Source organism: Akebia trifoliata, chromosome 9 (assembly GCF_017979445.1).
Source record: "Akebia trifoliata isolate Shusen 1 chromosome 9, ASM1797944v1, whole genome shotgun sequence".
Taxonomy (NCBI): Eukaryota; Viridiplantae; Streptophyta; class Magnoliopsida; order Ranunculales; family Lardizabalaceae; genus Akebia; species Akebia trifoliata.
This window is the reverse complement of record NC_141383.1, coordinates 15,958,015-16,020,987: the sequence shown is the minus strand read 5'-3', so window position 1 is coordinate 16,020,987 and position 62,973 is coordinate 15,958,015. Positions and strand designations below refer to the sequence as shown.

General features: G+C 35.5%; 2 protein-coding genes across 9 annotated transcripts; one reads left to right on the top strand and one right to left on the bottom strand.

The window, feature by feature from the left end:
• Positions 1–14,996: 14,996 nt before the first annotated feature.
• Positions 14,997–18,984, top strand: LOC147394406 (PR5-like receptor kinase). Of its 2 annotated transcripts, none has more exons than XM_086453879.1 (3): positions 14,997–15,560; positions 17,620–17,646; positions 17,810–18,984. In XM_086453879.1, exons 1-3 carry the CDS (start codon positions 15,149–15,151, stop codon positions 18,925–18,927), a joined length of 1,557 nt encoding a protein of 518 aa, XP_086310005.1. In that variant the 5' UTR covers positions 14,997–15,148; the 3' UTR covers positions 18,928–18,984. The 2 variants fall into 2 exon arrangements, with proteins under 2 accessions (XP_086310005.1, XP_086310006.1); XM_086453880.1 differs by having other exon boundaries at positions 14,998–15,560; positions 17,813–18,983.
• Positions 18,985–21,721: 2,737 nt separating this feature from the next.
• On the bottom strand, positions 21,722–28,576 carry LOC147394405 (uncharacterized). Of its 7 annotated transcripts, XM_086453882.1 has the most exons (12): positions 28,129–28,574; positions 27,331–27,544; positions 26,859–27,091; positions 26,295–26,375; positions 26,109–26,208; positions 25,872–26,010; positions 25,224–25,287; positions 24,805–24,855; positions 23,576–23,647; positions 23,210–23,296; positions 22,199–23,108; positions 21,722–22,089 (listed from the first exon to the last, which is right to left on the bottom strand). In XM_086453882.1, exons 3-7 carry the CDS (start codon positions 26,889–26,891, stop codon positions 25,248–25,250), a joined length of 393 nt encoding a protein of 130 aa, XP_086310008.1. In that variant the 5' UTR covers positions 26,892–27,091; positions 27,331–27,544; positions 28,129–28,574; the 3' UTR covers positions 21,722–22,089; positions 22,199–23,108; positions 23,210–23,296; positions 23,576–23,647; positions 24,805–24,855; positions 25,224–25,247. The 7 variants fall into 7 exon arrangements, with proteins under 7 accessions (XP_086310008.1, XP_086310012.1, XP_086310009.1 ...); XM_086453886.1 differs by having other exon boundaries at positions 21,722–23,108; positions 26,915–27,091; positions 28,129–28,575; XM_086453883.1 differs by having other exon boundaries at positions 21,722–23,108; positions 23,210–23,305.
• Between the last annotated feature and the right edge of the window lie 34,397 nt (positions 28,577–62,973).

Below are 62,973 nucleotides of genomic sequence, written 5' to 3'. Positions count from 1 at the left end.
TTAAAATTTTGAATTAAAAAAAATTGATCAATCGGACTTTCAAGTAAAATTGTTGAGGATTCGTGAGATATTTCTTTAAGGACCCCTCCATTTGGGGGTCCAAAGAATTAAAGATATTTTATAGGGGGGTTCTCCAAAAATTAAAAGTAAATCAAGCAAGACTGAAGTCAAGGTATTAAAGTCAATCAAGTGAAACTGAAGTCAAAATTAAAGTCAATTAAGCAAGACTGAAGTCAAGATATTAAAAGTCAATCAATTAAAACTAAAATCAAAACATTAAAAGTCAATCAAATAAGATCAAAAGTCATAATAGAGTTCTAATTAAATAATAACTCAATCTAATAGAGTTTAACTTAAAAATAATTCTACCTAAAACAATTGTAATTAAAACACAATTCTACCTAAAACAAGTCTAACTAAAATACAACTCTAATTAAAAGAACTCTAATTAAATACTAACTCTATCCAAATCAACCCCTAAAACATCTATAAATAGAGGTCCCCACACCCTATTTTCGTATCAAATCATAAACCCTAAGAGAAGTAGGTCTAGAAGCTCCCCTAGCCCCCCATAAACCCTAGTTTTGGAGCCCCAACTCCTTACCTAACATCCCTCCTTCAATTTTAGCCTAGAAAACACCTAAAAGCTCTCCAAAAACACCCCCAAATCCGCAACAAACTTGAAGAGTTCAGATCCAACAAGAAGGATATACATTGATCTCGGAGAACCGAAATCAAATCCGGAGACAGAACGAAGCAAGGAATAACGATACAAAGAGCTATTTTTGTCAGATTTGAGGGAGCAAAATCCTTACTATCAGAAAGGTATAAAATTTTTATTTTTATTTTTATCTAGGTTTTTAGCAATGTGATTTATTTGGGAAGTTAGTAGAGACCGGCTTTGGCCGGGCGGGGTTGGTGCCTAACACCTTCTAACCCCGTAACGTGATCCCCGGACTTTTTTTCTCTTTCGTAGATTAGTTTGCCTTTTTTAGAGTCAGTTTGGTTCCTGGACCGTAATAACTAGGTGGCGAACTCCCAAACCTCAAGGGTCAAAAGCGGATCCGCGCACCCCGACGGATCGAAGGCGCTTTCACAAATATACTTTTCTTTTACTTTTATTAAAAACACCTATAAGTTTTAGCAATCATAATTAAACTTTCGAATTACAAAGTCATTTGAATTCACATATGATAAAAATTTGGGATGAGAATCATCATAATATTTAGATTAGTGGAAAAGTTATAGTATGTAATAACGTGTGTTATCCATGATGGCACACGATCTATTAATAATTTATGTATTTACTGTGACTTCAAAATCAATATTTAGTATGAGTGGAAGAATCTTATCTCAATCTAGAAGTCATTTTGTTTTGGATACATTAGAAGTTTTAATTTATTTGAAGGATTGGTGATTAGGCAAAAGAAGAGAATAACAAAATGAAGAAATACGATTAGAATAATCATTAGATGAATTGCAAATTTGATTTTATTATTTATTATTTATTTGGGTTGAGTTGTACATATGATAGATATGATGTATTCATACTATTGTGATATAGTGCCTCTCCATCTTTATAATCATAATTAGTTTAATTTTATAATTTACTTTTATACTTAATATTATATACTCAATATAATTTTATAATTTCATCAATACCAGAGTTATGATTCAATTTTAATTTATTTATTTTGTGATATATTTAAAAATGTAAGTTATCTATTATATAGTTATTTATAAGTTACATAGGTGTATATTTATAAGTTATATAATTTATATTTTATATAATTATAAATAATTATTTATAAGAATATATATAAGTTATATGATTACGTAAGTTATTTATGTACATATTTGTAAGTTATATAAATATATATAAACTTATGTATTATATATTATAAACTTATAAGTTCATATCTATATAATCATGTATTATGTCTTATAAACTTATATAGGTTAATGTTGAAATGTTAAATTGGATCTACCCAAATAAAAAAATCAAATCCATTTTTTTAAAACATGATTCAAAATTGCAACAATTTTAATTCAAATTTCAAATTCAAAAAATTGGATTTACCTGAACTCTGACTGAATCTGAACTCTAAATTTATTTGAAAATTTGTGTTCGGTCTTGGTTCGATTATGATGTTTGAGACTTGAATCCGAACAAAAGCCAAATCCAAAACTTTCGGTCTGATCTTGCTTTTAGTTAAACCCGGACCAAACCCAAAAATTCAATTCGGATTTATCCAAATGTACATCACTACATTTAGAGCTTACAAACTTTTGACTGTCAATAAAGATGACAACTTTATAGGTAAGAGGGCCGCGGATTAATAATTTTGTAGGCTTTCACATTGCCATAGGAGAGACCAATCTGGTGCATTCTATTGAAAAAGAACAGTGCTGGGTGACACAAGATTTACAGTGATTCTCACAATTCTGACGTGGTTATGCATACATAATCGTAGATGATTTTTACTCGTATCACAAGAAAAAACATCTTTGGTTATGTGCACATCCCATGTCAGACTTGTGAGAATTGCAGTAAATAATTTGTGTTATTTCAGCATTTTCCATCGAGAAAACTCCCTTACTTTATCGAATTTTGGACTCAACAAACCTAACCTTTCTTTCTAAAAACGAAGACTAGGCTAACTTACGTTGAAATCCTTACTAAAGGTCGTTGGGCCCACATAGATTATTAAATTGCCAATCCAACACCACTTAAACAGGGGATGTGTATACTATCTAATAAAAAGATGATAAAAAGATATTTTTGATAACAAAATATTGTTCATTTCAAATTTTACTATTTTAGTAAAACAAGTTATTTTTGAAAATAGTAATTATCGTCTTCGGAATTAAGATGAATAGTGCATAATTTTAATTATTTTTCAATTTTTGTGGTATGTTTTGGTAAATTACCCTATAATTTTTGTTTGGTTGCACGTGTAGGTTCAGGTTTAGCTGCCCAAGGCTATCGAATGCTCTGTGGTATACCAGATTCACCGGCTTTGGGCCGTTGATTTTTGCTGATCAAATCCAGATTCAAGGGCTTAGGGCCATCAAATTCTAGATGGACCCCACGAAACTAGTCATAATTTACGATGGGTATTTTGGCCCATTGGAAATTGTTCGGTGGCTTACCACATTCGGCTACAATGGAATCATAGTGAATTTTTGACCAGCCAAATCCAGGGGCTTTCTCTAAGTCACAATTGTTTTGACACTACACGTTAGGGTTGTGTTTGACGTCGAAAGTTGAAATTTTGTGGTCTTGGATCCTTGACCCTTCTTTATGGCCTTTTTGGCAAATTTCAGGATCATCCCTTCAGAGGAATGGCTGAAATAAGAGTGTACACGATTGTGATTTGTCACTCTTGGAGTTTTTATTTTATTTTTTATTTCGTTTCTCATCAAAATTTATCTAAAAATGACTCTTCATCTTCGAAAATCTGTAAGACAAAACTTTGTCTAGAATGTTGTCTTGAATTTTGTCAAAGAACGTTACCCACACATATATATAGTAATAAATTTAAATGTAGAAAGAAAAAATCTCAATTTTACAAATATATTTAGGAAGAGAAAACTAATATATTTTTTTTAATTAAATCAAAATATTTATATATAAATATATAGCATCGGATTTGAAATTTGGATTGAAATTTTCTAGCTCAGGCTCAACTCATTTCCATATAAACCAACCCATGCTCCCCCATTAATCAGGTTGACTTCGAGTTAGCTGCCCAAGTTAAAGCCTCAGAAATAACTTTATTCTTTCACCATACATCGTTGTTTGGATGATGACCCATGTGAGTTAATGGCAAATGATGGATGTGGACAGTGGATTGGGTTTATTAACTTTGATATTTTATTTTTTAACTATATTATTTTTGGTATGGATGGAGTTGGATATGGTTGCTAGATTGGATTTTGATGGTGAATGATGGGTGGAGAGTGAACGCAGTAAATATGTGAACTGATGGAGTACAAATATTATTCACACCCACTACAAAAATGGCTACAATTTATGGCAGAAATTTAACGGTGTTTTATAAAAACCGTCATTAATTTTTAACCAACAACGGCGTTTTCTAGAATTGTATTAATTCTTGACCAACAACGGCATTTAACCTTAAACCGTCGTTAATTAAATCAAATATTTTTAAATACATGAAAATAGATTTAATGGTGGTTCCAAATGCCGTTAATTCATAGGAAACATTAAACTGCTGGTAATATAATACAAATAACAGCGTTTACATAGAAACGCTGTTAATTAACTCGAATATTTTTAAATATATTTAATGGCGATTTGAAAAGGCCGTTAATACATATGAAACAACGACATTTTTTCCAAAATCGCTGGTAATATAATACAAATAACGACGTTTTGTTAGAAACACCGTTAATTAACTTGAATATTTTTTAAATTTATAAAGAATAGATTTAACAACGGTTCAGAAATGTCGTTAATACACACAAAATAACGCTGGTAATATAATACAAATAACAGCGTTTTGTTAAAAATGCCGTTAAGTAACACGAATATTTTTTAAATTTATAAAAATTGATTTAATGGCGGTTCAAAAATGCCGTTAATACATATGAAACAACGGCATTTTCTACTAAACAGCAGGTAATATAATACAAATAAAGGCGTTTGGTTAGAAACGCCATTAATCAACTCGAATATTTTTTAAATTTCTAAAAGTAGATGTAACGGCGGTTCAAAAATGCTGTTAATACATACGAAACAACGTCATTTTTTACTAAACCGTTGGTAATATTATAAAAATAACGACATTTTAATTGAAATGCCATTAATTAACACGCACCGCTAATTTAACTCGTTCATCTTTTTAATTTATTAAATTTATAAAATATGTTTTATAACCTTTTTTTAATGTTGGTAAATAGCAGCAATCTCGTTAGCTTTTAGCAAGATTGTTACTTTTCGAATAAATATCAGTGATCTCGCTATCTTTTATAAGTGAGATGAGATCGTTACATTAAAATCTCTGCAATCTCATTATGCATGTTTTTTGAAGTGAAATGAACAGTGTACTTGAACGATAATTTTAACAAAAGTTGCACATGTTTTCAGAATTTTATCTAAAGATATTTAACCCTTTCCCTTTTATCTCATTAAACAATTTGAGTATGTGTTCAAGAGCCGAGGGGTTTTTCTCTTTCATCCATGCTTCTAAAGTTGTCTTGTTTAACTTTTCTCCCCTACACTCACAAAATATCCAAATTTACATCTTAAATAATAAATTTTATTACTATTAAAAAAAAAGAAACAAAAACAAATTAACAACCAAAAAGAAAAAAAAATTGAATGAATTATTGCCACAGATCTCTTTAAGGATACCATTTCACTTCCTATATTTCCCAAACTACCTAAAGATCAGCCAATGAAATGATTGATATCACAGGGTGCACAAGGAAATATTCACCTTACTACACATTAGCATGTAAAATCATAGTTTTACAACTCATTGAGTCAGCTCAAAACTTGAACGAGTCAATTCCATTTCATTGGATTTCAAGGTGTTTTGACCTAAAACTTTATGAACCCAACTTGCCAGTTAACTCGGCAGATCAACTGATTCAACTCCTCATGTCGATCAAGTCATCCAAAAAATGAACTACTTTAGATAAAAAACTCAACCAATTTAATTGGCTATATATGATTGTTTTTAGGAGATGTATCTTAAAAATACTTATATGTTAAATATATTTATTTATTTCATCTGAGTAGACTTGCAAATTTTTTATCCTTCTAGATTAGTTGGACATTCGAATTCGATTAAATGTTCATTGAGTTAAAGGTGTGAATGGATAGTAGAAAATTTGAATTCGAAATATCGAATATTTATCCAAAATTTTTTGATATCAAATTCGAATTCGGATAGTTTTATATATTTGAATCCTTATTGCATACAGATTCGGATATTAACATTTCGAATTTGATAATATCTGAATCGAAATAATATATAATATATATTATTTTATTTGATTAATTTTTATATAAATAATATAATATATAATTATTATTTTTAATAATGAAAAATTAATTGGATAAGGAAAAGTTATGCTTTTTTTTTTTTAATACAAATAATTCGAAATCGGATATTATTTGATATCCGATAGAATAATTGGATTAGAATATTAGATTCGAATTCGAATTCAGATATTAGATAAAAATGTTGGATTCAAATATTCGCATCCGTTGACAGCTTTACATAGAGTTAAAGGATAAAATAAGAAAGCTTCTATTACCACACCAACTTTTGCTAACGCCACCCAATTCATATGTAAAATAGCCAAAGGTTAATCTATTTTTTAGAGGCATTTTTATTGTGAACTGCCACCAACAGAGCAACATCGACGGCATTTTGTGGGAAATCGTCGATGAATCACGAATCTTTTGGTGCCAACTTTTCATTTTGTTTCCTCTCTTCCTCTTACACTACGTCTCTTGTTTCATTCTATCTCCCTCTCGCACTCTCTCTATCTATATCGCACTCTCTCACCCTAACTCTCAATCTCTCCTTCTCATACCCTCTTCGTCCTGTTACGGTTTGCATCCTTACTAAAGACGTAGAAGTTAAACTAGTTGCAGTTGTTTTACCAGGGCTTTGTAGATTTAAGGTTTGTAAGATTGTATTTTTTAAACCTCATTTACTTTGATAAATATCATTTACTTTTTCTTAGATGTTATTTTTTCATGAATTTTTGAATTTTTGTTCTTTTTCTTTATAGAACTATGGACGTTCATTTTGATTCTGTTTTAATTATTTTTTTTAATGAATCTCTTTATCTCTTGTTACTTGAGTTTTTGTTCTTTTTCTTTATAGAACTATGGATGTTCATTTTGATTATGTTTTAATTGTTTTGATTCACTACAAAAATGACTACTTTTACAGCGAAAATTTAACGGGTTTTGTGTAAAATCTTGAATTGAGTATGCTTATACAGGTTTTAGAAAATTTATGGAGGAATTTTTTTATTTTTGATTAATAATTAAGGGTTATGTTTTATGGGATTTGTTCTGTTTCTGGTAATTTGATCTTTAAAGATACCCAACTTGTATGGGATATTATTGAACCAATTTTTTTTCATGAATTTTGGAGTTTTTGTTCCTTCTTCTTTATAGGACTATGGATTTCTTTGGTAAAATTGTTACTTGAATGTTGGCTTTTGTGTAGAATCTTGAATTGGGTATGCTATACAGGTTTCAGGAAATTTATGGAGGAATATTTTAGTTTTTGATTAATAATTAAGGGTTAAGTTTTATGGGATTTATTCTGTTTCTGGTAATTTGATATTTAAAGATACCCAACTTGTATTGGGTATTATTGTTTACTAGTTCATGTTATAGCGTGAACTTGGATCTACTTCTTATTTGTCTGGTAATTTGAGTTATTATTAAAATTAAATTTGTTGCTTGTAAGGGTTCCACAATCAATCAAAACTTATAATGTTAATTGATATGTTTATTTGGTTAGAAATGACTAATTATTTAATTTATTTTTCATATAATTTATTGTGTGCTAACTCTTTTGTTTATTGCATGTCTTAAATGGACCCTTCAAATGATGAGTTAAGTCCATCACAGTATGAGATCAGTGAGGGGTTGTCTGGATTCACTACTAAGAAAACAATAGGTCCAACAAGGTGCCTGAGCTTATTTTTTCTCCTATCAAATAAGAGGCTAAAAGTAGAATTTGATCAGGCTAAACAACCATTTGGAAAACATGTGCCGAAGATGTCTAACTTTTGTGGGGTTATAGCTAGAGATCCACGTGTATTTTGTTTAGATGTTCAATCGTAGAGGAAGATGGATAAAGATGACAAAGAGCGTGCATGACAAATGCTTTTGGTAGGTAAAATATGTTTTAACATAATAATAATATATTTTATTTTTGTCTTTACTGGAAACTTTTAGAATGATATAATATTTGATTGTCATGTTGATATATATAGGAAAAGTTCGAAATTGTGGGAGAGAATCACCCATTTATCATGAAAACAATGGGTAAGAAATAGAAGGACTACAAGTGCGGTCTTAAACGTACTATTTACAATGTGTACGATGATGATACAACCCGATATGAGCATCGTCTCGATGGTGTTCCTATTGAGCAATGGGCAACGCTCATAGATTATTGGAATTTAGAGTTAGGACAGGTACATACTTAATATTTCAGATTTGTTACCATTGCATATGATATTTTTATTAATTGTTTATCCTTAATATAGTGTCGAAGTGAGACAAATAAGAAGAATTGCTCACAGCAGACAATGCTACATACGTCTGGTTTAAAGAGCTTTACTTGCTTTCGCCACGAAGAGGTATTATAAATCATAATAATATTTAGTTCATTGTCATTGTTCTTTTAGTATAATCATGTGATTAACTATTATTTTCTCATCAATTTCTTAATAGGAAGATAAAAATGGCACCGGTATACCCCCTAGTAGAGCTGAAATGTGGATAAAGACTCATTCTCATAAAGATGGGGTGCCTGTGGATGATAATGCTGCTACCAAAATAGTAAGTGCAATTACATTATTTTATAGAGCTCTAAAAAAAATATAGTAGTTATGAAATTTACATCAATCACTTTTTTATAGAAGGAAATGCAAGAAATACTCGAAAAATTACCAGAGGGCTCAAAGGATATAAGTGGACCTAATGATGTACTTAGTCAGGTCATGGATGCATAGAGACTCGGTCGAGTTCTTGGATTTGGGTTGGGTCCGACTCCCACAAAGTTGTGGGGGTCATCATCTAGCCAGGACTCATCCTCTTCCATGAATAGTGAAGAGATGACCATGTTGAGAGATAAGATAAGAACATTAGAGGAGAATTTGACTGGTGAAAAGGATGAGCGTGAGAATGAGAGGTCATCCTTGGAGCATCAGCTTGAGATGGCTAGGAATGAAATAGAGAAACAAAGAGAGGTCTAGGATTGAGTTTGAGCGGTTTAGAGAAGCCGATAGGATTGAGTTTGAGCGACTTAGAGAAGCCGATAGGATTGAGGCCGAACGGCTTAGATAGGCTGATAAGGATGAAGCCGAGCGACGAAGACAAGCTGATAAAGTTGAGTTTGATAATCTAGCACAGATGGTTATGAACCTATCACGATGTATAAGTAAAAAATTTATATTTATTAAGTTTTTAGATATATAAATATAATATATCTAATAATCTGATATGTTTATGTTTATTATAGTTTGGCGGCACATTCTTAACTCCACCAGGCTGTACGTTCCCAACTCCATTGGACACATCAACACAACCGTCAGATGATTGATTTGATGCATTCTTTTGTCAGAAAAACTTCTAAATTAGTTAGTTTTATTAAGTGAATCTTGTGTTTTGGATAATGGTTTGTAATACTTGCTTTTCGAGACAAACTTATGATTTTCGAGATAATGGTTGTAAATATTGATAATGGTCTATAAATATTGAAAATTGGGATTGTGTCCATTACTAACCTAAATAGATGAAATGGACTGGAAGATTCAACAAATCGATACGTATGGCATTCTCATCCTATATGTGTGCAAGTTGTTTGCATGAAATGGATCATTACATAGACTTTTTTACCTACATATGTTTTATGATTTCTTTTATAACTATTTTTTTGTTAACAAACCCCTTTTTAACTCTGCCAATGTAAAATTATATTTTTTACATTGCCAGTCCCAAGCCCGGATAAAGGAGGAGGGAAAAGGATAGTCCCAAGCTTGGATGACTATTGGAGTTGGAATTTCTGATATTAACTATTAATAGTGCAAGGCTCTTAAGTTCTATTCCTGATGTAGTAGCATTTTTTGTACTTAATGGACGATACTTCCTTTTAGACTTATGTTAGGTGTGCTGTTGGGTCTATGAAATTCATTATGCTACCCTATAACAGACTTATTTTCACAGCACATGGGCCAATAAATTTTTTTATTAAGAATGATTTCAATTCTGATTTTCTATCTTTAAATTATTTAGACGAGTTATGGTGGGTAGTTTAGTTATTTTCTTATATATAAGCAACCTCAGATGTTTCCTCTTATACATTGTTTATGAGATCATTTTCAACTGATTACACATCGAGTTGTTGCTAATGAGGTAACACATGCTTCTATTTCAGTGAAGATTGAAGTCCTAGGTGAAATTTAGGTTGCAACTAAGCTGTTATAGGATGTCAATGACATGGAGGTACATTTTCTAATATATTATGATCATCTTGATAGTTAGTTTAGCTGTGATATTCATTATCTACGTATTTTCCCCATCTTTGTTGCAAGTATTTAAACTTCACTCTAGTAGATGCAACCTATGTAACACTACCCAATGAAGTGTTTATGATTTTTTTTTACATTAACTTTTTTTTATGTGTGTCAAATTGACTCTTTCCTCCAAATGTAATTTGGTGGGAGGGGAGGAGGGACATATCCATAATTTACTGTTTTGCAGGGGTGTTCGTATTTTCATTTGGTATCCAAACAGTTCTTTATGTACGTACTAAGTGGCCTACTAATTGATTGACTGTTAGTCTTATTTTATCCAAAACTGATGCAATTCTTTTATGTTTACAGTGAGTCTACAACTGCCAGCACTCTCGTGGTTGGCTTTAGGTTGATTTATTTCTTGGCATGGTTTTCGAACACCAAGTTGAAGGCATGGATTTCCTTGTAGTCAGCCCATAGGTAAGAAGGACTCATTGGCTTTGTACAGCAGTCTGAAACTATGTGGGATTGTATTATGTTATAATGTGTCGTGCGCTTAAATTTGGTTCCACAACATGATTAACCCAATGGTAATCATATTTCATCTTTCTCCAGTAGACCATAAAGAATGGCAGAAGGTGAGGATATTCAATCTCTTGTATAAGTTGCCATCTAGGTTGTTCTTTCACTCTGTTGTGGGTCATTGTTTTAAATTTTTGCCTATAGTGTGATGACCTTTCCCTTTCCTCATCTGTTTTGCCTATAGTGGGAAGGAGACCACTCAGGTTGGTTGGAGGTTGAGTTTGGATGAATCGTTTATATTAAGGTTCGAAGTTAGTTAGGAAAATAGGGAAAATGTCATGACAAGGTGACTGTTGAAAATGTGGAAGAACAACTTCGTGTTTGAGCAACTTTAGAAGTGCCACATTTAGCAAGATTTATATGCTTTCCTTTTCTTTTGTGATGCTTCTTTACTTATGGGGTATAAAAAAGTATTTCATAACCACTGGTAATTGTTCTAAAAACCGCTGGAAAAAAAGATATTATTAGTGGCGGTTTTATAACCGCCGTGTAAAGCGCCGTTATATATTTCCTCAACGCCATAATTGCCAGCTAAATGCTAACAACCGTTGATATATAATATTGACGCTTCTTTAGCATTTGGCGGCGATTTTAAAACACCGGTGAAGACTGTTTATTTTGTAGTGACCCTAATGTCTTAAATTATTAATCATGCCCTAAGTAAAGATTAAAAACATACCATTCAAACACTACGTGAAAAAGGGGTAAATTCGATGTCAAGACATGTTGAATTTAGTGGTATTTTTCTAAATTTGACGGATCTTGAAATTGAATTTACCATTTTTGCACGTAATAAAACATTACAAAAGTTTGGTTCAAGTAATTATTTCAATGTTATAAAGCGAGATATATTATACATTGAAATTAACAACTTCAACAGTTGTTAACAATTAGGATTAGGCCATATAAAATTCTAAATCTAACTAATAGAAATCTTTAAATAGGTAGCAAGAGAGAGAGTTTCTACTTGCATCCTGACCTTTACTTATTACCAGTTATTGACTTCATTTTTTTATATATTTAAATTAGGGGTGTAATAAGTAAACACTCAGGGTGCCAATAGTAACTCTCATATTTCACGTGCAGGTATTAATTCGACCCCTGCCCCCCAAGGCCATGAAGAGGGTACTTGTAGGGATTACTTTGATTCCTTATTGGTTATGAAGGTATGCCCATACACTGTGTATTATTACAAAATTTATTTATTTTCATTTCATTGATTTAGAAGAACAAACAGATATGAGTGAAAAATCTCTCAATTAATTTATCAATACTTATGATTCTTACCACTATAGAGGTAAAATCTTGGATACTGTCCATTCCTGAAGATTTATTCCTAACAATCAATTTTCATTGTTATTGATGCACACGAAAGATTAAAAATCACATATAAAAATGATTGACGAAAAGTAAAAAAGGGAGACAAGACAAAATACAAGATTTGTTCACGAGATTCGTTCTAAAATCGGATTACGTCCTTGAGTTCCGAAAAATCTTTATACTATTTTTGAAGTCATTACAAAATCTACAAAACCAAGTCTTCTCTTCATTTTTTTCCTCCTCCCAAGAGCCCCCGCCCATTTACATAATAGCTCTCTTTATATAAATACAAAAGATGAAACTACATCCTAATGGAATGAGTCAATTTCCCCCCAATCAAGGGATTCTCCATCAATTATTTAAATCTAATTCAAAATATACTAATTGAAACCTCGAGATACTCATTAAATCTGACATATAACCAATATTCGCCTTACTTACGCCACATGTCTAATATTGATTTTACCCCTTATAATTAGCTTCCTCTTGTAGGTGGAGATTGGTGAGACTGAGATCCACTTACGAGAATACTATACTACTCTCGTATCTTCGTTTTATCTTACAAAAGTATTGTCCCTTTATCTTCATTTGACGAGACGATAATACCTCGGAAACTTGTGTTCACTCTGAGCCTCTTTAGCCACTCAGGGCAGAGCTGTTACTTGGGACATTGATCATTCAGGACCCTCATCCCCTCACTACAGATGTGTCACTTGGGACATTAGTCATTTAAGACCTTTAAACTACTCAGGACTTCTTTCTCACTTAGGATATCTTGGCCACTCATGACCCCTATCCACTCAGGACTATTCTGTTACCCAAAACAAAAACTTGGTCAGTTTAGACCCATCGCCACTCAGGACGGCTTTGCCACTCGGGGTAGAAACTTAATCATTTGAGATCTTAGAATGTGGATTAGACTTTCTCAATGAGTTTGGTTTTATAAGTGCTTTCTTTGCAACCTACAATTCTTAGACAACACCAACAACAACAATAACATATCCACGAAATATAACGTTGTCATTATTAGCCCCCAAGTGATAATTAAATAATTTTATTTCATAAATTGGGTTAAAAGTGAGTACTAGTGTATACCACTTAATTTGGTGGAACGAATAAAGGGAAATACTTAACTCAACGGAGTCCTTGGACTCAATCAAGTTGGGCATAAAGTTAGCCCCCATGTCATTTTTATGTTGAGTTGACTCTAATAACAAATTAGGTCCTGTGATCCTTACTATCAACATGAATTAAGCCCCTGAGTAATATAATTGCCTGACACCATACATTGGTTGACTTGATTAAGTTGACAATTAAGTAACTTGGGTCACCAAGTTGGATTTGGACTGAGTTGCCCACAAAAATAATGCACATGATACCCCAACAATCATGTTCCAATGTTACCATGTGCAAATATAAACATAAAAAATACTTGAGAATTTTTTTGATCACCAAATTTAATCTGAGTTATCGAACAGAGAATTTGAACCATTGATTGAGTGGTATTTGTGAGATAATATTGGAGGCACCCCTATGCCTTAATGTACCAAGATGTGATCTGCACAATGATTCTATGTGTTGTGGTTTTCACCATAACATATCCTTAACCTAATGCATTTATTTTCTCCTTTTACATTACAACCGTCATCAATGGAAGACCAACTTAGAATCTTGTTTATCCCTCACAATAAGATGCATATGACCGTGTGATTCACCTCCTTGTCTTTGATGATGTTTGCATCACGTAGTCATTCTCCATCCTAAAAGATGAGTTATTCACCACTGATACTTAGTTTCCTTCACAAAAATTCCAATTATAAAACCTGACCGCTTGAAATATATATATTTTTTATTCTCCTTGATCAATTCAAGTCCGTGATCCTTTCATTGAATCGATTTCGTCAATCTTCCTCTTACAATCAAAGATTCCAATCGACAATCAATGATTCATCTTTTAACAAAGCCAAATAAAAATTCAAAACTTGATTTGGGGTATCCCCAACACTGGATTGAGTTTTTGTATGGTTAAACATAATTTTTTGATCGATATCCCACGGATGACACCAATTTGTAAAGGTAAAATCTCGGATGTTGTAATAATAATCAATCTTCATTGTTATTGATGCATACGAACGATAAAAAATAACATATAAAAATAATCAAAGAAAAGACAAAAAAGGGAGGGAAGACAAATCACAAGATTTGTTCATGATGTTCGTCTCAAAATTGGACTTCGTTCCCGGATTCCGAAGAACCATTCCACTATTTTTGAAGCTATTATAAGATCTTCAAAATCTAGCCTCTTCTTTATTTTTCCTCCTCCCAAAAGCCCTCTCTCATTTACATGGCAGCTCTCCTTATATAGATATAAAAGATGAAACTAAATGAAATGAGTCAATGTCCCCCTAATCAAGGGATTTTCCATCAATTATTCAAATCTAATTCAAAATATATTAATCAAAGTCTCGAGATCCGCATTAAATACCATCAAAAGCAAATGTTGAAGACAAAGGTCTTTTTTGGGAAAAAAAAAAGGAAAAAAAATAATAATAAAGAATTTTAGAAAATGATTGAAGAGGGAAGATGAAGGTAATTCATTTTAAGAAATTATCTCAAAAGACAACCAAACTCAAAGGGCTTCCTCCAAGTCACAATTGTTTTCACACCGCACCGCACGCTAGATGAGTCCAAAGTCTAAAGTCGGTGGTTTATTCTTGACTCCACTTTATTATTACCTGTTTTTTTTTTTTTTTGTGTGTGTGTGGAAAATATCAGGTTCATCTCCATCAAAGAACGGCTGAGATGAAAGGCTACACCATGGAGATTCCTAACAGAAACGGATCCCTAGGAAATCATGGAGACTCATTGATGATTGAAGTCTTGATATCTTTAGTTTCAACGCGTCAGGGTCCCATTATTGAAATAATAAGCCTACTTCTTCTTCCAATTTCCTTGTTAACTCATTCATTCACAGACATCTTGTCTTCTTCTTCGTTTCAAAATGAAGCTTCACCTCATCCAACTTATTAATTTCTTCTTTTTCTTGTACTTCATCATCAACTTTATCAATCTACCGAAATCTTTATGTCAGAAAATTGAAGCCGATAGTTCAAATAACAACTCAAGAACCTCTGGGAGTTGTAAGGAGATCTACCTGTGTCGAACAGACTCTTCTACTGTGAAATCACCCCCACCCGCTGCGAGTGCACACCCAGTAATATCTGACGCTCCTCCGCCATCAATAGGTTACGCTCCTGTCACATCACCCCCTGTGCCAGCAGTAATAACAAGCCCTCCTCAAAATTCAACCCTGAATGTAACAAGAAGCGCTACTGCAGACAAGAATCAAACAGCTGCCCCGACCCCGACTTCATCTACAGTTCCCGATGCAGCATCTACTTATCACGCACACGGTACGTAAATCGGCTAAGGACTTTTGAGGCTTTTCGTCCATCAAACAGACAGTTGAGATAGAAGAGAAAACACGGATTTCCTAGAGATCAGTAAAACCTTCAAAGAAAAGAATTTCTACGTTTTTTTTTCCCCTTCTCTCTAGGGATACACTTTTCTATCTCCATCAAATAGACTGTCAGTCTACATGAGAGGAAAAATGCAGATTTCCTAGAGAATAATATAAACTTCTTAGCGATTACTACTTTGTTTTCAAGGGATACATTTTTATAGGAAATCTTGTAGTGCATGTCTCAACCGTCTGTTTGACAGAGAGCATCAACCGCAGGTTGAGAGTTGAGACTAGTGTTTTCCATACACTAATTTAGCCATCAAACAAACAGTTGTTGAGATGACCCCAGATAAAAATGCATCAAAAAATAATTTATATTATCCCTAGAAAACTAAAACTGATCTCTAAGCAAATTGGGTTTTCCCCATATCTCAATTCTCAATCGTCTTTTTTATAGAGACTCTTAGCTGAAATTTATATTAATCAAGAATGGTTCTTTTGGATTGAAATCATCTAAACAAGTCGTTATCTCAACTTTTTAGTCGATCTTTCCATATATTTTAGTCAAAAAATTTAAAATTATAAAATGGGTGGATTTTATCAATGTTGGTAGATAAAAAGTGGTGAACTCGACAGTAAATAGTGGTGAGTTGGTCAGTAAAAATTGTGAACTCGACACTAAATAAAAAAATGTCAAGTTCGACAATAAAAATTGTGAACTCACAGCAACGAGGGATCATTGAGAAAGAAAAAGTTTATCGAATGTCCTATCAAGTTATTGTGCAAAAGATAAGGACTATTTAGAAAAAAAAACCCATCCGTGAGGGTCCTTTAAGTAATTTTTTTCTATTTTACCCCATTCTTTTTTGTTTAAGAATATTGTGAGGGGATCAAACTTGGTATCCTTCTTTTAGGTTTTTGTCATAGGGGAAAGAGAGAGAGAGGAGGGGGTGAAAAATGAACAAATTAAACAAAGAAAACAAATTCCATGAAAGTTTAATTTCCCACCAATTTTCCATGTTAAACTAAACAAACCCTTAGAAAATAATTTCAGAGCGATTGAGACTAAGATAGTTAGAGGTCAATTCTAGTATCCAACAAGGTTTGAGGTTCTCCATCAAACAAACAACTAAGATGAGAGGATGGTTAATCCTAGCTATCGATAGCTAAGAAACATAATCAATCCTAAGAAACCAGAGTTTTTCCACTCATCTCAACCATATATTTGATGCTGAGCACCAAACGTTGTTTGATGTTTGGAAAATCCATCCCTGAAAACCTGAATTTTTCATTCTACTCAGTAAATAATATGATAAAAGTACAAAATGATCTCTTGAATCTATCGATGGACCTCTTTTTGGAGTTAAGTTTTGTTGACTAAATATTTAATTACTTTGAGATTCAAAATTAAACTTCCCATACAATCTTATCATGCTATACACTGATCAAGCCATCATGTGTATGATTATGTATTTTTCTAGGTAAGCTAGGGTTGTAGACAGCACCTCCCTTAAATCGATATCAGGAACGAGAATAATTAGATATGAAATCATCATGTAAAATTCCTACCAACTCTTGAGGGATACAATTTCCATCCACAATTAATGATGGTAAATCTTTTTTATGATTATATTGAAATCATGCAAAAACGTTTAAGTTACATTGGAATAATTTTTGGGTGAATTACTATTTCATGAGGTGAAAATGAGTTATTTATGATTCCGGCTCACTACTCATTTTAATTACCAAAATGCGAATGATGACGTTTTTGTTAAAAAAAAATTCAGAATGGTAACGAATTCGATGGTTTTGAAGTGATTATTTCGTAGTCACTTTAAACCTGCGAAATAGTCACTTTAAAATCCTCTGAATTCATTATTGTTCACGTTTTGGTAATTAGAATGAACAGTGAGCCGGAATCATAAATTCATCAAAAGTTGATCACTTTTTTGTAAATATCTCATAATTTTTCTTGTTTCAACTAAATCTATGTATCGTTTGTTCCGCAGGAAATGTAAAATTCAAGTTTGCTATAGGTAAGGTATCCGTCGACAAAGTTTCTTTTATGATTTTTTCTCTTTTTTATGCCAATTGATCTATAAAAAGTTCATGTTTTCTTACTCTTTTTTCCAAACAAATTATATTTCAGGCATCCAAAAGTTAATTAGATTCTTTTTGTCCTCTGTTCATTTCATGCAGCAGCATTGATAGCTGGTATCATTGTTATAGCTACAATGGTAGTTATAATATCTTGTTTGAGAAAGAAATTTTCCTCAGATGTATTTTTCTTTTGGAAGAAAAAGACAGAAAATTCTCAAAGTATGGAGATATTTTTAAAGAATCATGCATCCTTGATTCAAAAAAGATACCAATACTCAGATGTCAAGAAAATGACTAACTCCTTCAAAGACAAATTAGGCCAAGGAGCTTATGGTAGCGTGTTTCGAGGAAAGCTATTCGATGGGCGTATGGTGGCTGTAAAGTTGTTGAGAGAATCAAAAGGAAATGGAGAAGAATTTATTAATGAGGTTGCAAGCATTAGTAGAACTTCCCATATTAATATTGTGAGTCTCCTAGGTTTCTGTGTTGAGTCTTCCAAAAGAGCTCTTATCTACGACTTCATGCCCAATGGATCTCTTGAAAAATTCATATATGATGAAAAACCATTACAGAAACATCCTTACCTTGAATGGGAGACATTATACAAAATTGCTGTTGGCATTGCTCGGGGACTAGAGTACTTGCACCGTGGTTGTAACACACGAATATTACATTTTGATATAAAGCCTCATAACATTCTTCTAGACCAAGACTTTTGTCCAAAAATCTCCGATTTTGGGTTGGCAAAATTGTGCTTTAAGAAAGAAAGTGTCGTTTCGATGATAGGTGCTAGAGGGACTCCAGGGTATATTGCACCAGAATTGATTTATAGAAATTTCGGAGGAGTCTCGTACAAGTCAGATGTATATAGTTATGGAATGATGCTGCTCGAAATGGTTGGAGGACGTAAGAACATTGATCCAGGAGTAGAAAATATTAGTGAAATATATTTTCCACATTGGATTCACAAGCGTCTTGATACATGCATTGATTTGGGATTACGTGGAATTACAACTACTACGGATGAAGAAATTGCACGAAAAATGATTTTGGTAGGTTTGTGGTGCATACAGATGGATCCATCGAGTAGGCCTGCGATGAATAGAGTGTTGGAGATGTTAGAAGGAAGCCTTGAAGGATTGCAAATTCCACCCATGTCACTTTTTACATCTCCTTCAAGATCACCAGAAGCTTCTTCAACCAAATCAACTTTGTAAAATTATTACTTTATAATATATCTAACTTTTTCTTTCACATAAAAGCTTTATAAATTCATTTCATCTATCGAATAAAAAAAATGTATTTCAAATTTATGCTAATTTGCAGTTGATTGATGATAGTATTAGAGATTAAGAAAGCTTCTTTTAATGTAGCAACTTTTGCTTATAACAACCAATTAACATATATATATATATATATATATATATATATATATATATATATATATATATATATATACATATAGGGTCCCATTCAACACCAAACATTTTGGCCAACATTTTAGTCAACCATTTTTGTTTTACATGGGTTAGAAGTTTTGGAATGGGCTGATTTTTGGTGAGGATGATCTCTATGGTGAGGAGATCATCATCACCAAAAATCAGCCCATTCCAAAACTTCTAACCCCATAAAAAATGATTTACAAAAATGGACGGTCCATGATTTTTCAACTTGTAAACATGGGGCTCAAAGTTTTGGAATGGGCTGATTTTTTGTGAGAATGATCTCCTCACCGTAGAGATCATCCTCATTAAAAATCAGCCCATTCCAAAACTTCTAACCCATGTTTTGAAAAATGTTTTGCCAAAATGTTTGGTGCTGAACATTTCCCATATATATATATGGGGGCGGTTCACGGGCCATATCTAAAAACAATGGTTTTTCAAAATATGGGTTAGAGGTTTTGGATTGAGCTGAATTTTTGTGAGGATGGTCACTATGATGAGAAGATCATCCTCACAAAAAATCAGTTCAATTTGAAACTTCTAAATCTATCAAAAGTGATTTATAAATTATTGGCAAAAATTGACAAAAAATTGACGGTCCAAATTCTAAATCACTTTTAATGGGGTTAGAAATTTCAGATTGGACTGATATTTTTTTCGGATGATCTTCTCATCATAGAGATCATCCTCACAAAAAAACAGCTCAATCCCAAACTTCTAACCCATGTTTTAAAAATTTATTAATGCTACATTTTTTTTACATATGTCCCTTGATCCTAACCCTATATGGGAAATGTTCAACACCCTACACTTTACACTATGCTTTACCACACGTGTTTTGTCCTACATGGGTTAGAAGTTTTGGAATGAGCTGATTTTTGGTGAGGATGATCTCTACGCTTAGAAGATCCTCCTCATCAAAAATAAGCCAATTCCAAAATTTCTAGCCCCATGTTTACAAGTTGAAAAATTGTGAACCATCCATTTTTTTGTAAACCATTTTTTATGGGGTTAGAAGTTTTGGAATGGGCTGATTTTTGGTGAGGATGATCTCTTCATCATGGAAATCATCCTCACCAAAAATCAGCCTATTCCAAAACTTCTAACCCATGTAGGACAAAACACATATGGTAAAGTGTAGGGTAAAGCGTAGGGTGTTGAACGGGACCCCATATATATATATATATATGGGAGCGGTTCAACAGCCCCTTATGGTGCCCCATATAGTGCCACGCATTTTTTGTAAATCACTTTTGATAGGGTTACAAGTTTTGGAATAGGTTGATTTTTTGTGAAGATGATCTCTATGGTGAAGAGATCATCATCACAAAAAATCAGCTCATTTTGAAACTTCTGACCCTAGTTTACAAGTTGAAGAATCGTGGACCGTCCAATTTTTGTAAATCAGTTTTGACGGGATTTGAAGTTTTGGAATGAGCTGATTTTTGGTGAGGATGATCTCCTCATCATAGAGATCATCCTCACAAAAAATCAGCTCATTCCAAAGCTTATAACCCATATTTTGAAAAATGCGGGGCACCATATGGGGCTGTTGAACCGCTCCCTATATATATATATATGGGTCCCGTTCAGCAACAAACATTACATTTTGGCAAAACATTTTTCAAAACATGGGTTAGAGGTTTTGGAATGGGCTGATTTTTTGTGAGGATGATTTCTACGGTGAGGAGATCATCCTCACCAAAAATCAGCCCATTCCAAAACTTCTAGCCCTAGTTTACAAGTTGAAAAATCGTGGACCGTCCATTTTTTATAAACCATTTTTGATGGGGTTAGAAGTTTTGGAATGGGCTGATTTTTTGTGATGATGATCTCCTCACTGTAGAGATCATCCTTACAAAAAATCAGCCCATTCCAAAACCTCTAACCCATGTTTTGAAAAATGTTTTGCCAAAATGTTTGTTGCTGACCATTTCCCTCTATACATATATATGTAAACAAAAATTTAATTAATGTTTGAAGGATTGGTGTACCTTAGGTAAAAGTTAGCGTGTCAATAGAATCTCTCAAGATTAAGGACATCATTTCCTGGTAACGATCATATCAACAATGTCAAATAAGCCATTTTCTTCATGCTTGCAGCCCGATGTGTTTAACTTCCAATAAAAACATGGCATCTTGACACCGTATGTTGCTATAGTAACTTGACACTGTTTTTGGATAGCAACATGAAATTTTTAATTATTTTACCATTTTGTTTTAAGTGATATTACCTGAGATCAACTTGATTATGATTACTTGCATATCACTAGTCGTCGGGTGCACCTCAGTCTTAAAAAAATGTGTTTCTTTTGCAAAATCCATACCACTTGCACTTGATTTCAATACTCTCTCTCTCTCTTTCAATTTCCTTTGTGTTGTTGTTGTATTAGTGTCAAGGAATGAAAAAGATGAGCTTCTGTATAAATTCTACTTATAGAGCAGTCGGTATTGCCTACAACACACGTCGCTGCAACGTCAGCCAACCTGGTCGTTGGATGTGGTCGCGAGTTGGAAAATGTGATTTGGCTTTAGCGACGGCCAGTGGCCGTCGCTATAGGGTGAGTTTATTTTTAAAAACTTACTATTTCCACACAAAATTTTGCTAATGCCACACCTACTGTGATAATTAATAAAGAAAATAGTGTAGCAATAGTAAAAGTTGGTGTGGAAATAGTAGATCTCTTTTCTCTTTAGAGGTTTATAACTACGGTCATGGCCGTCGCAATAAATAAAACTAAAAAAAAAAATGTGATTTTACACATGCACCCTCACTTCTTGTTGAATATTGGAGACTACCCTTGTATTTTTAAATTGATGACATGCTCCCTCCCATCTTGTTGAATATTGGAGATACCCTATTTTTAAATTGTTGACAACCCCCTTGACCCTCGCTACTAATATGAAAAGACCTAAATGCCCCTTGTTTTCAATCTGTTTTACAAGCAATTTGGATAAGAAAAGTGCTCACAAATCAAAATCTACTAAAAACTTTGAAAAATAACAATTATTAACTTGACATAAGCATATGTCATATACATACCTTCTAGTTAACAATTGCTAACTGCGAAAAGACTTGTATTTCCTCTTTGATAATGAGGGGAAAATTTAATGTCGAAGCTTTCTTGCTCTATGCCAAGTTGGTCATCTTCATCCAAAATGTTCGAACTTTCTTCTATAGCTATGGCAAGTTGTTCATCTTCATCCAAATCAAAACTTTCATCTAAAAAAAAAAATTGGTAAAAACAAGAAGAACCAACATGCATTTTTATTTCATTCAAACAATAAGATAAGTTCATATAATTTAAAAAACTGACTCGACAAAAGTTATCTAGATATATGTGAATGGAAAAAAAGGATTCATGTAATAATATGTTCATGCGATAAGCATATCTCAAGTAGTTTGAACTTTGAGCGTAAAATGGAGCAACATTTATCAGATAAGTTGTATATTAAAAAATGCAACTTAATGGAAATTGTCAAAAAAATATATGACATGAGCAATGATAGTCTATGATGTTCTATAATCCAAGTGTTATACTTACAGAAAATGAAAAGTTTGAAACAAAAAAGCCTAGGGAGCTTTCAAATATTAGTAGATAATTTCCATATTGCAGCCTTGTGTAATGTTGGTTGGTCTAATTTTTCATATTATAACCTTAAATCTAGAATACAGATTCATCAGATGTCGAAGAACCAACTCATGGTCTCCTTTTTGAAAACAAATGTTCCAAAACAAGATTAAAAATTGAAAACAAATGTTCCAAGGGGAAAGAACTTGCAAAGATATAAATAATAATCAATGTAGAAAGGATAATCACTGTTTACGCAACAAGGAATAATCCAACATCGCTTAGGCACTTGACTTTAGTGGTTCTTGGAAATAGTTCCCAGAACTCATCATGGTGCAATATAGATGCTAAACCCCCAGCAGAACACCCAAAAAGCGAAGCCTAAAACAAAACGACGGTATATGATCAGTTGATTACTAGAACAATGATAACTGAACAAAGAAAGCCAAGAAACAAGCTGTAATCCATGATAAATACAAAACCTGGTTGGCATAGCGCATTCCCTTGGACATTAACTCTTCCATGCCAACTAACTAGATACGTTGTCCTCGGAAATAAAGTTGTTTACCCTACAAACACTAAACGTTGCATAACTAGTATAAAAGCAACAACATAAAAGAATCACATAGAGCACAGTTTATTTGTAGGAAGTGTCATGACAACACTTCACATGAGGAAGCTGAATAACCTTTCTTTCTTAAAAACATTTGATGATCAATGACATAAGAGTGCTTGCCTTCATATTAATTTTAATACATGAATGCAGCCATGCAAAATGGTATACTATTAACCCTATTTAGATCTAATTTTCAAGGGAAAATTTTCAAATGGATAACATTCTCACAAACCTCATTTTGACTGTCACCAGTAAAAGATGCACTGTCACAATAGCAAAGCCTAACACTATTCCAATTGAAAATCTGCAACCATCAACATCCCATCAAGAGTAAAAGAAAATAAGTCACGGAAATGTTGTGGAAACAGGAAGAAGAATAGAATTTACTCATATCAATTAAGAACAAGGAAGTTAAATTGAGGGAAAACAAGGATTTTCTTCAGCATTATTGCTCAATATTCCTGTAAATTGTATTTGTTTTTCCATAAAAGTTGATGATCCATGGCGAGATTTTTTATGATAGACACAAGATCTAATGTTATTACACCAGCCTCCACCCTGCCATAAATACATTATTTGATGTCAAGTTTGCAACCAATACAATACACGTGCAGTGCACTTTAGCAATTTAGTCAATTCTATTGGTTTTCATAGTCTTCATATTGGTAAAACATCAAAAGGAGAACACTATTAAACTTATACACTAACATTTTACATGCTAGGTAAAAGATGTTGGCATGGTACAATACTGATACCGGTAATGGAGTTAATATAGACACTCCTAATAATCTGTTTATGTGTTTCCCTATTGAATAATTTTCACTACCATCACTATAATTTCTTATTTTCTTTTTTTTTTTTGTTATGATAAAACTAGATAAAGAAAATGTAAAGACCCTTAAAACTTTTTGGTAACTATGTCAAAATTTGAAGATTAAAATATAACAGAGCTTGATACTTCTTACTAATAGCATTTAGGATGGGATACTCGTATCTATGATCCATGTCTTGTATTTTAATTAAAATATGCAATCCTATCCTAGAGTCTTCAATATCCATACTGATGCTAGCGTACCTCTTGGTGAAACTCGTCATAGATGAAAACTTCAGGATTGAATGAAGAAATTAATGTAAGTACTATGAACAAAGTTTGCAAATCATGAAGCCACTCAAATTCACATTATAATATTAAAGAATAGCATCATAAAAATTAACCATAAAAACTAATAAGAGAGAGAGGGAAAAGGAGGGAGAGAGTTCTATTTTAATAGCTAAGTCAATGTGAACAGACATGAGAGTTAATATCATTTTTGCCAATGAAGGTCACTGCTACAAAGTATTGTATATTTGTATTTGAGACATAAAAAATAAAAATAAAAAGTCTTTGGCAGTAATATTTAGCAAGAGTGCAACTACATTACATTAGAATTTAATATTTCTTTTATAAAAAAAATTCATTACCTCTTAGATTTCTGTCTTAACTCTCCAGTATTTCAAATTCTATTTGAAAACCTAATAACTAGAAACATCAAAATAAACAAAATTCTTCAATGAGAACTTCAACACCAAAAGCATAACAAAGATATGTTCATCTCACACTTGTATGAATCCCAACCACAGAATGCCAAGTATCATTTGCTGTGTGTTTGGAAATCCTAACCACAGTCTGCAATTAAGCTCTTCAGGATATGCTCATGCATGTTTACTCAGCTCAAATGGGTGCTGAGCTTCAACTGGAAGCCCTAACCATTTAAACTCAGGTCACAAGGAAAAAGCTCAAAAGAACAATGGGTATAAAAGGGATCTCTCTTGGATATACATATTTTTTCACGTTTGGAACCCATGTATAGTATGGTTTGGTCTAGCATGAAAGGACTTACATTGTTCTCCTCCATTTCTTCCCCTCATCGTAGAAGAAAATTCTCTATAATCAATCTTCCCACCCTACAAAAAATGATCAAGCCAGATGAAGTTATTAAAAACAATTGTGTTGATCAAATTCTCTGATTATTTCATCCATGTGAATGTCACTTAGACCAATGGGGCAAAAAATAAATAATATAGAAAATTAAAATATTAAACTTGAAAAAAAGATCAAGGTCAATGGGGCATGTCATTAGCTTGAAAACAAAATGGGGACGGATGAACCTGCATAGAATGAGGAATTGGGTCCTAGTGCAAATCTTGTTGAGTTTTGTAATGAGGATCAAAACTTGACAGGCAACTTGGAAAGAAAATTGCCCATTCAAGGCTCCCTGAAAACGAACTTGGCATTTATACAAAATATATAAGTGTATTACTCACGGATTATATGCATATTATACATGTCTCTATTTTTATTATAGCCTGATAGAATTATATGTATAACTCACAAATTATGTCTCTGATCAGATTCGAAGAAACCGAGATGCAAGAGTTTCATTCGAAAGCAATATTACAACATAAAAACAACGTGTCAGATTAGTAAAAAGATTAAGAAGCAATTCATCAGATAATACAATCCATAAAAGCTAGTTGAGATGTCTCACCAGAAAAGCCCCCTTGGAAGCTCTTTCTGCCAAGTAGGCCGAAGGCTTGAAGATTTCTCCATAAATCTCAGTCCATTCCTCCAATCTTGAATAGATGTATCTAGATCCGAGTGAACCAGCCCAAAACAAGATCCCTCCCCTGATCAAAAGGTCTCCCCATCAGATTAAAGAAGTCTACACTGTTTGGAAGAGAAGAAGCAATTCTCTTATGATCTACTATGAAAGAAACTCACAAACCTATATGGTGAGAATCCCATGGCCATAACAGCAGCAATGTCGAGGCCGGCTGCCTTGACTGCAATTCCTTCGGCACGGACATGGCAATTACTTCACCGAACTGCAATTCACAAAAAAAGCTCATTTTTTATCATTCAAATGTCTTGAATGGGGTCTCATAATATCTAGTGTGAAATTCATTCTTACAGGTCCAACATGAATATAACGGCCCCGAATCATATAGTAGCCACAAGAGTCCCGAGCTGGTAAGCAAGTCACAACGAACAACTACCACGAAAACAAAATAAAGCTCATAAACACTAATTGCCATATCTTTAATCATCCAACCATGGTACCAGTTTTGAAATGGCTATTGCTCATTCAAACACCCAAGTCAATTCCAATGGTTATACACTTAGATGACCCCATTAATCCATTATAATATTTTCAATTATCAAGTAAGTTTCTGGTTGTCAATTTTCCTGAATTTTTGTCCATTGTGTCCACTACTAACCTATAAGAAAAGATATCTTACTTCATGGTTTCAACTTTCAAGACTGTGCCCCATTTGTATAAGGCTATGATAATTCAATTTGCACATGAAATAGTAATTTATCTCCTCCATACTACATTTTAAGTAAGCAATGGATATGTAGAGAAGCTTCCATTGCCACCATTTCAAATTGGATTTTTTTAATTCACTTCCTTGATATACTGACCAAATGTCATGACATCAACCCCTACATCCTTCACCTTCTCCATTGTTCTCACCACTTGATTAGGTGTTTCCCTGCACCCCAACATTATAGATGTCTTTGTAAGCGTACCCTCAGGAGCATAATCTTTGGCTATCTTCAGAACTTCTATAGATTGCTTGAAATTAGCACGATGACCCCATACCACACTCTGAAGCTCTTCAACTGTCTCAATATTATGAGCAAAAACATCTAAACCAGACTTTGAGACAATTTCTATACAGACAGAGTCTCCTTGGAAATCAGGTTCTACACAATGACCATAAATGCAAACAAGGTTAGAAGGAGAACTTGGGAGGAAACTTTATGATCCTAAAACATTTAAACTAAAAATTATAACTTGATGAAATAATCCATATTAAAAAAATAGAATCACAATGTATATAGAGGACCACGCATAGACCAAACATAGCCAGATTACTTCAATAGGTCTTACCAACTAAGCCTTCAATATAGAAAAAACACAAACTATGATAAATAATTCATACCAAGAGCTTCTTTTAATATATTTGGTTTCAATGTCTTCAACTTCAGCACTGTCTCTGCAAAAAATGATCACTTCCTTGATCAGGTAAATCATCTCGATCAACACTTGTAATCACCACATAATCCAGACCCCATGACGAAATTGCCTCAACTACATTAGAGGGTTCATTTAGATCGGGTGGAGGAGGAGTGCACGATGTCTTCACATTGCAGAATCTGAAAGACAACATTTCAAGAATATTATAATTAAGAACTTTCAAATTTGCTCATAAATATATATGATTTCCATAGTTAAGACATAAAATAAAACTCCTATTAGCAGATCAAGCTCAACTCATTTGCTTAAAATTTAAAAAAAAAAAAAAATCACTAGAAAGTTTCCAAAGATGGTAGCTTGGACTTCGGATGGATCCCAAAATATGGGAAATTCATGGTTGAATCAAACCAAACTCCCTTTTGTCAAACTAATTTACTAAAATTAACAAATTACAGAAATTAAAGCCTCCTAATCACTAATATATAGATAGTGTTATTTAGAACAGATTTCAGCAAGAGAAAGGTGGAAATCACACAAATTAATCATATCTAACTAATAAAATGTACAAATTAATTGAAAGAAAGATTTCAACAAATATCAAGCCCTAGCCCTAACCCTAAATGAAATTCCAGCAAATCGAATAAATCTAACACATGAAACCGTAACATACGGCCGAAACGGATCTGAAATAAAAAGTTAAATCTAAATCAAACACTGGCAGCAGAATCTTTAAAAAAAAAAAGGCTGAAAATGAAGGGATTACTTGCTTCAGATGATTCTGAACAACAGATGAAATCTGGCTGAAATTTTTCAGGGAATCGTAACTCCAACTGCTACGAGAAGACGATTGAGACTGAAATAACGAAGAAAACGAATCCATTTCTCTGATTACCAATGAGAAAGAATAGTAGATGAGATTAATAGCCAAGAAGAATAAATTTTGTGAGCAAATTTGCAAAGAACGATCGTTGAAAATATAAAAATGAGGAGATCGAGAGAATCAATAGTTCGCATCAAATTTGTTTTTGAGCTTGAAATGAGAGACAGAGAGATCGAGTTTGAGATGAGAGAGAGAAAGAGAGATCGAGGTTGAGATCGATGAGAGAGAGGGAGAGAGATTAGATGAAGGTTTTCAGTTTCAAACGAAGAGACGAAGTGGTTGCTTTCTTTTCAGACGTTTTCGTTTGAGAGTTGAAACGAAGAGATAGTCTTAAACGACTCTATAGTGACGGTCAAAATCTGACCACCACTAATAATTGTCGCAATAAACCGTTTTTCTTGTGGTGATTATAACAATGTATAGTGCAATTGGTACTAGGTGATCTGTAACTAATTAGTCTTGAGAAGAATCAGATTAGTCCCATTTTAATTGTGCGTGATCAAAGGAAAAACTAACCCATAATCTAACAAGTGAGAGGAATATACTATCCCCATTAATGTTGTAGCCCTCAAATGGGTATGTATTTTGATATTAGCAAAATGAAGGGAGGGAATGCTCCCAAATTGCAGGTAAGGATTTTGATTGAATTTCTTTGCAACAAATCCACTATCATCAGAGTTGAAATACTCTAAAATCAACCACTACGATCACCACTCCATATGATGATCTTAAAATCTTAGTTCGATGACTTTGGTCAATACCTAATCTAAGAATCTTGAGCAAGGAGATTGGGTCAACCCATTTGCATTCCGAATTTAACATATGTGACTAAGGAAAGGTACTTCAAATTATCAAGGCCAAGTTTGTTATGTGAGGACTACAGATTACTTTTTTAGCAAATGCACTGCTTAATGAGAAGGGAAGTTATTTTCTAGGAATTCCCTTAAGAACTAATCACTGGGAAATAGATACTTTTATTTGCATCTAAGTCGTCAGTCGGACATAAAGTGATCAAATATTATTGACTAGAAAAGTTTCCTTTCCTAAAAAAACATAACATAGATCTTCTCATTACTTTAAGTTGCACGCTAATCAGCTTCTTCTACCATCTTCGAACACTACAAAAGATATTACAATATGCATGAGTCTACTAGTTCGCTATGTGTATGTGTATAGATGATAGAATTAAGAACAAATAAAATTTATCTTAAGTGCTTTAGCAAGTAAGGGTTGAATCCACAGGGATGGTGGGGAAATCTCAAAAAATTGAAAGAAATCGAATTTTAGTTTCTAGAGAATTTAAAATCAGATTTAAAGGTTGATCAACTTTAAAATTATAAACACAAAAATTGAAGTTTGGAAAAACAAGGAAATCAAAGCATTAGAAACGAAAAATCCACCATGAGCAATGATCAGGGCCTAAAAATAGCTACAAGGGTGTTTGGCTACAATATTCCACAATCCTTGACCAAGATACCCTTTCGTTTATTTCGTCTCTTACATTCATTTGTTCTCTTTAAAAATAATAAAAACTCTCCTCTTCGCTCTTAAACTTGACGAAGTCTAACTTCATTACCATACAAAAATCCATCTCCACTTGAAATCACAAACGTTATTCAACACAAGGGAAATTCGTCAAATCGAAGAACCTTACTGAACTACAGCAAATCGACCACCAAGAATTATAAGTCGGATTTCTCTCTGTAGACATACCATTTTTGCACTCGCCTGATTAATCAACTCGTCAACCCGATCGCAACGGTTCCCAATGATGGATGTTTATTCCAATGCTTTATTTTGTTACCAGATATGTTTCAGAAATTCGGATGAGGTATCTCGAACTGACAAAACTTTAGAAACCACGTTACGCTAGAAAAATACGACCCAAGAAACATAGAAATCATCATCTTGCAGACCAAAAAGAAGCTTCACCATAAAAATCACTAAAAATGACCAAATTACCAAAATACCCCTAACATCAAAACAACCCTAAAGCCTACGTTACGATTGGAAAAACTCATTCAAATATATAAAGTAACAAATCGAAACTAAATAAATCATTTCGTCAATTTTCACTGAATTCGACAAAATTACAAAAATACCCCTCATAAAGTTCACGATCATTTCATACAAAAAAATCATAAATGACAAAAACCAACATTCCTATTGAATTCCTTATGAAAAATTGATTCCAAAACATATTGGAACATTGAAAAACGACTTAAAACGTAAAAAATCCTCTTTGAGGGCAAAACGGTAATTTCATAAATTTAATAATTAAAAATTTTGAAATTAATAAATAAAAGATTAAATAATGTAAATTGAAACATTAATAAAATTAATTTAAAAATTTTAACTAAAAAATCGATCAATCAGGTTTTCAGGCAAAATTGTTGATGGTTGCCAAGATATTTTTTCAAGGACCCCTCCATCTGGGGGTCCAAAGAATTAAAGATATAATAAAAGGGGGTTCTCCAAAAATGAAAGTCAATCAAGTAAGACTAAAGTCAACCTTAAAGTCAATCAAGTAAAACTAAAGTCAAGATATTAAAAGCCAATCAAGAAAGACTAAAGTCAAAGTATTAAAGTCAAGACTAAAGTCAAAATCCTAAATCAAAACCCTGATCTAAACTAATCAAGTCAATCTCATAAGACTAAAGTCAAAACCCTAATTTAAACTAATCAAGTCAATCTCATAAGACTAAAGTCAAAATCCTAAATTAAAACCCTAAAGACTAAGTCAATCTCATAAGACCAAAGTCAAAACCTTAATTAAAACTCTAAAAGAAACCCTAATCAAACTCTAATGCTTCTAAAAAACTTTATAAATAGGTGCCTCCACACCCTATTTTCGTATCAAAGAAAAAATTCTAGAAAAAATAGGTGAAGAAGCCTCCACAACTTCCCCAAAATCATAATTTTGAAGTCTCAAGTCCTTACCTAACACCCATACTTCGATTTTTGCCTGAAAAATACCTAAAAGCCTTTCAAAAACACCCCCAAAATCCATAAAATATTCGAAACATCTAGATCCAAGAAGGAGATACCTTGCCTCGGAGATCAAAAATCAGATCCAGAGATAGAACGAAGCAAGGAATACGGTACAAGGAGCAGTTTCACCAGATCTGAGGGAATAGAACTTTTGTGTATCGAAGGTGTAGACACCCCAATTTGAACGGGCCACTACTGGAAAAGGCCCAAAAATACAGATTTTCCAAATAAATGGGCTAACGGGCCTTAAGGGCCCAAGTCATTGAAAAGTGACATTTTGACCAAACCGAGGCCCCTAAGACCTCTCAATGGTTTAGGAGGCCACCAAAAGGACTCGGCCTACCTTACGCTTTCCCAATATTCACCGCTCCGCTTCCAAAATAAAAAACGTCAAATTTTCGATAAAGTTCACCAACAGGCCTAAAAAGTCCGATTTGGCAACACGTGGCATCTCAATCAAACCAATGATTTCAAAAATCTCAAAAAAATAAATAAAATTAAAAAAAAACGAGACTTGGGATGCCTACCACCTCCTATACCTTCCACCGCTCCATCTCCGAATCCAAAAAAATCTAAACCCACCTAAGGCTCATAAACCCTCAATTCTTCAAAATCCACTTTTCTCACCTCCCCCCTAACCTAAACTCAATTTCACATCACTTAAAAATCTAATACCAACCTACACCCTCAAAATCCATTCCAAAATAACCCCCAACCAATTCCTAAAATCCAAAATCATTTCATAACCCAAGCCCAAAACATTCCAAAACCCCTAAGCCCAAATCCATATCCAATTCATATCCAACCCACAACCCTAACCCATCAACCACTACCCACATCAACCAATCACCATCTTGATAATCAAAGATGACAAATGTCATTACCCCATCTCACCTCTCTCACCCAATTACCTACCCCATTAATTTGCTTTAAATCCCATCTACCCACACATCAACCCATCACCTTTTCTCTCAAATCAAACACATCTACCCACACCCCTAACCTATACCTCCCCTAATCTACCCTCATCATTTCCTACAAAACCCACATTTACAACCTAAACATATACCATCCTCTCAAGTCAAACACTCAACCTCTCCTATCAACCTATCTCAACCCTTCATTTCCACCCACTTTGACACATGGCATCATCTCCCTCACCCTCTCAAAATATCATCAACCACCTCTTTAAATCCTCCATTCTCTTAAATCAAATATCATTAATCACAACCACCATCTTAAACTCACCTCACCAAACACTCCACCCAAATGGGTTGGGTAGGATCCAAACCATTTGGGTCAAAACTCACCCATTTAACCCCATTTCCCTAAATACCCTTCAATCTCCTCTAAATTACACCCACTTCTCTCTCAAACTCATAACCATTCTATCCTTTTTCTTTACTTCACCCCATTATATCCCTAAAATAACTCCTCAACATCTATAAATACCCTCCTCCTCTTCCCAAAAATCCCCAAACTTTTCACTATAAATATTCTCCCCATAACTCTTACTACCAACCATTATTCACAATTCTCACCACAAAAATACTCCCAATTCTCTCCCCCAAGTCTCACAAAAAAATTACTATACTCCATTCACCTCTTTCATCTCTTCCCTACTCTTTTAATTACACAAAAAAAAAGAAAATAACATTTTTCTAAACTACTAAGGACCTTAGAAGACATCAAAGAAGAAGAAGAAAATAAGAAAGAAGCTTCAAGGTGGGTTCAAGACAATCCCCCCATCTCTCTCTCTCTACCCTCTCCTCCTCCCTCTTCTATTATCCCCTCCTCTCTTTTCAAGGCAAAGGTTTATAAGGATCATCCCCTTTAATGGGATGATCCTATAATCAAACCAAAAGTGAATCCCTCTTTAGGGTACAAATGCACAACACATGGCACTTTATTTTTCTTATTTTTTAAATAAAAAATGATCGAGTTGAGTTGAGGTTACCACTATTTAGTGGGGAGAAAAGGGTACCTAACACCTTCCCTTTTCTCCAACCGAGCCGCTTACCCCGAATCTCAAGGGTCGATTAGTTCCTATCTATCGAGAGTCACCAAATAACAAAAATGTCACATTGTCTAAACAAAATGCACATCGGGTGACCATTCACACCCACTTACAAAAATGAATGGTGGCGACTCCTAACCATTATAGATGTGGTCATCGTAATGGCGAAATCCCGTGTCTACAGAAAGTAACATTTCTATTATTTTTTATCTAGGTTTCGTCATTAGCAATGTAGTCTTATTTGGGATAAGTAGAGACCAGCATTAGCCAGGCGGGGTTGGTGCCTAACACCTTCCAACTCCGTAATGTGATCCCTGGATTCAGTTTTTCTGTAGTATATTAATTTTTTTATCCGTTTAGAGTCAATATTCGGTTCCTAGACCGTAATAACTAGGTGGCGACACCCAAACCTCAAGGGTCAAAAGTAGATCCGCGCACCCCGCGGATTGAGGGCGCTTTCAGGGGCGACTCCACTGGGGACCATTGAGAATCAGACTTGAAAAACCCCAAGTATGGGAACATTGCCAAGATGACCTAATTTTTTTTATTTAGTTCGATTTATTTTATTTATTTATTTATTTATTTATTAATTTATTTTTATGACTTGATTGTGGATGATTTTGGGCATTGTATTTTTGTCCAATTAAGGGTCACTTTTTGATGACTCCTAAATAATGAGAGATTCAAATTGACATATGAAAATGATGGAATGATAAAGATTGGAACAATAGTATTAAAATATTTTTACGGAATATTCTAGTGAGAATTAAGTTTGGGTACCTATTAATAAAACGTAGATCATATCGAGTAAATTAATTTAGAACCTGAATTCACTCGATTTCGTTATTAGGGGCCTTGGATATCATCGTTGCAAGTTCAATATGTAAATCTAAAATTATTGCTGAATGAAGGTTGGAACAGTAATGTTAAAACGTTTTTACAAGACATTCTAGTTAGAATTAGGTCTAGGCACCTTTAATAAAATATAGATCCCATTGAGTAGATTAATTTGAAATCTAAATTCACTCAATTTCGTTATCGGGAACCTTAGATATCATCGATGCAAGTTCAATATGTAAATCTAGAATTGTTGCTGAATGAAGGTTGGGATAGTAATGTTAAAACGTTTTTATAAAACATTCTAATCAGAACTAGGTCTGGACACCTATTAATAAAATGTAGATCTCATCGAGTAGATTAATTTAGAACTTGAATTCACTCAATTTCGTTATCAGGAACCTTAGATATCATCGATGCAAGTTCAATATATAAATATAAAATTATTGCTGAATGAATGTTGGGACAGCAATGTTAAAACGTTTTTACAGAACATTCTAGTCAAAATTAGGTATGAGCACCTGTTAATAAAACGTAGATCCCATCGAGTAGATTAATTTAGAATCTAAATTCACTCAATTTCGTTATCGGGAGCCTTAGATATCATCGATGCAAATTCAGATTATTTTTTTTCTAATTCACAGAAAATCTGAATTTATCTAGTGTTAACATAGTTAATGTTCCTAAGAGCGAGCTCATTGGGCACTAGGATCTTTCTCTTTGATTTTCTTTTGGGATGTGTTTCTAGTTTTTTTTTATAAAATTAAAAAAAAAAAAGTTCATCGCTCCTCATCTCAACAATTATCATTCTATCATCAATGTAACCTCTATTGGAATCTCGATTTATTTAGGATCACCCAAAGCAACCCTTGATTGGACCATAAATTACAAAAATTGTGTCTATTGCAATGATTGGATCTAATTGATTATTATATGTTGTACTCATTGATTGATCTACCATAATTGATGTATGCAGGAGATGTGCATGTTTAAATCTTAAATTGAACTATATAAATATGTTTTTGATCAATGTATGTCTGCACTTGTATGATTTAATATCCTCTCTTGTATGGTTTAATTGGACCCATGACTTAATCTGTTTAAAAAAGGCCTCAGGCACACCCCACCCTGTTTTGCACACACCACATGCACGTTTACTGTTTTGCACACTTACACGTCCTATATAGCCAACGTGGCACTAGTGCGTGGTCCGGTCTCTTCGAAGATGCGATGCCATTCATGAAAACCACAACTCCAGTAACGTACCTTAGGGTATATCAAACTGGGGCATCAATACTGTCTGATCAGATGATTCTGAGAGGTATATTGATGCACCTAGGCTAGAGCAACCTGAGCCTTTGACCTATTTAAGCCACACAGTCATATGTCCCGATTGCCAATGTAGTACTAGTACGTGGTCAGTCCCCTCATGGGATGCCAAGTCATTTATGAAAGCTACAACTTTTGACTCGTATGTAAAAGATAATATAAGTATATCAATTACACTTCTTGGTCAAAATCGGTGCCTAAGCGAGATCTTGCCCCGTTATACTCTATTGTACGAGGGGGATAGACTACGTCTATTCTAGACGAGAGGTATTTAAGTGGGCCCTTGTTCAGCATTGTGCGCCATCTCTCAACTGGAGATCAAACTGGCTGTTTTTGACTTCAGAGAAGTGAGTTGAGGTTTTAGATTATCACCTATACGGTATATTAAACCAAGTCACCACGTATCGAGAGGTATATAGGTGTATTTGGGCAAGGGTGGCCAGACAAAAATGCATTGCATGTAGTAAGCTTAGAGTCTAGAAACCTTCCCTGTAGGTCACGACTCAAACTTATCGTGGGTGTTCCCGAGTTGTTTATTGAATGAAATCTTTTGATTGATGAGTTGATGTGAATGATGTGGATGATGAGATCAAAATGTATGGTTGTCCTCAAGGATTAAAGTTTTTCTTTTAATTGATTAAAATGGGTGCACTGACCCAATAAAGAATCCATTCTTTTACAATAATGACCCAGTCCATCCCGATCCAATAGTCATGATGGGCCGGGCCATTTAAATCGAAATAGAAATCAAATTTTCAAAGAGGAAAAATGATTTACGAAGGGAAAGTGTTTTCTAGAAAAAATGTTTTCCAAAAGAAGTATTCTTTAAAAAAAAATTTCAGAAAAATTGTTGTTCTTTAGAAAAAATATTTTCCAAAAAATATTTTTCATAAGAACAAGATTTTCCATGAGAAAATGCTTTCCAAATAAAAAACTATTTTTCAGAGAAAAAATATTTTCCAAAAGAAAAGAAAATGAAGGAAAAATGATTTACAAAAGATATATTTTTGCATGAAAATTTTTTGAAATATGTTTTTACCAAAAATCTATTTTTTGCATGGACCTTGTAAAATTACTAAAATGTATTTTTCTAAAAGAAAAATGATTTGTGAAAGCGCCTTCGATCCGCGGGGTGTGCAGATCCGTTTTTGACCCTTGAGGTTTGGGAGTCGCCACCTAGTTATTATGGTCTAGGAACCAAACTGACCCCTACAATGGATAAAAAAAGAACTAATCTACTATAGAAATCTGAATCCGGAGATCATGTTACAGGGTTGGAAGGTGCTAGGCACCAACCCCGCCTGGCCAATGCCGGTCTCTACTTATCCCAAATAAATCTACATCGCTAATGACAAACCTAGATTAACAAATAATTAAAAAAAGCTTACCTCTGATCTGCAAAAGTGCTATTCCCTCAGATCTGGTGAAAACGGCTCCTTGTACCGTATTCCTTACTTTGTTCTATCTCCGGATCTGATTTTTGATCTCCGAGGTAAGGTATCTCCTTCTTGGATCTGGGTGCTTCGAATTTGCTGTGGATTTTTGGGATGTTTTTGAGAGGTTTTTGGGTGTTTTTTAGGCTAAAATCAGAGCATGGGTGTTAGGTAAGGAGTTGAGGCTCCAAAATTAGGGTTTTGGGGAGGTTGTGGAGGCTTCTTCACCTACTTTTTCTAGGGTTTTTTCTTTGATACGAAAATAGGGTGTGGAGGCTCCTATTTATAAAGTTTTTAGAAGCATTAGGGTTTGATTAGGGTTTCTTTTTAGGGTTTCAATTAGGGTTTAGACTTTGGTCTCATGAGTTGGACTTAGTCTTTAGGGGTTTGACTTAGGGTTTTGACTTTAGTCTTATGAGATTGACTTGATTAGATTAGGATTTTGATTTAGGATTTTGACTTTAGTCTTATGAGATTGACTTGATTAGTTTAGATTAAGGTTTTGATTTAGGGTTTTGACTTTAGTCTTATGAGATTGACTTTAATACTTGACTTTAGTCTTACTTGATTAACTTTAATTTTGACTTTAGTCTTATTTGATTGACTTTAATATCTTGACTTTAGTCTTGCTTGATTGACTTTAAATTTTTGGAGAACCCCCCTCTTTTATATCTTTGATTTCTTTGAACCCCCAAATAGAGGGGTCCTTAAAGAAATATCAACAATCTTTGATTCTTTTATATCAACAATTTTTCTTGAAAGTCTAATTGATCAATTTTTTGGTTTAAATTTTATAATTAATTTTATTAATGTTTCACTTTACATTATTTAATGATTTATTTATTAATTTCGAAAATTTTAATTATTAAAATTGTGAAATTATCATTTTGCCCTCGGAGAGGATTTTTTACGTTTTAAGTCATTTTTCAATGTTCCAGGATGTTTTGGAATCAGTTTTTTGTAAGGAATTCAATGGGAATGTTGGTTTTTTCATTTATGAAGTTTTTTTATATGAAATGGTCATGAACTTTATGAGGGGTATTTTCGTAATTTTGTCAAATTTTGTGAAAATTGGCTAAGTGGTTTACTTGGTTTCGATTTGTTGTTTTATGTGTTTGAGTGGGTTTTCTTAAGCGTAATGCAAGCTCTAGGATTGTTTTGATGTTAGGGGTATTTTGGTAATTTAGTCAGTTTTAGTGATTTTTATCGTGAAACTTATTTTTTGGTTTGCAAGATGATGATTTCTATGTTTCTGGGGTCGTATTTTCCTATCGTAGCGTGGTTTCTAAGTTTTCTCAGTTCGAGATACCTCATCCGGATTTCTGAAACATATCTGGTAACAAAATAAAGCATTGGAATAGACATGCATCATTGGGAACCTTTGCGATCGGGTTGACGACTTGATTAATCAGGCGGATGCAAAAATGGGGTGTCTACAGATGCCCCTCTTTAGTAGAGGGTTCAAGCAAACTAGATAGCAAATTTATTTTGGTAGATAGTGCGATATCCGAATGCCAAAGCTATTGACAGTTCATTTTGCAGCCTGATTTAATAGTTCATCGGGGTGTTCGGATCCTTGAGCGTAAAACTCTCCCCGAACTAGAAAAATGTCAGGTCCTTGAGAGCGAGCTCTCACTGGCAGTGTCAAATCCTTGAATTTTAGAAAATTCTCCTTGACTGATGTAACAACTATGCAAGTGTGTGGGCTCAAAATCTGAGATAGATTTCAAAGAGTTTGAGTTGGAAATGAGTCAAATCTGAGCATGAAGTAAATTTAAACTGAGCATAAATCCAAGAAAACCCTTGACGGCATCTGAGCATAATTTCGAGAAAACCCTCTGCAGTAACTGAGCATAATTTCGAGAAAACCCTCGGCAGTAACTGAGCATAATTTCGAGAAAACCCTCGGCAGTAACTGAGCATAGTTCCGAGAAAACCCTCGGCGTCCAAGAAACCCTTGGCAGCATCTGAGCATAGTTCCGAAAAAATCCTCGGCGGCATCTGAGCATAGTTCCAAGAAAACCCTTGACGGCATCTGAGCATAATTCCGAGAAAACCTTCGGCGGCATCTGAGCATAATTCCAAGAAAACCCTTGGTGGCATCTGAGCATAATTTCAAGAAAACCCTTGGCGGCATCTGAGCATAGTTCCAAAAAAACCCTCGGCGGCATCTGAGCATAATTCCAAGAAAACCCTCGGCGGCATCTGAGCATAATTTCGAGAAAACCATTGGCGACATCTGAGCATAATTTCGAGAAAATCCTTGGCGGCATCTGAGCATAATTCCAAGAAAACCCTTGGCGGCATCTGAGCATAGTTCCGAGAAAACCCTCGGCGGCATCTGAGCATAATTCCAAGAAAACCCTTGGCGGCATCTGAGCATAGTTCAGAGAAAACCCTCGGCGGCATCTGAGCATAATTCTAAGAAAACCCTTGGCGGCATCTGAGCATAGTTCCGAGAAACCCTCGGCAGCATCTGAGCATAATTCCAAGAAAACCCTTGGCGGCATCTGAGCATAGTTCCGAGAAAACCCTCGGCGACATCTGAGCATAATTCCAAGAAAACCCTTAGCGGCATATGAGCATAGTTCCGAGAAAACCCTCGGCGGCATCTGGCTGAGTAAAACTGAGAACAAAGAAATAAATTTGGGAGAGAAACGATTGAAAATGAATCTGAAAAAGAGTGGTTGAATCTGGGAATGAATAGATTTGGGACAGAATGGATGTCCTATCTCCTATGTGAGATTCAGAATGCATTTGTTTGAACCTCAAGGTTTTATCAAAAAAGTTTTGTGAATTTAAAACCTGAGTTTTTATTTCTTTTGAACCTCAAGAGTTTTTCGAAAAACTGCTATCAAGAGGGTAACCTTAAGTTTGGAGTTCTCATTATCTTTTAGGATTAACATTGCTCAAAAACAAAATGTCCCTAGTTTGACAATAAACATGGCATTGAAAATAATTGAACACATCATAAAGAAAATGCCCCTGGTATAAGGGGGAAATTACATATCTAGAGGAAAAAGAAAAATGCCCCTTGTATGAAGGTTTGAAATATTTGATTACCACAAGCGCAATAAAGATCCAACTTTTAATTTTGATTAATTTTATTGACGATTTTGAGTCAGGCTCAAGAGAACAAAATATTTTCTTTTGAGACTCATCATAGAATTCACCATTCTCTCTATTGGTTCACTTGGGGAAGTAAGAATTTTCAGATCGATCGTAGACAAGATACTTGTGGCTTCTGAATCTATGCCTGGTTTAAGCTGAGTATTGAACTTGATTATTCGAATTTCTGATGTTTCAGCTCGAACTACTCACAGCTTAGGATTTTCTTCTGTTTTTTTTTATATTGCTCTAACTTTTGCCTAGATCGCCTTTCCAGGTTTTCAATCTATCGAGCTTGCTCTAACTTTTGCCTAGATCGCCTTTTTAGGTTTTCAATCTATCGAGCTTGCTCTAACTTTTGCCTAGATCGCCTTTTCAGATTTTTGATCTAGCGAGCTTTTTCTTTTTTCTTGGCTCTGATTGTTGCCAAAGTTGTCCTTTCAGATTTTCAACTTTGCGAGCTTGCCTTAATTTTTGTCTTAGTCGCCCTTTTCGGGTTTTCAACTTAGCAGGTTTCATCATTTTTTTTTCTTTTCCTCTTACCTTCTAGAATTACTGTCTGATCATGTTCTACTACCCTCCTTGACCTTTTCACACGGCACTTAGGAGGACTTTTATAGGTAGGCTTGGGACTTGGCATAAAATGAAAGGGATTTTGAGGCTCAAAAACCCAAATGCCCCTTGTGTGGCATTTCATTTAAATTTTTCTTGAATTTTCTTCCCCATTCTTTTGAATTTTTTTCTTTTTAGATTTTTTATTCATTGGGAAATCTATTTTTTATTTTGGTGTGGTCGGGCCTGAAGTAACTTCTTAGGTTGCCTACATACCCCAAATTTTTTGGGATCAGACCAAAACGTAGTTCGGATTTTTGCCCTCCCCTAGTTTAGGTGATCAGGCTAAGAAATAAAAGGCACAATTTTTCTCTTTTTGAATAGGATGCAAAGGGGTTGAGAAAGGAGATAAAGAATTAGGTAATAGGAAAATTGATTCGGCCAAAAATGACCTCCTTAAATGTAGTACCGTTTGATTTGGTCAATGTTGGTTGGTTCTAGTAACTCGATTCCATCATGATCTTGAAGCCTGACAGCTTTTCCTGGTAGTAGCTCCTTGATGATGTACGGACCTCCCCAATTTGATTTGAACTTCCCTCTAGGGTCAAAGATAGGTGCCCAATTCTCTTTGAGTACTAAATCCTCGACTTGTAAGTGACGAACCTTGATCTTTTTATCAAATGCACGGGCAACTCTTCTTTGATAAGCTTGCACGTGATACAAAGCTCTCAGTCATTTTTCTTCAATCAAATTCAATTCTTCATATCGCTGGCGAACCCAATCTGTTTCTGACAATTGACTTTCCAACAAGACCCTTAGAGATGGAATTTCTATTTCAACCGGCAAGACTGCTTCCATGCCATACACTAAGGAGTAGGGAGTAGCTCCAGTAGAGGATCGAATTGAAGTTCAATATGTCCATAGTGCAAATGGTAATTTTTCAGACCAATCTCGATGTGATTGACACATTTTCCTGATGATAGTCTTGAGATTCTTATTAGCTGCTTCGACTGCTCCATTAGTCTGAGGGCGGTAAGGAGATGATTTGTGGTGTGAGATTTTGAACTTTGAACACAAAGTAATAACTTCCGCTTTGAAATGTGACCCGTTATCAGAAATCAATTCCGAAGGTACCCCGTACCGGCTGATGATGTTCGTTTGGATAAATTTTACAACTCGAGACGCAGTGAGAACAGCATAAGAGGTAGCTTCGACCCACTTAGTAAAATAATTGATAGCAACCAAAATGTATTCATGCCCATTTGATGCTTTAGGCGATATTTTACCAATAATGTCAATTCCCCAAACTGAGAATGGCCATGGTGAAGTCAAACCAACTAATCGAGAAGGTGGCACATGTATGGGATTTGCATGTATTTGGCATTTGTGGCAGGTCTTGACCATGTGATGACAATCTGTTTCTATCGTAGGCCAGTAGTACCCTTGTCTCATAATTTTCTTAGCTAACATTTTCCCACTCATGTGAGGGCCGCATTCTCCTGAATGTAGTTCAACCATTATCTGTTCAGCTTGATCTTCATCGACGCACGACAAATGAATCCCATCATAAGACCTTTTGTACAAACGTCCTGCGCACAGGATGAATTGAGATGTTAATCTTAAAAGGGTTTGCCATTTCTTCCTTGATGCTTCTTCTGGAAATTCTTATTTTTCCAACACCTTTGTAATATCTGTGTACCACGGCTTTCCATCGGGTAGTCGAGTAGCAATATTGATCTGACAACAATATGCAGGTTTGTCCTTGACTTCAACAGTGATTGGCCTCAATTCCATGCTAGGGGGTAAATGGATCATTGAAGATAGAGTGGCTAACGATTCAGCAAATCTATTATCTTCCCTTGACACGTGTTGGAACAGAATAACTTCAAACTTACTCACTAAGTTTAACAAATATTCATGATAAGGCTTCCGCTTTTCGTCCCTAGTCTTCCATTCTTCCAATGTTTGGTATATGACCAAGGCTGAATCCCCAAAAACTTCAATTTCTGTAATGCCAAGATTCAAAGCAGCTTCAAGTCCAGTGATACATGCTTCATATTCGGCTGTGTTATTGGTGTTAGAGAAAGCTAACTTAATGGCAATCGGAACATGACATCCTTCCAGAGAAAATAGGACTGCCCCTATTCCATACCCATTCTGATTGGCGGCTCCATCAAAGTACAACTGCCATGTTTGGTTCTGAGGCTCTTCTTCAACATGCAAGATGTTCTCATCTGGGAACTGATCAACAGGCCTTATTCCTTCTGCTACTGGGTGATCTGTCAAGTATTCTGCTACAGCTCTCCCCTTGATGGATTTCTGTGTAACGTGCGTGATATCAAACTCTGATAACAACAATAACCATCGTGCGGTTCTCCCTGTCAGTGCCGATTTCTCGAAAAGATACTTGAGAGGATCCATCCGAGATAACAAGATAATTGAGTGAGATAGCATATAGTGTCGAAGTCTCTGAGTAGCCCACACTAGTGCCAAGCAAGTTTTTTTCAGGGTGGAATACTTTCGTTCATACTCTAACATCTTCTTACTGATGTAGTAGATAACCCTTTTTTTGCGAGTATCTTTGTCATATTGTGCCAGCATGCATCCCATAGCTTCTTCTGTGACTGACAGATAAAGAAGAAGTGGTTCACCCGGTGTGGGTGGAACCAAAATAGGCAGGTTCAAGAGATACTCCTTGACTTGGTCAAAGGCCTTTTGACATTGCTTATTCCAAACTGTTGGTTCATTCTTCTTGAGGAGCTTGAAAATAGGTTCGCAGACGTTGGTGAGTTGAGCGATGAATCTACTGACATACTGGATTCTGCCTAAAAAACCTCGAATTTGCTTTTCAGTTTTCGACGGTGGCATATCTTGGATAGTTTTAATCTTCACAGGGTCTACTTCGATCCCTCTTTGATTGACCACAAATCCTAACAATTTTCCAAAAGTTACTCCAAACACATATTTCTGCGGGTTGAGGCGGAGTTTATACTTTTGAATCCTCGTGAGAAATTTTTCTAAAGCAGCAACATGCCCCAGTCGTTCTTTGGACTTGACTATCATATCGTCTACATAGACTTCAACTTTCTTATGTATCATGTCATGTAGTAGAGTCGTGGCTGCTCTTTGATAAGTGGCTCCGGCATTCTTCAGACCAAAAGGCATAATCTTGTAGCAAAAGGTTCCCCACTGTGTGATAAATGATGTCTTTTGCATATCTCGAGGATCCATTTTTATCTGATTGTACCCTGAAAAACCATCCATGAAGGACAATAAAGCATGCCTTGCTGTACTATCTACTAGAACGTCTATGTGTGGTAAAGGAAAACTATCCTTCGAGCTTACTTTGTTTAGATCTCTAAAGTCCACACACATCCTGACTTTTCCATCCTTCTTCGGCACCGGGACGACATTGGCAATCCACTCAGGGTATTCTACTACTTCTAAGAATCTAGCGTTAATCTACTTCGTAACTTCATCTTTTATTTTCAGAGTCCATTCTGATTTCATACGTCGAAGTTTCTGTTTAATGGGTCGAGCATCTGGATATAACGGAATCCGATGTTGAACAATATTTGTGCTTATTCCCAGCATATCCTCATAAGACCACGCGAACACGTCTTTGAAATTTCTGAGCAACTCTACTATCCCTTTGCATTCATCGGGGGATAATGTGATCCCAATCCGAATCTCTTGAGGATTTTCTTTTGTTCCGAGATTGATAATCTCTATTTCCTCCATTGGAGGTTGAGCCCGACGTTCATTTTCTTGTTCAAGTAATTTGATTATTTCAGGGGGAGGTTCTTCATCAGAAGATTCTCCCTCCGAAGTCAGATTATTAGTTAAATTATTATTGCGCTCGGGGTAATCAAGAATTTCTTTCATTTCATTAAAAGAAGATGGGGTAACAGGACTCATTGCCAACTTGACAGACTCACTTAACTTAGCAGCAATAGTGGACTTACTTGACTCAACAGAAACAAATGACTCATCTGATATGTCGGACTGAACAGGACTAAGAGGACTGACAGACCCAGTCTTGACTTGCAATACATGACTAATTACATGATAGCTAGAGAGACACCATACAGCGGGTTTGATTGCAGACTGAGGATTTGGGATCCCCTTCTCAGTTGACAACACCAAGACACTGTGATCTTCAATAAATAACTGGTCGATGTTGAGGGAGTCTAGATTGAACTACCAGTCTTCAACTTTCTTCTCTTTAGCTTCTGTGCTTGCTTCCTTTTCAGGCCAATCCATACCAAAGAAGATCTCAAACCCCGGTAGACGAGTACCTATGATGTGGTCAATGAATGGCTCGGGGAACCCATAGTAACGGAAATCTTCTCCTTCCTTCACGAAATAGCCATTAAGGGTCTTACGATAAGGCTTCATTTTGATGAGATCCGTGGTGCGTCTTTGCCTTTTCGTAATTGCCTTGTCTCGCTTTGTCTTCCAGTATTGGGCCCAATCTTCATTAGTAGGCTTATATCCTAGCCCAAATGTGCCGATGACCTCTTTAATCAGTAGTGTTTTTTTAATACCTTGCCAGGGAAAAATCTCATTTTCTTGAATATATTAGCCATATTGCAGTTAGAAGTTATTTTCCATTGGAAAATATTCTTTCATGGCTTGATCTCATTGGACTGAGCATATTTTCTCAAACTCGAACCCACTGAGCTCTACTCCCTGTTGTTCTGGCTGAATCTCAAGCAGCGGCTCATCCTTAGCTTCAGTACTATTTATGATCCCTACAATTTCAACATCTCCATGGAGAGTGATCACTAGCCCATCTCTAATAAACTTGACCTTCTGGTGCAGCGTGGAAGGTATGGCTTTGATTTGGTGTAGCCACGGTCTTCCTAATAATAGATTAAAGGAGGACTGGATGTCTATGACCTGAAATTCTGTCAGAAATTCAGCTATGCCCGTGGACAATCGAAGGTACAGAATTTCCAATACGTCCCTTTTAGTGTTATCATAGGCCCTAACGCCTTGATTAGTGGGATTGAGATCTTCAGTTTTAAAACCAAGGCAAGTGGCGGTCTTCAAAGGGCAAATATTCAATGCACTCCCATTATCGATCAATACCAGAGGTACCCTTATCCCGTTACAGTCAACTGTGATGTGCAGTGGCTTAGTGTGGTTTGCTCCTTCCTTTGGGAGATCGGAGTCCGAGAATGACAAGATATTTTTCACATAGGTCGCCCCTACTATGTTGGCCAGCTGATCTGGAGAAGTGTCAAGGGAAACTTGGGCTGTACTTAATGCTTTGAGAACAGCCTCCCTATGGGCAGTGGAAGTCATAAGTAATCCCCAAACTGAGATATTGGCTCCTGATTTCTTCAATTGCTTAATCACGGAGTTATCTTCTTCAATATTTTCTTTGATAGGATCTTCTCTTTCTTTTCTTGCCAAGGCTGCTGGATTATCAACACAAAGTTCTTGTGGCTTAAAAACTCTTCCCCCTCGAGTCATATGTCTAACTTCATCACAGGAGAGAGGATAAGGTTCATCTTCTTCAGTCAGCACGTATGGATCTTCATCTGTCAAAGGTACAGGGCTTTTTAAGTTCATCTGGGCCAACAGGTAACTGGTGAATGTGGGGCTACTGTATCGAGGCGAGGATAAACAATACGTATCATCTGTGGTTAAATCAAATGGTTCATAGTTTATGGTGAAAAACTCATCAGAGAAGGCTATCCCGACAAGAGGGTAACTAGGCGGTTTGCCTTGGATGGGATGGATAAGAGAAACAGGATCGAATGGTAATGGTGTATGAGACACCATGTTGAAAGTTGGTGGAGGTTGATAGGTAGGCAGTGGATTAGTGGTGACATTCGGTGGGTTAGGGATTGTGACCTTATTGTTGTTAATCAGGTTTTGAATGGCATGACGTAAGGTAATACATCGATCTGTGTGATGGCCAGGATTTTGATGGAACTCGCAGAACAAGTTAGAATTGTGTTCAGCTGGCAAGGGATTAGGTAGAGGTCGGGGTTGGATAGGGGTAAGAAGCCCTTTTTTCACCAATTTGTGAAAAGCTACAGTGAGGCTCATCCCTAGATTGGTAAATTGACGCGGAGTTCGAGGTTGACTTGGGTGAGCCTGGTTATTAGTTCGGACTGGGGGTTGAGCTGGGGTAGCTGATGTGTTGGCTATGTAGACATGGTTGGTGCTAGGTTTATAAACATATGGTTTATTAAGCTTGTTATTCGAGGGGTTAGAAAGAATCCCAGAGGTAAATGTATCATCGAGTTGGCTTCCGACTTGTAACAATACTTGAAAGTAGGGAGGTATTGGGCCACTAAGTGTTGAGCATATCCTTGCGAGAGGTTCTTAAGGATAATCGCTACTTGTTCTTTCTCTGACGGTCTATCCCACATTTGGGCAGCCTTGGCCCTCAAACGACCAATGAAATCAACAAATGTCTCCCCATTTCTCTGCTTAGTCGCCTCCAAATCTCTTCTTGAAGTCTCAATCTCGGTACTGTACTTATACTGATGCCAGAAAGCCTTTGACATGCTCTCCCAGGTGCCCATAGTAACTGGATCTTGAGACATTAGCCAACGTAGTGCTGACCCTGATAAAGTCCTCTGAAACAACAACGTCATATGTTCGTCACTGAGTCCCATAGTGCACATGTTAGTAACATATACCTTAAGATGTGTTTTTCCACACCCTATACCACTAAACTTGTCCATTTCTGGCATCACGAACTTCTCGGGCAGATGGATTCTAGGGATGCGGTTCAAAGCTTCAATACCTACTGTAATTTCATCGATGCCTTTTATACTTTTCATAGCCGACTCTAATTGAGACATTCTGTTAGCTAACATCGGATTTTCATTGACATATTCTTCATCTCCGTCGAGTTCGAAGACTTCATGTGGACGTCTCTCTTCTACTTTCTTTCCTTTTGGATCATTTAAGGGATTGCCTGTTGATTCCGATGTCTGTTCTAGCACTTCCACTTTGCCCTTTATACTGGTGATATCATTGGCAAAGGCTGCCAAGATCTTAAGGATCTCTGTAAGTTCAGATTCTGAAGCCATCTCTGCTTGTTGACTTAGTACCGTAGCTCGTTCTAACCGACTAGACTTACGATTCCAACTAGGAGGTGGACGCTTGAGTTTGGGCGCAATGATAATCCTTTATGACCCCACCAAAGGTAAATTTAGTCAATTTCAGTATTACCCTCTTGATAACATTTTAAGGAATCATTTCATTGAGGTTTGTGCACCAATCCATTAATTAATCCATTCACATAATGAACATTCAAAGAAGAAATCAATATTCATTTGAAAGAAAAATAGCTTTATTGAAAATGATTGACAAATAAATGTTCTTATTAAAAACATCTTTCAACAAATTTGAATTGAACTATTTTTACATGGACGCTTGACTTTGTCTTGACGGTCATCAGGATTGCTTTCAGGCTTAACCCTCTTGGCTCTAGCAACTGGCTCTTTGAATTCTGCCGGTCCGTCTGGATACCCTAAGGTGCGCTTGTTCCAAGCTTTCTCAATGAGGTGTACTAACTTTTCAGTCAATGGCTCGGGGGGAAAGAAGGCTTTGTGCTGAGGTAAAGATAACTCTGTAGGTACGTCGTATTGTTCTGGGATTAGATTAGGATGGTAAAAAGATGTTTCTTCTAAACCAATCAGACGGACATAGTATGATCCTTTGGTTCCTAGAATAGGGGGATCAGTCATCCACCAAGGGCACCTAAAACCAATATGACAGGCACGGCGAGAGTCTAACCATTTGCTCCAAGCTTTGACTGAGTTGTGACGTACTAACAGGTTTTTCTTGGAAAAGTGTTCTGGCCCATATTCGAGGTTTGATGGAACCTCTACGATTTTGAGACGATCACAAAGCCACATATAGAGTAAGTAGGGGCTTCCTTTGAAGCTTTCCTGTTCACTATTTTTTATGGCATCTAAACCTGAGAAAGTTTCAGCTAGGATAGAGGTACTAGGTTGGCTTTCCTTGAGAGTTGTGATGCTATATCTATGAAGGACTCAGGGATATTTTGGCCATCACTATTGGAGGTCAGCATGTATTGGGCTAGGATTCCTAGACATAATTGATAATCTCTAGTGGCTCGTCAGGCTTCGGGTTTTACATTGATAGGGTGACTACGGGAACGATACGGGCCCAATAAAGGTACTAAGTCCAATCTCCCGTTATGAACTAAGGTCTTGGCTTCTTCCTTGGAAATGTTCAGTCCTGTGGTAAGGTCACCAGAATATCCGGTCTTCAATGAGGTTCTGACTAGAGGTCCTGAAGTGGATATCCCCATGATGCCACAAAAATCCTCGTGAGTGGGGCACAAATGCATATACCCCATATGGAATATATGAAGGTGGGGGTTCCATCGCTTAGCCATAGCATGTAGGAGGTTCCAGTCTATCTCAAACTCATGGAAGTAAAGAGCACTCCTCAACATGAATCTCCCAAAATTGATCTTCTTTACAGGGTGCATCCTTACAATGGTCGTTTTGACTAACTGATCGATTGGGTTGTCGCCTGCGACTAGCATCCTGGTTCGACACAAAAGGGTATTTTAGTACTCTTCCAACGGTCCATGTAAAAGATCAATTTTTTATTTTCTTTTAGAAAATCTTATTCTTATCGAAAATATTTTCTGGAAAACATTTCTTCTAAAGAACACTTCTTTTGGAAAACAATCTTTTCTGAAAAATATTTTCTTTCTGTAAATTATTTGAAAATTTGATTTCAATTTAAATGGCTCGGCCTACCATGATTGTTGGATCGGGATGGACTGGGTCATTATTGTAAAAGAATGGATTCTTTATTGGGTCGGTGCACCCATTTTAATTTTCAAAAACAACATGTGATCCTTGAGGACAATCATACACTCTGATATACACCATTCACATCACTCACATACATTCATCAATCAATAGGCTCCATTCAATAAACAACCCGGGAACACCCACGATAAGTTCGAGTTGTGACCTATTGGGAAGGTTTCTAGACTCTAAGCTTACTACGTGCAATGCATTTTTATCTAGCCACCCTTGCCCAAGAACACCTATATACCTTTCGATACGTGGTGACTTGATTTGATATACCGTGTAGGTGATAATCTAAAACCTCAATTCACTTCTCTGAAGCCCAAAACAGCCAGTTTGATCTCCAGTTGAGAGGTGGCGCACAATGCTGAGCAAGGGCCCACTTAAATACCTCTCGTCTAGAATAGACGTAGTCTATCCCCCTCGTACAGTAGGGTACATCGGGGCAAGATCTTTCTTAGGCACCGGTTTTGACCAAGAAGTGCAATTGATATACTTAGATTATCTTTTATATCTACGGGTACGAGTCAAGAGTTGTAGCTTTCATAAATGATTTGGTATCCCATGAGGGGACCGACCACGTACTAGTACTATGTTGGCAATCGGGACATGTGACTGTGTGGCTCACAATAGGTCAAAGGCTCAGGTCGCTCCAGCCTGGGTGCATCAATATACCTCTCAGAATCACCTGATCAGACGGTATTGATGCCCCCAGTTTGATATACCTTAAGGTACATGACTGGAGTTGTGGTTTTCATGAATGACGTCGCATCTCCAAAGAGATCGGGCCACACACTAGTGCCACGTTGGCTATATAGGACATGTAAGTGCGTAAAACAGTAAACGTGCATGTGGTGTGTGCAGAATAGGGTGGGGTGTGCCCGGGGCCTTTTCGAACAAATGGGCCCATGGGTCCAATCAAACCAATCATATAACATGAATTACATGAATATTTAATCGAAATAAAACACCATACCAATCACATGAATATTTAATCGAGATCAACACTATTCTAATCACCTGATTAAAGATAAGCATGTCAAGCATATATCCATGTTAAAAGCAAACATTTAATCCGGCACATTTCTTTATGTGTTTCAATCAAGGGTCATTTGGATGGGCCAAAATAATTCAGAATTTTAAGGCATATTGAATTGAGGATAAATGAAAATTTTAAAATCACATTACCTATTTTTTTTTTAATAATAAAATAAAATCCTAAAAAAAATTAAAGAAAAACAAATTAAACAAAGTGATTTTTTTATTCTTTTAAGAAACTCCCTTTTATTATTATTATTATTATTATTATTATCGTCACACCAATTTCTTTGGTTTGCAAACAAATAACAAATACGGATGATTTGTTATAGGTTGATGTAACAATAAAAAATAATAATAAAAAAACCTTAACAAGAGAGAGAGACTTGTATACCCAACCATCATTGAGATAAAAACAAGTGAGATACATTATCGGTATACCCATTATCTACTTACAACGCACCAATCCCTTTTGAAAATTATTTGATATGGATAGGTGCGTTACTAATAAGGATTGGTGTGCTAATAACAACACTTGAAGCATCCCAAAATCATTCTCTACTAAGCCACAAAGAAAACTGTTAGCAAATCCCTTTATCTTTCATTCTTTGCTGTATTTGCCAAACATCCACGATTTTAAAGGTAAATTATATATACCCAACAAAACAGATACGCAAGATTCCATCTACCCACAACACGTGAAGTCACAAAAAAAATTTTAAAAAACATCTTGAAAACGAATTGGACACCAAGTGACCGGTTGCCTCACCCATAATTTGTTAAATAAAACATTTTATAAAGCAAACACTTGTTTCGTTGCTGCCAGCACACAGATTTTCAAAAATTTTAAATATTTTTGTTACCAACACCACAACACCTCAAACTCTGTGTGTAACTCTCATGTTTCCTTCCACTCTGATTCGTATAACCAAGTACTTGTAATCTCGGAAAGTTTCAACTGCATGCACAAAGTTTTCATGCAAAGTTCCAAAGTCCGGATGATCAACAAATCTAATCACAAGCTTCAGAGGTGAGTGAGCCGATATAAACATTCCACTTCTCAGTGTGCAATTTTTCTGGAAGAACTACACTGTAGCCCTGCCCAGAAACAAGCTCTCCAGCAGCCTCATTCGAATTTGCGATTGAATTAAAGGTGGTGGAGAGAAGATGGCCTTAAATGGCTTTGAAGCGAAGTTGAGCGGTTGAATCCATGGAAATTTCCTACGAAAATCTTCAACTGTTCTTAATCATTTTTTTAAAAAATCAAAAATTCTTTTGTAAATCGATTGGAATAAAACTTTCGACCGGGCTTGAGAGGCTAAATCAAATGATTTCTGATTGAATGAATCTGTGGAGGGCCATCGATTTGAAGCTCCATACCTCTCCATTTGAGGAAGCCGATCAAGTTGATCAGTTATCGACTGGATTAAGAGACCAAAATCGATCGGTCTCTGATTTGGTTCGATTGAAAAAGATGAGACTTCGTTATCTGATTTGGTCGGTTTTCTTCTTAAACGGCTGGTTTAGATTGGTTTTTGATTTGGTTCGATGAACCCCGGTCATTTAAGAAGATGATGTAGGTAAAAAATCGATTTTTTTTTGTTGATTTTGCTGGTTTCAAATGGTTGGACAGAGAGACCACATCGGCATCTATATGAACCAGCGTTTTCTCTTGGAGAAGACGATGTGCGCATAGAAAGAATTAGATTTTACTCAATGCACACCAACACATCAATGCTGTTAATGGGTGTGAAGATAAATAAAAATAAATAACTACTCGGGGCACCCAAAATTCCAGCACCTTGTGCTGTTGACAGAAGCTAGAAAAAAAAATCTTTTTTTTTTGAAATTTTTTTATTCTTTCTTGCTGTCAATGGACAGCACTACTTTTGAGAAAAATAAATTTATTTTACTAAAAAAAAAGGTTGATTACATACTCTTTTTCCCTAAAATTTTTTTCTTTTAAAAACTAAGAAGATGAAATGTTATCCCATGATCAATCGCATACACCCTAAAAAATAAAATAAAAAGAAAAGGAAAACCTACACACATAAAAGAATCACGTGTCATGACCCACCAATCATCATGTCATTTTCAATAAAACCAATCATTCTGAAACCCTTTATTATTTAGGATCACGTTCGATAACCCTTGATTGACTCACAAGAATAGTATGTCGAAGCCAGATATTTAAAATCAAAACACATGCTCAATAATCAAAAAAATAAAATAAAATAAAATAAAAAAGAAACAAAAAACAAAGACGCAAATAATGAATAAACAAATAAACAAAGAACAAATAAATAAAAAAAACCAGGTTATTTTAGCGATACTCCCATACTTGGGGTTTTTCAAGTTTGATCCTCAATGTCCCCAGCGGAGTCGCCACTAAAAGCGCCTTCAATTCGCGGGGTGTGCGGATCCGCTTTTGACCCTTGAGGTTTGGGAGTCGCCACCTAGTTATTATGGTCTAGGAACCAAACTGACCCCTACAATGGATAAAAAAAGAACTAATCTACTATAAAAATCTGAATCCGGAGATCATGTTACAGTGTTGGAAGGTGTTAGGCACCAACCCCGCCCGACCAATGCCGGTCTTTACTTATCCCAAATAAATCTACATCGCTAATGACAAACCTAAATTAACAAATAATTAAAAAAAGCTTACCTCTGATCTCCAAAAATGCTATTCCCTCAGATCTGGTGAAAACGGCTCCTTGTACCGTATTCCTTACTTTGTTCTATCTCCGGATCTGATTTTTGATCTCTGAGGTAAGGTATCTCCTTCTTGGATCTAGGTGCTTCGAATTTGCTGTAGATTTTTGGGATGTTTTTGAGAGGTTTTTGGGTGTTTTTTAGGCTAAAATCAGAGCAGGGGTGTTAGGTAAGGAGTTGAGGCTCCAAAATTAGGGTTTTGGGGAGGTTGTGGAGGCTTCTTCAGCTACTTTTTTTAGGATTTTTTCTTTGATACGAAAATAGGGTGTGGAGGCTCCTATTTATAAAGTTTTTAGAAGCATTAGGGTTTGATTAGGATTTCTTTTTAGGGTTTCAATTAGGGTTTAGACTTTGGTCTCATGAGATGGACTTAGTCTTTAGGGGTTTGACTTAGGGTTTTGACTTTAGTCTTATGAGATTGACTTGATTAGATTAGGGTTTTGATTTAGGGTTTTGACTTTAGTCTTATGAGATTGACTTGAGTAGTTTAGATTTAGGTTTTGATTTAGGGTTTTGACTTTAGTCTTATGAGATTGACTTTAATACTTGACTTTAGTCTTACTTGATTAACTTTAATTTTGACTTTAGTCTTATTTGATTGACTTTAATATCTTGACTTTAGTCTTGCTTGATTGACTTTAAAATTTTGGAGAACCCCCCTCTTTTATATCTTTGATTCTTTGGACCCCCAAATGGAGGGGTCCTTAAAGAAATATCTTGCGAACCATCAACAATTTTTCTTGAAAGCCTGATTGATCAATTTTTTGGTTTAAATTTTATAATTAATTTTATTAATGTTTCACTTTACATTATTTAATGATTTATTTATTAATTTCAAAATTTTTAATTATTAAAATTGTAAAATTACCATTTTGCCCTCGGAGAGGATTTTTTACGTTTTAAGTCATTTTTCAATGTTTCAGGATGTTTTGGAATCAGTTTTTCGTAAGGAATTCAATGAGAATGTTGGTTTTTTTCATTTATGAAGTTTTTTGTATGAAATTGTTATGAACTTTATGAGGGGTATTTTCATAATTTTGTCAAATTTTGTGAAAATTGGCGAAGTGGTTTACTTGGTTTCGATTTGTTGTTTTATGTGTTTGAGTGGATTTTCCTAAGCGTAATACAGGCTCTAGGATTGTTTTGATGTTAGGGGTATTTTGATAATTTAGTCAGTTTTAGTGATTTTTATCGTGAAGCTTTTTTTTTGGTTTGCAAGATGATGATTTCTATGTTTCTAGGGTCGTATTTTCCTAGCGTAGCGTGGTTTCTAAATTTTGTCAGTTCGAGATACCTCATCCGGATTTCTGAAACATATCTGGTAACAAAATAAAGCATTGGAATAGACATCCATCATTGGGAACCTTTGCAATCGGGTTGACGACTTGATTAATCAGGCGGATGCAAAATGGGGTGTCTACAATTTGTCAAAAAAATCAAAATTGTGAAAATTGTTATTCAATAAAAATATTATCTTTCAATAATTTTCAAGAGTGCAATAAAATTATTTTCCTTCTGAATAATCATTGAATGGATGAATTGTTTTATGGATTGGTGCACCGAATTCAATAAAACCTTAGGGTTCATTTAAAATGTTATCAAGGGGGTAACACTGAAATTGATCAGATTCATATTTGATGGGGTTACTAGGTTATCATTGTACTTAAGCTCAATCATCCATCGTCTAACTAGGGTTGTAAGTCCGGTCAGTTAGAACAAACGTCAGTACTAAGTCAACAGTTAGAAATAACCTTAGAATTTCTCAATATCGCACAATTGTTCCTTGAAGATCACCGTGCCTCAATCATGTTGGTTGAAAGTAATATCTCAGTCCTCAGTCTTAATCAAGCCCGTTGTGGGTAGTTGTATTAAGTTTTCATGAGTCATTTGGGTTAGCTCGAGTCCTTTTTTTCAGCAAGGTCATGTCTTCTTTAAATTGAGTCTACTCTTTTTCTACTGATTCAAGTTAATTTGTCAATTCTATAAAGGTGTCTGTAGTCCCTTTTGAATTTGATTGGATAAAGAAAATTTTTGAATACCTCAAGCGCATTAACGAATTAACTAATAATCTAGCTTCAAGGATATATTTTTCTCCTGAACAAGAAAATAAGAGTTGGGCTCAAGAAAGCAAAGGTCATTGACCTCGGAAGAGAAATAAATTCCTAAAGAGATTCAAATAGAAACCATCCTATCCCTAGAGGAAAACGAGGGGATAATGAATTTAGTTAGCAATTTCAAAAGACTTGTTTGCGTAGTCTGATGAGGATATGTTAGGTTCAAGCTTGGGTGTTGTTCAACACGAAATAGAAACTCACCCAATGAGATGAAAATATCGATGGAGATGTTATAAAATGTATCGGTGCTATCCTCACTGCATCTTGAATTGCAAATCACATATTATCAATTGATATGGGGGTATCCTCTAAACTTATCTTTGATAATGGGTTATACTTCAAGGCTTACTCTGTGTTCAAAGTTCAAGATCCGGCATCACAAATATCAGATTAACGAAACAGTTGAAGCAGTATTGATCTCTGATAAGGGGTCGTACATCAAAGCTTAGGTTATCACTCTGTGTTCAAAGTTCGAGATTCGACATCACATTATCTCTCTACCGTCCTCATATTAATGGAAAGGTTGAAGCAGCCAATAAAATAGCTCAAAACAATCATCAAGAAAATGTGTCAATCACAGCAGAATTAGTTAGAGAAGTTACCATTCACACTAGGGGCACATCATACTTCAATACAGTCTTCCACTGAAACTATTCCCTACTTTCTAGTGTATGATATGGAAGCAATCTTATCAGTTGAAATGTAAATCTTGTATCTCAATGCCTTCAAGGAAAGTCAATTGTCAGAAGCAGATTGGGTTCGTCAATGGTATGAAGAATTAAGTTTGATCGAAGAAAAATGACTAAGAGCTTTGTATCACATGCAAGCTTATCAAAGAAGAGTTGCCTGTGCGTTTGACAAAAAGATCAAGGCCCGTCACTTACAAGTCAGGGATTTAGTACTCAAAGAGAATCGAGCACCTATCTTTGACCATAGAGGGAAGTTCAAACCAAATTGGGGGGATCTGTTCATCATCAATGAAAAATTACCCGAAAAAAAAACTGTCAGACTTCAAGATCATGATGAAATCGAATTACCAGAATCAACCAACCTTGTTCTGATCAAACGGTACTACATTTAAGGTGGCCATCTTTGATTGAATCAATTTTCCTACTACCTAGTTCAATATCTCCATTCTCAGCCCCTTGCAGTCTTTTTAAAAAAAAATGATGCATTTTTTTTTCTCAACTCGTTCACCTAACCTAGGCAAGGAAAAAATTTGAACTACGTTTTGGTCTGAACCCAAAAATTTGGGGTACGTAAGCAACCTGAGAAGTTACTTCAGGCCCGACCACATCAAAATAAAATAATAGATTCCCCGATAAAGAAAAAAATCTAAAAGAAAAAAAATTCAAAAGATAAAGAAATATTATCCAAAATAGGGAAGAAAATTAAAGAAAAAAGTTTAAATGAAATGCCACACAAGGGGCATTTGTTTGAGCCTCAAAATTCCTTTCTTTTTATACCCAGTCCTAAACTTACCCATAAAAGTCCTCCTAAGTATCGTACGAAAAGTCAAGGAAGATAGCAAAGCATGATCAGACAGTACCTCTAGAAGTTCAGAGGAGAAGAAAAATATAAAAAAAAATGTTGAAGCTTGCTAGGTTGAAAATCCGAAAAGGGCGACTTAGACAAAAATTAAGGCAAGCTCGCAAGGTTGAAAATCTGAAAGGACAACTTTGGCAACAATCAAAGCCAAGAAAAAAAAAAGCTCGCTAGATCGAAAACCTGAAAAGGTGATCTAGGCAAAAGTTAGAACAAGCTGGATAGATTGAAAACCTAAAAAGGCGATCTAGGCAAAAGCTAGAGCAACAAAGAAAAACAGAAGAAAATCCCAAGCTGAGAGCGGTCCGAGCTGAAACATCAGAAGTCTGAACAATCAAGCTCAATACTTAGCTTAAACCAAGCATAGACTCAGAAGCCACAAGTATTTTGTCTACGATCGATCTGAAAATTCTTTCTTCCCCAAGTGAACTAAGGGAGAGAATGATGAATTCTTTGATGAGTCTCCAAAGTAAATATTTTGTTTACTTGAGCCTGACTCAAAATCTTCAATAAAATTAATCAAAATAAAAAAGTTGGATCTTTATTGCGCTTGTAGTAATCAAGTATTTTAAACTTTCATACAAGGGGCATTTTCTTTTTCCTCTAAATATGTAATTTCCCTCCTTATACCAAGGGTATTTTTTAATGATGCGTTCAATTATCTTCAATGCCATGTTTATTGTCAAACCAGGGGCATTTTGTTTTTCAGCAATGTTAATCCTAAAAGATAATGGAAACCCCAAACTTAAGGTTACCCTCTTGATAATAGTTTTTTGAAAAACCCTTGAGGTTCAAAAGAAATAAAAACTCAGTTTAAATTCATAAAACTTTTGGATGAAACCTTGAGGTTAAAACAAAAGCACTTCGGATCTTACATTTGACTATGCCCAGAGATTAACTAATAATTCATTTACCCAGAGTAGGAGATAGGGCATTCTTTCGTTCCCAGATTCTTTTCCACATCCATTCATTCTTGGAATCGATCATTCGTCCAAGTTTATTGTCTTCTAGATTTATTCATTCGTTCCCCGATTCAATAATTATTCTCCAGATTCATTTTCAATCTCATCCAGATTCATTTTAATCATTCTGCTTCGGGTTCATTCATTCTTTTCCAGATTCATTCATTCCTCAGCCAATTTTGCTCAGATGCCGTCAAGGGTTATCTTGGATTTTGCTTAATTGTCGCCAAGGGTTAACTTGGATTTTGCTCAATTGCCGCCAAGGGTTATCTTAGATTTTGCTCAGTTGTTGCCAAGGATTATCTTGGATTATAATCAGATACTGCCAAGGGTTTTCTTGGAATTATGCTCAGATGCCACCACGGGTATTCTTGGAATTATGCTCAGATGCCGTTGAGGGTTTTCTCGGAACTATGCTCAGATACCGCCAAGGGTTTTCTTGGAGTTATGCTCAGATGACGCCGAGGGTTTTCTAGGAAGTATTCTCAGTTACCGCCTAGAGTTTTCTCGGAATTATGCTCAAATGCCGCCAAGGATTATCTTAGAATTATGCTCAGATGTAGCCGAGGGTTTTCTCAGAACTATACTCAGATACCGCCAAGGGTTTTCTTAAAATCATGCTCAGTTGTCGCCAAGGGTTTTCTTGGAATTATGCTCAGATGTCGCCGAGGATTTTCTCGGAACTATGCTTAGATGCTGCCAAGGGTTTTCTTGGAATTATGCTCAGATGCCTCCGAGGGTTTTCTTGGAACTATGCTCAGTTACCGTCGAGGGTTTTCTCAGAATTATGCTCAGATGCCGCCAAGGATTTTCTTGGAATTATGCTCAGATGTCGCCGAGGGTTTTCTCGAAACTATGCTCAGATGCTGCCAAGGGTTTTCTTGGAATTATGCTCAGATGCCGCCAAGGGTTTTCTTGGAATTATGCTTAGATGCCGTCGAGGATTTTCTCGAAACTATGCTCAGTTACTGCCGAGGTTATATCTGAATTATGCTCAGATGTCGCCAAAGGTTTTCTTGGAATTATGCTCAGATGCCGTCGAGGGTTTTTTCGGAACTATGCTCAGATGTCGCCAAGGGTTTTCTTTGAATTATGCTCTGATGCTGTCCAGGGTTTTCTCGGAACTATGCTTAGATGGCACCAAGGGTTTTCTGAAAGTATGCTCAGTTGCTGCGGAGGGTTTTCTCGAAAATATGCTTAGATACCGCCAAGGGTTTTCTTGGAATTATGCTCAGATGTCGTCGAGGGTTTTCTCGAAACTATGTTCAGATGCTGCCAAGGGTTTTCTTGGAATTATGCTTATATGCCGCCGAGGGTTTTCTCGGAACTATGCTCAGATGCTGCCAAGGGTTTTCTTGGAATTATGTTCAGATGCCGCCGAGGGTTTTCTCGGAACTATGCTTAGTTACCGCCGAGGGTTTTCTAGGAATTATGCTCAGATGCCGCCAAGGGTTTTCTTGGAATTATGCTCAGATGCTACCGAGGGTTTTCTCAGAACTATGCTTAGATACCGCCAAGGATTTTCTTGGAATCATGCTCAGATGTCGCCAAGGATTTTCTTGGAATTATGCTCAGATGCCACCGAGGATTTTCTTGAAACTATGATCAGATGCCGCCAAGTGTTTTGTTGGAAGTATGCACAGATGCCTCTGAGGGTTTTCTCGGAACTATGCTCAGTTACCGCCGAGGGTTTTCTCAGAATTATGCTCAGATGCCGCCTAGGGTTTTCTTGGAATTATGCTTAGATGCTGCCGAGGGTTTTCTCGGAACGATGCTCAGATGCCGCGAAGGGTTTTCTTGGAATTATGCTTAGATGTCGTCGATGGTTTTCTCGGAACTATGCTCAGTTATCGCCGAGGGTTTTCTTGAAATTATGCTCAGATGCCGCCAAGGGTTTTCTTGGAATTATGCTCAAATGTCGCCAAGGGTTTTCTCGGAACTATGCTCAGTTACCACCGAGAGAATTATGCTCAGATGCCGCCAAAGGTTTTCTTGGAATTATGCTCAGATGCCACTGAGAGTTTTCTAGGAACTATGCTCAAATACCGCCAAGGGTTTTCTTGGAATTATGCTCAGATGCCGTCGAAAGTTTTCTCGTAACTATGCTCAGATATCGCCAAGGGTTTTCTTGGAATTATGCTCAGATGCCGCAAGGGATTTTGTTGGAATTCTGCTCAGATGCCGCCCAGGGTTTTCTCAGAACTATGCTCAGATGCCGCCAAGGGTTTTCTTGGAATTATGGTCAGATACCGCCGAGGGTTTTCTTGAAACTATGCTCAGTTACTACCGAGGGTTTTCTCGGAACTATGCTCAGATGCCGCCAAGGGTTTTCTTGGAATTATACTCAGATACTGCTGAGGGTTTTCTCGGAACTATGCTCAGATACTGCCAAGGGTTTTCTTGGAAAATTGCTCAGAAGCCGCCAGGGGCTTTCTTGGAATTATGCTTAGATGCTGCCGAGGGTATTCTAGGAACTATGCTCAGATGCCGCCAAGGGTTTTCTTGGAATTATGATCAGATACCGTAGAGGATTTTCTCAAAACTATGCTCAGTTACCACTGAGGGTTTTCTCAGAATTTTGCTCAAATTCTGCCAAGGGTTTTCTTGGAATTATGCTCAGTTTATATTTACTTCATTGTTCAGATTTGACTCATTTCCAACTCAAATTCTTTGAAATCTATCTCAGATTTTGAGTCCACACACTTGCACAGTTGTTACATCAGTCAAGGAGAATTTTCTAAAATTCATGGATCTGACACTACCAGTGACAGTTCGCGTTCAAAGACCTGACATTTTTCTAGTTCGAGGTGAGTTTTACCCTCAAGGATCCGAACACCCCGACGAATTGCTAAATCAGGCTGCAAAATGAATTGTCACTAGCTTTGGCATTCGGATATCGTACTATCTACTAAAATAGATTTGCTATCTAGTTTGCTTCGAACCCTCTGTCAAAGAGGGGCATCTATAGACACCCCATTTTTGCACTATCCTGATTAATCAACTCGTCAACCTGATCGCAACGGTTCCCAATGATGGATGTTTATTCCAATGCTTTATTTTGTTACCAGATATGTTTCAGAAATCTGGATGAGGTATCTCGAACTGACAAAACTTTAGAAACCACGCTATGCTAGGAAAATACGACCCCAGAAATATAGAAATCATCATTTTACAGACCAAAAAGAAGCTTCACCATAAAAATCACTAAAAATGACCAAATTACCAAAATACCCCTAACATCAAAACAACCCTAGAACCTACGTTACGATTAGGAAAACTCATTCAAACACATAAAGTAACAAATCGAAATCAAATAAACCATTTCGTCAATTTTCACTAAATTCGACAAAATTACAAAAATACCCCTCATAAAATTCACGATCATTTCATACAAAAAAAATCATAAATGACAAAAACCAACATTCCTATTGAATTGCTTATGAAAAATTGATTCCAAAACATCTTAGAACATTGAAAAATGACTTAAAACATAAAAAATCCTCTCCGAGGGCAAAACGATAATTTCACAAATTTAATAATTAAAAATTTTAAAATTAATAAATAAAAGATTAAATAATGCAAAGTAAAATATTAATAAAATTAATTTAAAAATTGTAACAAAAAAATCGATCAATTAGGCTTTCAAGCAAAATTGTTGATGGTTGCCAGGATATTTATTCAAGGACCCCTCCATCTGGGGGCCCAAAGAATTAAAGATATAATAAAAGGGGGTTCTCTAAAAATGAAAGTCAATCAAGTAAGATTAAAGTCAACCTTAAAGTCAATCAAGTAAGACTAAAGTCAAGATATTAAAAGCCAACCGTGAAAGACTAAAGTCAAAGTATTAAAGTCAAGACTAAAGTCAGAACCCTAAATCAAAACCCTAATCTAAACTAATCAAGTCAATCTCATAAGACTAACGTCAAAACCCTAATCTGAACTAATCAAGTCAATCTCATAAGACTAAAGTCAAAATCCTAAATTAAAACCCTAAAGACTAAGTCAATCTCATAAGACCAAAGTCAAAACCTTAATTAAAACTCCAAAAGAAACCCTAATCAAATCCTAATGCTTCTAAAAAACTTTATAAATAGGAGCCTCCACACCCTATTTTCGTATCAAAGAAAAAATCCTAGAAAAAGTAGGTGAAAAAGCCTCCACAACCTCCCCAAAACCCTAATTTTGAAGTCTCAACTCCTTACCTAACACCCATACTTCGATTTTTGCCTGAAAAATACCTAGAAGCCTTTAAAAAACACTCCAAAAATCCATAAAAAGTTTGAAACATCCAGATCCAAGAGGAGATACCTTGCCTCGTAGATCAGAAATCAGATCCGAAGATAGAACGAAGCAAGGAGTATGGTACAAGGAGCAGTTTTACCAGATCTGAGGGAATAGAACCTTTGTATATCGAAGGTAACATTTATATTATTTTTTATCTAGGTTTCGTCATTAGTAATGTAGTCTTATTTGGGATAAATAGAGACCGGCATTAGCCGTGCGGGGTTGGTGCCTAACACCTTCCAACTCCGTAATGTGATCCCCGGATTCAGTTTTTCTATAGTAGATTAGTTTTTTTTATTCGTTTAGAGTCAGTATTCGGTTCCTAGACCATAATAACTAGGTGGCGACTCCCAAACCTCAAGGGTCAAAAGCGAATCCGCGCACCCCGCCGATCGAGGGTGCTTTCACTCTCTCACATTTTCAACCTTGTATTCGACAAGTCTTAACCGTTCAATATTTTCTCACATTTTCTACCTTAAAAAAATTCAAGCTTATTTTCTGTAGGAACCTTATTTTTAGCTTAAGCATTAGAAATAGCCTAATTTGTACTTGTATCCAATCTAGATTTTTTTTTTGAATTCTTTCTATTTAGTTTTTTTTCCTTTGAATTTGGTGTATTTGGAAAGTTTCAAGATTTGATGTAGCTATGAAATTGAAATTGTACCATTTGTTTCCTATATCACAGTAAAATTAAAATTAATTCATGATTTCAATCCCAACCTAACAACCTGGAGGTGATAATTAAGATTATTTTGTAGGTGTTTCAAGGATAAGGTTGCTTGTATTTTAATTTTTTTTTTTTGGCTATCATGTTAGTTTTTATTTTATATTTTTCATCAAGTTTAAACTTGGATGGAAAGAGAAACTTGGAGTGTTGGTCTTGCCAACAACCAGATCATTTTTCCCAGACTGTCGAAAGAGAGTTGCATGCCCAAATTGTTATGAAGGGATGATTGTTTCCTTTGTCGTCAAGTTAGA

Bases quoted from the DNA above. Each gene is read 5' to 3' on its own strand.
- LOC147394406 (XM_086453879.1), top strand. From the start codon at position 15,149: ATGAAGCTTCACCTCATCCAACTTATTAATTTCTTCTTTTTCTTGTAC. The intron at 15,561-17,619 runs GTACGTAAATCG...TTTGTTCCGCAG, and splicing joins ATCTACTTATCACGCACACG to GAAATGTAAAATTCAAGTTT. The intron at 17,647-17,809 runs GTAAGGTATCCG...CATTTCATGCAG, and splicing joins AAAATTCAAGTTTGCTATAG to CAGCATTGATAGCTGGTATC.
- LOC147394405 (XM_086453884.1), bottom strand. From the start codon at position 26,891: ATGTTGGGGTGCAGGGAAACACCTAATCAAGTG. The intron at 26,209-26,294 runs GTAAGAATGAAT...TGTGAATTGCAG, and splicing joins GTTATATTCATGTTGGACCT to TTCGGTGAAGTAATTGCCAT. The intron at 25,288-25,871 runs GTGAGACATCTC...CATTTTTTGTAG, and splicing joins CTTCCAAGGGGGCTTTTCTG to GGTGGGAAGATTGATTATAG.